The sequence below is a fragment of the Lissotriton helveticus genome, chromosome 2_1 (assembly GCF_964261635.1).
Source record: "Lissotriton helveticus chromosome 2_1, aLisHel1.1, whole genome shotgun sequence".
NCBI classification, from domain to species: Eukaryota; Metazoa; Chordata; class Amphibia; order Caudata; family Salamandridae; genus Lissotriton; species Lissotriton helveticus.
In genome coordinates this window covers 728,573,067-728,645,155 of record NC_136059.1, presented here as the reverse complement: position 1 = coordinate 728,645,155, position 72,089 = coordinate 728,573,067, and positions in this window count along the sequence as shown.

The following is a 72,089-nucleotide window of genomic DNA, read 5'->3' as shown; positions in this document are numbered from 1 at the left end:
TACTAATGAAAGAAGGGACTCCTCCCTCCCATTCAAGCTACCTGTATATCATGATGTTAATTATTGGACCAATGAAAGTAAAGTATTCAATCTGAAAAAATAGGAAAGTAAAAAATTAAAAAAAGAAGGAAGGAAAGAAAAGAAACCAATCAGTGGCATGCTGTCTTAGCCCAAAGATCCCATTGGTCCCAGAACCTCGCTCTCTTAGAGTATACTGCAGCTCGGTCCAATGTCACTATTCTTTGTATTGATCTCACCCACTCCACTTCTAGGGGAGGGCATGGGCAAAATCCACTTAATACAGAACTCTTTACGTGCAAGGAGAATTTACATGGAACTAGGTTAGTGGAAGCCCCTTCAACCACTTTCACTGCGGATGCTACTATCTCCATCTATAATAATGAGATAATCTTCATCCAAGCTGCAGACTGCCGTCTAGGGTCTTTTGAGAAAATGTTTCACTTCATCAAAAACTCCATCTCTAACCAGGTTCCTGACACTACTACGTTGGGCTTTTTGACCCCTCCTTGTCTTTGTCCCTCCAACCGACCCCCTCTGGTAACTTCACCCGGAATGCGGTCATACAGAACACTGCTCTCCTCCCCAACACACCGTACCTCTACTCACCCTGCATTAACCCTGGCCTAACTGACACTGCGGTCTACACTTCTTGCCCATTGGCTAGAGAGATGTCTTTCCTGAAGCCCGATTCCCCTTCTATGATCTACTCCAACACCATGTCGTCCCCCGAGAACCTAGATGATCAGCTTAATAGTTCTAATGTGCCATCTTAATAACCTTTCCTTGTCAACCAACCCCTACCTGGATCTCTCTGGCCATCAACCCACAAACGCTCCCATCAGTATTCTGGCTCAGCCTACGTGTTCCCTGACACACTCCTCGGAGTCTCATCTACTCTTTGTACCATCTTCCGCTTTGAACACTATTGAGTTTGATAGCCAACAACTCAAGGCTGACTTACAAAAGCTCATACTCTTCACCACCAAACTAGCTAACGATAGATGAACAGACAGGTCTTCTGGAGTCTACAGACACACTCTTACACCTGATACTTCCCTCCACTACAAGCTACCAGTCGCCCCCTGTACCATTGATTGTTCTCAGTCGCATGTGCCCACTCGTTGGAGAACCATACCATTCCTGAACGCTCCGTCTAGACCCATGAATTCCTTCCCAGGGAATGATATCGACACTCTTGTGTGCTCCTATATTCCCTCTCTCCTGGACAAGCCAGATAATCAGGAACACACACTAGCCATTCCTCTGAACCCTCTCAGAAAACCCAGTCACTAATGTCTCAGGCCACTTCCTCTGTCACCACTCCACATCTGAAGTGCATGCTCATCAACTGTAGATCAGCCATGAAACATCCCACAAACATTGCTGAACTCATTGTGGCTCAGGATTTGGACATATTCATACTGACGGCAAAAGGACTGTTCGGGTTCGATCCTTGACTTACTAGCACCACCGAACCATATTATCATTAGGCTTGACAGAGCGGACGAACCTGGTGGTGGGATTGCATGTATATATCATATTAGTCTCATTCTTAAACAATCTCACATAGATGCTGTCTCTTCCTGCGAATACCTCTGCATTGATATCATCAGCAACAGCCGGCCATTATGCAACTTGCACATTTTCTACCATCTGCCAGGTGACAACCTCCTCTTCGTTGAAGATATCATGGAAATCATTTCTTCTAATGTGGGTCATTATTAACTCCAAATCTTCCTCAGAAACTTCAACCTGGATTGGAATGACTTGAAAGATCCGGTAGTGGCCACTCTCAAAACCTTCCTGGCGGACCTCAACCCAATACAAATATGTGATAGTCTCAGACACATTCTAGGCTTGATACTGGACCTTATTATAGCTAAACCCTATGCTATTCAATTGGTCTCGATAGCCGCAAGTGACTGGTCTGATCATCATCATATCTCCTTCCACATCTTCAAACCCTGGTCCAAGAAAAGCTCACAAGTCAAAAATCCCAGGCTTTAGAAACAATCCCTCCGAAACTCGAACATGAATGACCTGATCTCTCTCAGCACGAACACCTCGTTGCCTCCTACTGACATGTCCGAGGTACAGGACCTCACGGAACATTACAACAGCTCTTTACTGAGTATTTTAGACTCTGTTGTCCCCTTACAACTTAAAAGAAAGTCCTCTAAAGACTCCGTAACTTTGTTCAATGAGAACTTAAATTCAGAGAGACGCAATCTTAGACTGGCCGAACGATCTCGGAGAGGAGATCCATCCCCGGAACATCTCCTGCTCCTGAGATCTAGAAGAAGCTCCGACAATAAACATATCAGAAGTCAAAATCTAATTTTTTCAGAAGCCCACTAGATAATGCCAGAAACAGACCAAAAAAACTTTTTGAACTGATCAAACCCCAATCAAACTATCTTCCCACCCTTCCGCTATCTCAGGTGCCTACGCAGCCAACTTGTGAAGTGCTTGCCTCTTTCTTCCTTTGAAAACTATTAAGATTGGAAATGAACTACAAGCTCTACAAGGCTAACAGACAACTTTCCGATGCCCGACTAATCCAACTTCCACACATCCACCTCATCCTCTGCCTGCTATTGTTCCCCCACCCAAAAATATCTCTTTCTGGAACCAACTCAATACACCTAAGCCTCCACCTGACATAGGTCTCTTATCCAAAAATTGCGCCTGCTGGAGCAAATTCACTCCCTTTGATGAATTCTCTATTTTCAACTTGCTCTCTACTCTGAAACTCACTAACCACTTCAGTGACCCTCTGCCTTCTAGTTTCTTCAATGAGATGAAAGGGTCCATATTCCCCCTCTGGACCAAAATAGTAAATGCCTCCCTACGTCAAGGCGTGATTCCTGACTGTCTGAAGGCAGGGCAGGTGTCGCCCATTCTCAAGAAACCCATGGTGGACCAAGAGGACCTTAAAAACTTTCGTCCTATCACTAGCATTCCATTTCTTGCAAAGCTCCTTGTGTTCTTGTCCAACTTTATAACCACCTTTTTTTTGTGTGTCCTCATACATGCCATTGGAGAACGCTCTAGATGGAATATCTCCACACCCTTCCAACAAGCCCTTATTGGAGAGCGCCCTTATGGTGAGCCTGAAAGAAAGGTAGAGTCTTCCCAGAGGTACGGCTGTATCTTGGTCCCACTCCCGTTCACAACACCTGGGAGACCACCTGTTACTAGGGAGGACCGGACCGACAGACCTCCGGCATAATCATAGGACTGATCTTACTTCTCTCTCCAAACCTCTAGAGCTGCCCAGATTTTATTGGCACTAGAGTTATCACAGGCCATATCAGATTGACTAGTCATGATGATGTTCTTTAGGCAGACCGCAAAGGAAGGAGGCGCCTCAAGCTTCCACGATCTACAAATTTCCCTCCCAGCAATGATTACTACATAGAATGCAAACTTTGATGCTGGAGCATTCATACAATAGTCTGGCAAAAGACCGAAAAAAATTAGCCTTGCACTTACTTCAATCTGCATGAGCAGCACATCCTCCAGAAAACCACACACCTCAGTCCAGAAGGGGCCGAACTTCGGGCAATCCATAAATATATGCAGATCATCAGCAGCAGGATACTTACATCTGGGGCAGTGGTAGATCGTTGCAGACATCTTAGATAGTTTACCCGGAGTCCAATACACTCTATGAGCAGTGTATAAAGGGTTTCTCCTGAGATTAGCTGGTTTAACCACAGCCTGTAACATAGAAAAGGAGTCACACCAGAGTTTCCGTAAATCATCCCCATTTTCGGAGAGGACACTGCCCCAGCGTCTCACCAACTCTAAATCTAGACAATCCTCCGTGTCTATGAATGCCCCATACCAGAAGGACACTTCACGTTTCCATGATCCTGTTCTAGAAATAGAGTCAATGGTTGTACTCAGATCTTCATTGCTCCACGACTGTGTTGCCCACCATGCGGACAATTGGTAGAACTTAAATCTCGTTAGTGTCCCACTGGTTATATTAGACATTGAGTCCCAGCTGATAAGTTGTGAATCCTTCTGGAGATCTCCCCACAACCTGATGCCTGCTAATCTAGGTGGTTGTGACAATTGGTCCTGAAGGCATTCCGGGGTACCTGGAGAATCCCAGATTGGGGCCTGTGACGTGTAATATGGTATTCACAATATTTTCCTACTATATCCCCAGTTTTTTAGTGCAGCTAATAGGACCTTAAGTCAAACTTTTTTGTAAAACTTGGGGTCCCCAAATTTATAAAGGAAAAACTCCTGTCCCTGCGGAAATCATGTAGCAATGCCCGAAACAAGAGGCCCATTAGGGAAGAATCTACCTTGTTGGTTAACATTCTAAAATGTTTAAAATGAAAAGCATGGCAATAAGAGAGTAGGTCGGGTAGGGCCAATCCTCCTATCTTTAGCCCTCTCCTAAGCTTTTTCCACGCTATTCTCGGGGGGTTTTGTGGCCCAAATAAATGACCCGATTTTACCTTGAAGGGTAGCAAGATCTCTGACATTAAAGGAAAGTGGGATTGAATTAAACAGAAAAGTTAACTTAGGCAAGATTATCATTTTTACAAGGTTCACCCTCCCATATATGTTCAATGGTAAATTCACCCAGCGTGACAATAGGCAGCCCACCTCCTTAGAAACCTTCTCCCAGCTGATCCTAGATGTATCTATCGATTTCTGCGCTAAGTGGATCCCTAAGTATCTCATCCGACCCTTAGCCCCTGGTATTGCATTCGTGCATTTCCAACTCATTATTTCAGCTTTTTCTGTATTCATTTTGTAACCAGAGACCTTACCGAATTTCCCAGCTAACTCGAACAGCCTAGCTATGGCTTTTCCATGGTCAGATGTATACATTAAGAGGTCATCCGCATAAAGGGCAAACTTAAGTTCCAGGTCACTGATCTTAAAAGGCATAATAAGGGGATCTTCTCTAAGGGAGCAAACAAAAGATTCAATATATAAATTAAACAATAGGGGTGACAGGGGGCAGCCCTGTCTGGTGCCTCTTGAAATACTAAACCATTCCAATAGAATACCGTTAACTAAAACTTTTGCTCATGGGTTCGAATAAAGAGATTTGACAGCCTCAATAAAATTCATAGGAAAACCAAAACTACACATGGTCTCCCAAAGATAATTCCAGCTGACCTGATCGAACGCCTTAGTGGCATCGATTGCAACAAGAGTTAGTAGCAGCCTTTTTTCAGTTGCAACATCAATTGCCCCTATGGCTTGAAAGGCAAGCTCATTGAGCTGCCTTCCAGGTTTAAGCCCCCTCTGATCGCGATGTATGATCGTTTTATTGATTTTTGCCATCCTAGCAGCCAGAATCCCAGAAAATATCTTTAGATCGGAATTAAGTAATGAAATAGGCCTGTATGCCTCCATTTTTTGAGGATCTTTATCTTGCTTACGGATCAAGGACACCGTCGCTTCTGACCATGAGAGGGGGATAGCTTCTCTGTATAGATATATTTTGTTAAAAAGAGTTTTTAGAACTGGTACTACCCTATCTGATAGGCCCAAATATATCTCGACAGGGAGCCCATCTGGCCCCGCAGCTTTACCCCTGCTCATTTTTTTGAGTTGTTCTCTGATCTCCCCCTCTGCGATACTAGTGGATAAGTACATCCTGTCTGTCTCGGACAGGTGAGGGAGATCCCTCATGTTCAACCATGTTTTAGCAGCATCCGGTCTGTAATCGGTGCCCTCCTTATACAGATCGTGCATGAAGGATCTAGCCTCCTCCCTAATCTCATCATCTTCCTGCAGCAGGACGCCAGAACCTCTTTGGAACAGGCTCTTGATATGGTTCCTAACCCTATCCACTCTAGATTTCCAGGCCAGCAAGGAGCCACATTTTTTACCATAGGCGAAATGCTGTAGATTACCGGCATTCCATCTACCCTTCACAGTTTTATCAATCCTGGCTTGGAGATCGGCTTGCAGGGAAACCAACTCTGTCTCTAATTGTGGCATAAGGCTTCGGGAAGTCAGGGCTGCCTGTTGCAGCTCTGTCTCTTTTTCCTTTATTTTTCCTGAGGTTATCTATATCTGCTTCTTTAGCTATTCTGCTTTTATTGATCATTAAGGAGCTCAAAAGTCCCCTCAAATATGCTATGAAAGTCTCCCACACTTTTTGATCACTAGTGGAGGCTACGTTAAACCTTAAAAACTCTTCTGCTTTTGTGTCGAGCTCAACCCTCACCCTCTCCTCTAATAGTAAGGTCCTAAAGTCCATCTCCTCTGGCACCCTTTGAGCTTAAGGTTGAGCTTCAACTCAACTGCGGAATGATCAGATATTGACGCAGGAATATAGGCTATGGACTTGAGGTCTGAGAGCAGACTCTGATCCACTAAAAAGTAATCAATTCTTGAATATTTTCTGAATTTCTTACTGTAGAAGGAGTACTCTCTAGCGTTCCCTTGATCCACTACCTAAATATACAGCAACCTAAACTCCTTAACAAGAGTCTTAAGTGTGGAGAAAGTTCTAGGCGGCACATTGTATTTTACTTTAGATGTACGGTCCAGTTGAGTATCAAACACTAAATTAAAGTCTCCACCAAGAATAACTGGAGCAGATGTGTATAACAAGCTGGCCTGGAGATTCAAAAGAGGGCCCGGATTATCATCATTAGGCCCATAATAGATGGCCCATACTACTGATGGTAAACAGACATAATATCGACTACAAAATATCGAATGGACATAATATCGAGTACAAAATATAGGCTGGACAAAATATCGAATGGACAGAATATAGACATCAAAAATATCGTTTTGAAGGTAAGTAATGTAATATTGAATGTTAAAAATATAGAAAGTTAAAATATCGAAGTATATAATATAGGTTATTAAAATTATCGAATTTTTAATAATATCACATTTTTTATAGTGTTTGTTATGTTATTATAATAAAAAAATTATTATATGTGTAAAAGTGTGTATTTATGTTATAATTAATTTTAATTAATTAATTTTGTTTTTTTAATGTTTGCGTAATTTAACTCTGTAGCGGGTTGTGGGTTTATAGGGGAATAGGGTGGGAAGTAATTTAATTATAATTAATTAAATATGTAAATGTATTTATTGGTATTCATTTTTAATTAATTGTTAATTAATTTATATCTGGTAATTAATTACATTATAATTGGCAATTAATTTTCATTAATTGAATAATTGCTAATTATGTTAATTTTACTAATTTATTTTCTGTAGCGGGTTGTGGTATTATAGGGGAATTGGGTGGGAAGTAATTTATTTATAATTAATTAAATATGTAAAACATTTAATTGGTATTTTTTTAGAATTAATTGTTAATACATTTTTTATGGGTAATTAATTAAAATGTAATTGCCAATTAATTTATTTTAATTGATTAATTGCTGATTATGTTAATTTTACTAATTTATTTTCTGTAGCAGGGTTGTGAGTTTATAGGGGAATAGGGTGGGAAGTAATTTATTCATAATTAATTAAATAATTCAATTTATTTATTTGTTTTTGATTTAATTGTTAATTAATTTTTAATTGATAATTAAATAATTGTTAATTTGTAATTAATTTGAATAGGTAATTAATAGTAAAAATTAATTGTAATTTGTTATTTTAATTGATTAATTATTATATTATATTAAATTGGTAATTACTTTTACTTAATTTTTTATAGATATTAATTTATACTGTTTTTAAATAATATAAGAAGTATTTACTTTCCCTACTGTTGCACTCTCTGGAGTGGGAATAGTAATTTTTACCCGTATGCTATCCAACGCTTTCCCTACTGTTGCACCCACTGGAGTGGGAATAGTAATTTTTACCTCTACGCTATCCAACGCTTTCCCTACTGTTGCACTCTTTGGAGTGGGAATAGTAATTTTTACCCCTACGCTATCCAACGCTTTCCCTACTGTTGCACCCACTGGAGTGGGAATAGTAATTTTTACCCCTACGCTATCCAACGCTTTCCCTACTGTTGCACTCACTGGAGTGGGAATATTAATTTTTACCCCTACGCTATCCAACGCTTTCCCTACTGTTGCACCCACTGGAGTGGGAATAGTAATCTTTACCCCTACGCTATCCAACGCTTTCCCTACTGTTGCACTCACTGGAGTGGGAATAGTAATTTTAACCCCTACGCTATCCAATGCTTTACCTACTGTTGCACTCTTTGGAGTGGGAATAGTAATTTTTACCCCTACGCTATCCAACTCTTTCCCTACTGTTGCACTCTTTGGAGTGGGAATAGTAATTTTTACCCCTACGCTATCCAACGCTTTCCCTACTGTTGCACCCACTGGAGTGGGAATAGTAATTTTTACCCCTATGCTATCCAACGCTTTCCCTACTGTTGCACTCTTTGGAGTTGGAATAGTAATTTTTACCCCTACGCTATCCAACGCTTTCCCTACTGTTGCACCCACTGGAGTGGGAATAGTAATTTTTACCCCTACGCTATACAACGCTTTCTCTACTGTTGCACTCACTGGAGTGGGAATAGTAATTTTTACCCCTACGCTATCCAATGCTTTCCCTACTGTTGCAGTCTCTGGAGTGGGAATAGTAATTTTTACCCCTACGCTATCCAACACTTTCCCTACTGTTGCACCCACTGGAGTGGGAATAGTAATTTTTACCCCTACGCTATCCAACGCTTTCTCTACTGTTGCACTCACTGGAGTGGGAATAGTAATTTTTGCCCCTACGCTATCCAATGCTTTCCCTACTGTTGCACTCTCTGGAGTGGGAATAGTAATTTTTACCCCTACGCTATCCAACGCTTTCCCTACTGTTGCACTCTCTCGAGTAGGAATAGTCATTTTTACACTTCCGCTATCCTACGGTAATATTATTGGATATTATTTAATTATATTATGTTACTATATATATATGTTTTAATAAATATGATCGTAAACTTTTTTTATAACTTTCATTAATTATTTAATTATTTTAAGGTAATTTAAGTATTTTTATGTATATTTTAGTAATTAATTTTCAATATTAATTAAATTTAACATTGTTTTTAATAAAGTCGATATTTTTATAAAGTATATTTTTGTAAACAATATTTTCTACTCAATATTTTTGTACTTACCTGTTTGTAGATCCAAAGTCGATATTCTGTCTGTCGATATTTTGTCGCCGATATTTTTGATAGTCAATATTATGTCCCTCGATATTATGTCAGTGATCCACTACTGATATGCCACAAATAGAGAGAGTTGCCACTATCCACCTCCCAGATTGATCAGTGCCCCATTTCGCCACCTTGATCCCCATATTGGCTCTTATTATCATAGCTTCCCCTCTTGTGCAACACCTAAGATTTGAAGACATCACTTCCTGAAGCTAATCTTATTAAAACCTTGTTTGCATTCCTGGGCTTCTAAATGGGTTTCCTGCAATAGATAAATATGAGCCTCATTCTACTTTAGAGACTCACACAACCGGGATAGGTTCCTAAGGCCATTTACATTCCAGGAGAGGAACCTAATCTCCCGTAACCTACTCATACCCAATCCAGAGAGAAATTACCCAACTTGAGCTATTAAACTTTACTATTACTTGTGTGAGGATAATTTTCCAATTCTTCCCTACCCCCCTCCCACCCACCTGCAACCCCCTGTACCCACCCTTGAGGAACCCACCTTTCATCCCTTGGCACCAAAAAACGCCAGATGGGACCCTCCAAGGAGTAACCTTGGCGTCTCGCTATTATTCCACTGAGAAAAAATAAATACATAAATAAATCTCACCATAGTCGAGTACCCGATGGGCGTGGCGATCAAGCAAGGTTCATACAACATTAATAGATTTCCTTCCCACACCCCTTTTTTTAAAAAAAATAGATTCTCTTTATTTTGTCTTATCCTTTATGTATTTTTTTTAACCTTCACTCTTGTTCTCACCCTTTTCTCTATGATTTTTATTTTTCCCACTCACAACTCACTATAAATCTGAAAACCCTAATGATCCTACTACCATAAGGCATACTAAGCAGGCCAGCCATATGAAACCTATACAGAGCTATTCGGAGCTACCCCCTCATCTGCAGCAAAAGAGCATCTACATCCTCTGGGGAGCTGAAGTTATGCATCTTGTTGTTCCACATTACCTTTAGTAATGCAGGAAAATTCATTTGGACCTGTGCTCCCAAACTCCTGAGTTCTGGCATTCTAGAGCCCAGCTCCCACTGCCTTTGCGCTGTCCTGCTGCCTATAGCAGAGCGGATTTGGTAGGCCCCTGCCTCATGATGTAGTGTCGCCCTATGCAAGGACCTCCCCAAAATTAGCTCTTTAACCGCATAGGTCTAAAAATTAACTAGGATTTTCCTCTGGGCTTTCCTATCCGGGTGGAGCTTAAATGGGTCCCTATGGACTCTCTGAATCTCTGATTCTGGTCGATATCCTCTCGATCTTTCAAAACTCCCTCCCTTAACAGTTTACATATGAAGGCCTTAATATCACCCTTCTCCACTCCCTCTGGGATTTTAAGGACCCTCAGGTTGTTTCTACGGGCCTGTATTTCTAGCCTCTCCAAGTCCAACTGTAATGCTCAATTCTGCAATTTCAAAACCTCAATATCCTTTGTGTTCCCACGGACCGATTCCGAGAGTGTTTTGACCTCAAGTTCAAGGGACCCTGTACGTACACAAATACCATCCAGCTTGGACTCTAGTGCTTCGCATTTTTCATGTATCCCCCTTTGATTTGCCTCTGAGATTGCAAACTTAGAGAACAGGTCGCCCCTTAGAGCCTGAAGGAAAGACCCCAACTGTAGCTCATCTCTGCCTGTTCTCTCTCCCCCAGGGGCCAGTACTACAGGGCCTTCATGTTCTAACTCTAAGCGAAACATATCCGGGGGACCACCATCAGCAAGTTCTAGATCTTGTGGATTTGATTGAGTAGGTGCTTGGAGGGCAGAAGTAACCATAGCAACAGCCATGTCGGGGGTAGGGGCATCTAGCAGACTAGCAGGGCTCACAGTGCCAGTACCATTTTCGATTTCCTGGATCCCCGCCAGGGGGGAAAAACAATTCTCAATATGGATTGAGGGAGGGCTTCCTCTCAGGGCTGGGACTGGTTCCTTTAACCTCACAGCTTACTCCATTATGTTGAAATAAGATTTGAGTGATGGAGTAGACCTTACGAAGGGACAAACAGCTCTAGGCCCTTTAGATTTCACGGTATCCCCAGGCTTAGCGTTTTTCCTCTTACGGGGGGTCGTAGGTACCACTCTTTTCGAGCCCTCTGTGGAATCCAGAGTGCCCTTGATTTTAAACTCAAACTGAGTCTGGCACCACAGCTGATATCTGTTTTTTGCTACAGTGGTCCCAGGGAGAGACACCTCTTTTCTCTTCCCCTTCCTGTTCTCACCTAAGGAGCACAACTCTCTGGGAATATTGACCCCCCCAGCCGAACTCCGAGCCAAATCTAATGCCAGGCTGAATAGCGGAGCAGAGTCCGATGCCAAATCAGAGGGAACAAGAGCCATACACCTCTGCTCACCGCCCACTGATAACCCACTTACCAGACTTGCACAATGATCTGGGGGACAGTGAGACCAAGGCGCCTGGAATTATGCGCAGGGTACTCCCACCGTTCAGCCCTCAAGAGCAAGTCCGTGCGGCCGCAGCCCGTATCCGCGCCCATAGCCTGGCTCGGCGCCCCCCGAAACCACAATAGGTTGCTGGCTCTCCCTCAGGCTCCGCCTCCGCTTCCTGAACCATCTGGGCCTCCCGGCCCTAGCGTCCACCTCCGCAGCACCCACTGGCAGCAGAAACCAACACAATCTCGCAAATAAAATAGGGAAAAAGGAAACAGCGTCAAACAGAATACGCCATATGGAATCCACGCAGACGCCACATTCTTACCGGGTACTTTTCAGTATGCCGCGTAACAGACGCTATGCTGCTCCCGGCGCTAGCCCGTCGCCATGTTCCTCCGGACTTTATAACCACATTGATCACTTCCAGCTTTTAGATCACTTCCAATTGGGTTTTCGCGAGGGCCACAGTACTGAAACAGCTATTACTCACATAGACGATGACGCCCTAAAAATTCTGGATCGGAAGAAAGCTTGCCTCCTAATCCACCTTGACTTATTGTCAGCGTTTGATACGGTCAAGCATGATAACCTCCTGAACTTACTGGAACGGAGGATGGGTCTCTCTGGTCCTGTATTAAACTGGTTTGCCCCCTTTCTCATCAACAGAACGCAAAGATTTGAAGTCAATCATTCCCTTTCAAACTCCCTGCCATCCACTCTTGGAGTCCCTCAGGGATCTGCACTCTCTACCAAGCTCTTCAGCTTGTTTGTGGAGCCTCTTAGGGATTTACTCAATTCATCCAACATTCACTATCACGTGTATGCTGATGACATCCAACTTTACCTGAAAATCTCTTCTCCAGATGACATCAAATCACTCAACTCAACACTACTCAAAACTCAACACTGGCTAACTTTCCAACATCTTAAGCTCAAGTCCTCCAAAACGGAATTCATCCTGATAGCACCAACCAAACAGACAGCCATAACGCTGAGTACTTGAACCACCTAACAGCTCTCAACTGTACCCCATACATTATTGACTCTGCTAGGTCTCTTGGAATTATACTTGATAAATCATTGAGCATGCAGGAGCAAATTAGCTCAGCCACCAAAGGTGCCAACTTCCACTTGAGTAATCTAAGAAAGATAAAACCCTTTTTTCCCCCGGACAACTTGAAGTCTGCTGTTCTATCACTAGTAATATCCAGGCTAGACTATGGCTGTGCAACACTCTGTGGGCTACCAAGATACAATTTGGCTCCGCTCAGGGCTTTCCTGAACTCAGCGGCAAGGCTCATCACAGGTTCCAGAATAAATAGCCACATATCGCCAGTACTGAAATCCTTAAACTGACAGCCTTTGGAGGCTAAGATTCATCTCAAGATTGCATGCGTGACTCACAAGGCCCTTCACTTTGACACCCCTCTGTTCCTAGCCCAAAAACTGGAGCTCTCTGGTGGGAGATGATCTTCTATGAATTCCAGCACTCTGCTGCTGAAACCTCAAAAATTCCAGAAAAAAGAAAAACTTATAATGGGATGATCTCATGTATTGCCCAGAGAATCTGAAACTCCTTGCCTCCGCACATCAGACTGATTCCCTCTACGGCTTTATTAAAAAAAGAACTGGAAGTCCTATGGAAGAATGCCCTTGTTTGATGGCACCTACCGTCAGTAGATGGTCCTTTGCTTTTGACTATGTCTACGATGTTGATTTGTGCTCTACACCCTCGATTTGTCTGTTGCACTTATATGCTACACTATTTCCTCTTGCCCGGGCATATTTTACTGCTCATCGATCGTCTCCATTACTTTGCTTATCAATCTTATTGTTTTTTACATGCAAATCTGGATAGAGAGACACTGCCAGAACATGTGGGTTTCATTTGCGTTGACCTCACTGCACTTGGGACACCTCTTCTCCACCTGGGTTCCCAATTTCGAAAGTCTCCAGGGCGTCCATTAGGCCTTATGGACTGTAAAGCGATGATTCTTCACGAGTGGAGCAGACTTTGCATATAGCCATAAATAAGACATGGATACTTGTCATATCTGATCGAGGTCTAGAGCTGGGAGATTCCTCCTCCAGATCGCCACAGGTGGAGCTTGCAACTCAAAGATACCAAATGGTTATCGGTGTCATAGGAGAGAGAAATGGGTGATCTAAACAGAAGAAAGAAACCCATCAGCCCACCAGTTGGCGGAACTTCATCATCTGGGTTTTGTGGAGAAAGATGATATCCGCTAGACACCTCCTCAGTGCATTCATTGAGGACAGCTAGAGTCGGATGATAAGAAGAGGAACACCAACCAGAAGATGAGTATTTAAAGGCTGAAAGGGTGAGTTGCAGTGCTCAAAAAGTGTACAGAGTATAAACAAAGTTAGTGGTGATATAAAAATGCCTGTTTTGATGTCTAGAGAAAATTTTTAATAGATGCGGCCATCAAGACGGCATACTTAAAAGCAGAGTGAATATAGTATGTAAAAAATATTACTATTCATCAAAGATATAGGTTGGTCGACATGTTTCAGCCCCTCCGGGCTTTCATCAGGACCTATGATGTGCACTACTGCAACACTTACCACAAGACGTGATAATATAGATTGTGTAGACCTACCAGTTGTATGGTCTTTTAATCCAGAAACTCTCCTATGAAACAGGACACAAAAAGAAGAAATATACACAAAACAAAGCCAGTGTTAAAATTAGACACGCATATTTGTTGTGTTATACTAAGTGTATCCACATGGGTATAATCCACTCACCCAACATTGTAGGGAGGAACGGCCTCACCTCGCCTGGCACTCGCTCAGGACTAAGAGGCCACGCACTAAATAGAGAGAAAATACATCGTCAATTGTATTAAACATGTAAACATTGATGCCAACATGTATTGACTGTGTACCTGTGTGCCAAGTTTGGCCAATTTATATGTCCACCATTTCGAGACTCATCATGTCCTCAACCACAACAATCCGTATTTCCATCAAACGGTGTTGTGGAAGAGGTACATAGATGACATTCTGGTGGTATGGCGTGGAGATAGTCAGTCAATACTGGCCTTTCAGACATGGCTTAACAGTCAGAATCCATTTCTAAGATTCACTGTAGATTACAGCAAAACGGAGCTCCCATTTCTGGATCTGTTAATCATTCCTAAAGAAGGACATCTTTCAAGCAGTTTGTATCGCAAACCTATGTCACGTAATTCCCTACTGAGATTCGACAGCCATCATCCTCGATCCCTGCGAGAAAACCTCCCGTTCGGGCAATTTCTCAGGGTTCGAAGAAATTGCTCAGAACAACCAGATTTTCATAACCAATCCAGAGATCTATCTCACAAACTCAAGCAACGTCTATACCCGAGCACGCTGATCAAACAATCATGCAAAAGGGCCTCTAATAACCATCGAGAGGCACTACTCGCACCTCCGGTTGAGAAACCACCTTTGAACAGACTAGCCTGTGTGACCACTTTCAGCAATGCCTCATCAAGGATTCAAAAGATCATTAGACAAAAGTGGCGCATTCTGAACAGTGCAGGGGATAACATCCCGTTACCTCTTTTCTCCTTTAAGAGGAGCACACCAGACCCTGCAGCATGATCCGAGATACCACACCGAGATTATGGAACCTTCCTCCGGTACAAGGTCACTATCCTTGTGGCAACTGCTCGGTGTGTCCTCAGACCAAGTAAACATTATCAGTTGACATCGGTACAACACGCCCCTGGCAGTTAAAACAACATACAAACTGCAACAGTGAGAGGGTCATTTATCAGATCACTTGCCCTTGTGCCCTCCGCTATATAGGGATGACAACCAGAAAAATAAAACTGAGGATACAAGAACATAAAAGCACCATTAGATGCAATAGACAAGCAACCCGGATGACGTCCCATTTTCTCACCATGAAACACTCTGCAGAGGAGCTAGAATGGCTGGTATTGGAGCAGCCATTTATACCTCCACATGTTAGTGATATTTCTCACTTCCTGCTCAGAAAAGAGCAAAAATGGGTTTTCAAACTTAAATGTGATACAGAGGGGTTAAATGACGAAATACCTTGGTTACAGCTTTAATCAATCCTCCGTCCAATTACAACTTGCCATCTGCTGGGATTGAGAACACAACTGCCAAAGAGCGATTATTTCATTCATAATCCCTCTTATTCGAGACATGTGCATACGTTTATCTGATTAACAGCTGTCTACCTCCAACTTGACCGCACATGCTTGAATTTAGTGTGTAATGATCCCTTTATTACTCAAGTTCTAGATTGATGACTCTGAACTGTCCGCCGGATTTGTATCGTCTCCTCACCAGGGGATACATCAGTTCTGTTCGTTGCACGTTTTCAGGCTCGCACAACTTTGTGGTGCTTGTCTGACCACACTCAATGACTATAACACACACTACATATAGGTTTTGCTATTTCGAGTACCTTTATAAGCAAAAGAGGGCCAACACATGTGACTATATCACACCCTACATATCGTTTTTGCTATTTCGAGTATCTTTACAAGCAAAAGAGGGCTAACACATGTGACACCTTGACGGCTGTACCATAGTACATTTATAAGCATCAGAAGGTTAACACACAAGACATCATTTTGCTGTGTTTGTTTGTGTTTTTGCTGTGTTTTCTCTAATTGGTCTGCTTAGCGTGCCTTTGCGCATGCGTCTACGTGTTAGCATAACCAATTGGAGAACTTCAATACCACATTATGGAGTTCCCGGGATGGTCCGCCCCACGTCCCATTCTTCGCCTATCGCGCAGTATTTATTCGATAAACTGCTTCCTCTACACAAGACATTTCTGTTGTTGAGTTTTCTCAAATTGGTCTGTTTAGCGTGCCCCTGCGCATACGTTTCCGTGTTAGCACAACCAATTGGTGGACCTGAATACCACATTATGGAGTTCCCGTGGTGGTCCGCCCCACGTCTCATTTCTGGTCTATCACGCAGTGTTCAATCGATAGACTGCTTCCTCTACGGCTCCGCATTTCCGGGATCAGCCACCTACCAATCAATAACTCTATATGATATGGAGCGGTGTTTACCTTTCACAACGGCTCTCATTGGGTCTTTGGAGGCTTGGGCCATTATTTCCGGTTCCGGTATTATTTTCCAATCGAAGCAGTCCTTACATCAGTGATAGTGACATTTCATTATTACCGTGCTATTACAGGCTTCTCCCCACATTGAATAGCCTATCAGGAGACAGTCGATCTCAGTGCGAGCTTTCTATCATGTCCGCATCACGTATTCTTAACCTACAACAGCACGCAGCCTCACCACCTTCCCCTCGGCTCAGTTGCCAGACTGAGGCAAAGACGGAGAGGTAAGTGAGAGCTGCGTGTAGTTACTCTACTAGTTTAAATAGCCATTCTTTATTTAAAAGTAGGTCTACTTGAATGAAAGGCGCTATTTTTAAATATTTTTAAACATTCATTTTGTTAGATCTTGAAAGATTGCAGTATGATATACCTCGCCTCTATTTTGTATCTACAGGCAATTAATATATATAGAGGTTTTTGTAACATTTGTTTACTGCAATTCATAAATAAGTCTGTAGGGATATGTCAAAGAGTTGTTGCTCGTGGTTGCCATGGACCTGCCTCTCTGCCTATCTGCTTTCATTCTAATTTTTTGAGGTACACAGTCAATACATGTTGGCATCAATGTTTACATGTTTAATACAATTGAGGATGTATTTTCTCTCTATTTAGTGCGTGGCCTCTTAGTCCTGAGCGAGTGCCAGGCGAGGTGAGGCCGTTCCTCCCTACAATGTTGGGTGAGTGGATTATACCCATGTGGATACACTTAGTATAACACAACAAATGTGTGCGTCTAATTTTAACACTGGCTTTGTTTTGTGTATATTTCTTCTTTCTGTGTCCTGTTTCATAGGAGAGTTTCTGGATTAAAAGACCATACAACTGGTAGGTCTACACAATCTATATTATCACGTCTTGTGGTAAGTGTTGCAGTAGTGCACATCATAGGTCCTGATGAAAGCCCGGAGGGGCTGAAACATGTCGACCAACCTATATCTTTGATGAATAGTAATATTTTTTACATACTATATTCACTCTGCTTTTAAGTATGCCGTCTTGATGGTCGCATCTATTAAAATTTTTCTCTAGACATCAAAACAGGCATTTTTATATCACCACTAACTTTGTTTATACTCTGTACACTTTTTGAGCACTGCAACTCATCCTTTCAGCCTTTAAATACTCATCTTCTGGTTGGTGTTCCTCTTCTTATCATCCGACTCTAGCTGTCCTCAATGAATGCACTGAGGAGGTGTCTAGCGGATATCATCTTTCTCCACAAAACCCATCAACAGTGGATGGAATAAAAATATTTCTGGAACTGGTGGTGCATTCCACATTTGTGTGACATTTGACATTAGTCTTGGTGACTGCTCCTTGGAAACAGTGGGACCGGTGGAGATGCACAACTTTGAGCTAAACGATTCATAGCTTTGGACTCCTTTGTGGGGGATTGCTTTGTGGGGATTAGCGTCTCAAGTAAATTTTTGTGTACAGGTTCAGCTTACTGTTTCATTTGGAAGTGTGTCTTTATCAAATTAGATCTACCTAAGGACGATAAAGGAAGGGTGCTCCAGGCCTGTAGTAGTTTCTGCACACTTGACCCTAGATTATCAAAATTCACCTTTGCCATATTCTCTAAGATTTGCACAATTTGGATGCCTAGATACCTCATGTTATGTCTAGTTAAATCAGTTGGAAAGTGCGTGTTCCACTGCATTACCTCAGTTTTTTGTTGATTTATGGCATACCCCGATATCTTTCCAAAACCCTCAAGTGTTTCCAAAATTGCTGGAAGTGACGGAGTTAAGTGACCTGTAAAGATCATCAGATCCCCGGGTACAGACCAATCTTTTTCTCCCAACCATTACACACAAAAGAGGAGATATTCTTGCATGATCTTAGTTTTACTGCCAGGATCTCAAAATATAGATTAAAAAGAAGTGGCAATAGGGGGCATCCCTGTCTTGTCTCCCTGCCAATGTGTAAGACTTTAGACAGATTACCGTTGACTAACTCTCTGGCTGACGGTTTCTTATACCGAGAATTAACAGCTGCCAATAAGGTCTCTCCTAAATTAAATCGTTGGATGACCTCATACAAAAAAGGCCAGTTAAACCTGTCAAAAGCCTTTGCAGCATCTAAAGTCATAACCATCAGTGGGCTGCAATACTCTTTAGCAATGTCAATTGCACCGATTAACTTGTGAGTCCATTCGTGCAGCTGTCTCCCTTTTATAAAGCCTTTCTGATCAGTGTGGACCAGAGTTCCCACAATCTTGTCTGGACGCTTAGTTAGTGTCTGGGATTAGATCTTATAATCACTATTGAGCAGTGAAATAGGTCTATATTACTCGCAAGCCCTAGGATTTTTGTTTGGTTTAAGAAGGATGGTAATAGTGGTGGAGTCCCACGAAGATAGAAAATCATGGTCGGAGACAAAGATGGAGTTACAAAGTTGCTGCAAAATAGGAGCCAACTCTTCTTTTAGTATTGTATATATATCATTTGGAAGAGCGTCCCGGCCTGCAGCTTTCTCCTTCTTTAAGCTATTAATAACTTTAACAGCCCCTTCCATACAAATAGGGCTATTCAATTGTTCCCTGTCTGCCCCCTGGAGATGTGGGAGGGCTAAATCTTGAAAAAAAGCCTCAATGTGTTCCCTGTTTGGTATCGTGTCTTCCAAGTATGGGCCTTGAAAAAACTGTACAAAGGCATTTTCAATTTCACAAGCTTCCGAAATTATTTTTTCAAAATTCCTGGACTAGTTAGCTTTAATCTTCCAAGCTAAGAATTTTCAGCACCGCTCCTCATATTCATAATGGGATAACCTACTGTCCTCCCATTTCTGCCTTATTTTAGCCTCCAGAAATTCAGCCAGCTTGGATTTTGCTAGTTGTAGTTTCTGCCCGATTTGGTCTATACTTAAAGGGGTAAGGGCCTGTGCCAAATCACTTTGCAAAGATTTTATGGAGGTTTCAAGAGTATTAATTTTGTCCCTGACCTTATTGCTATGGTCAGAACTTAAGCTTGATAAGATACCTCTAAGGAACACCTTATATGTATCCCAATCGATATTTAAAGGGGCTGAATCGAGGTTAAAAAGAAAAAACTCATTTGGACTGCTCTGAGATTGTCCACAACCAGAGGAGCTGAAAGCAACGTACTATTCAATGTCCATCATCACAGCGGGCCTTGTCTCTGGACAAAATCTCAAGAGAGACTGCAGAGCGGTCCGATAAATGTTCAGGAACATGCAAGACTTTCCTGATTTTCTTTCTGATAGTTGATTCTACCAGGAAAAAATCTATCCTGGAACAATGGCCATGTTTTTATTGTGGAAGGTGAAATTTACTCCTTTCATCCCATACCTACATCTCATAGTCCACTAAATATCTGCAAGACCAGTGTCAGCTATCAGTTTTTTCAAAGCCCCCCTCATATTAGGGGTTAATATCGCTGCCCTCTTGGAGGTTGTGTCTTTCACTGGATCCGGACAAACATTAACGTCTTCCCCATATTTACTAAATGAAAACATAGGGTACATAAGGGTGCCGGGTCTTCAAGGTGAGGGCCATAATATCCTACAAAAGCCAACCAAACATTAAATATTTTTTGCCTTAACTATTACCCATCTGCCCAATGGATCTATTACACAGTCCCCCAGTATGGCTTGAAAGTTCTTTTTTTTTTTAAAGGAAGGACAAACTCTTTCACCGTACAGGACTGAGAAGTATATATGCAATGCTTGATGCATTGCTGGCCCCTTAGGATGGCAGGCCATTCTTCCTTGGCTAAGTGTGATTCCTTAAGTAAGTAGAAATCTATGTCTTTAAAACTTAAATAATCTAAAAATGTTCTCCTTCTTGCAGGAACCCTGAGACCATTGACGTTCCAGGATAGGATGTTTAAAAGCCCAGGCTTATCCAAATTTGTCATATATTGAACAATAAATTAGAAAATGAATGCCTAAAAGCTTAGTTCTTCTAATCAGACTAGGAGGCGTACATAACTGAAAACAGAATCCTGGTCTAAAATTTACAAAAGAGAACACTTTTTTTTATTTTTTACCACATGCTCCCCCACCCAGCACAAAATAACTTTGTTAACATTTCCTTGTGAGTTTTCCCTGCTTATTGATATCTCCTCCCCCGGGGAACTCTCCCTGTAAACTAGAGGTTTACCTCATATGAGCTCTCTCACTGTGCTACAGCGGAAGGATTATACTTGTTTTACCTTATTCTGGTCGATAAACATGATGACTTCACTTAGATCCCTAAAATTATACATTTTGTTGTTTTGCATCACCCTCAGTGAGGCTGGAAATCATATATTTGCTGTGGCTCCCACCTCCCTCAATTCTTGGATGAATTTGCCCAATTCCCACCGCCTATCTTGAGTGGCGCGTGCTAGGCGGAAAGATCTCGCTTCACTAATGTACCCATGCCAGGGTCCCACATTGTACAATGGGGGAACATAGCAGCTTACAACTAGTGCTGGTCGCAAGCTCTCGCACATGCAAGGCGGAAAGATTTTGCTTCACTAAGGTACCAGTGCCATGGTCCCACGTCGTATAGCGGTGGGGGCCTGGGTGTAGAGTGACGGCAGTTTGTTTGATGGCCGGGTTGCATTCTCGAGTCCCGGTCTCTTTGTTGGTGGTCTATTTACAGTGAACGCGACGAAGGTGAGTCCAAAGAGAGGAGTGTGAGAGTAGGCTGCAGCCGCCGCGCTGCCGTGAGGATCGGCTTCACAGGAAGAGGGTGTTGCCTGTTTCCAGGTCAGGACAGGGGCTGTAGCTATTGGCAACAGACACTGTGGGGGGATGTCATCTACTGCCCCCTGATGACACCAGTAAGGAGCAGGGAACGGGCTTCTGTGAATGTTAATGCCAGTGCTAGTATGGAGGTAGTAGGTCAGTCTAAGCATAAGGTGTCCACTTCCAACAGTTACGAAGAAACTAGGGAGCGATTTTTGTTTGGCGTAAATAGGTGCATGCTCAGGAGTAGGGACATTTGGGGAAGAGGGGATATTGCCTTGAGTGCACTGGTGGAAAAGGTCTTCCCCTCAGCTTCTCTGCCACCCCTGAAAGTTGTAAGCAGTAAAACATCTTGAGCCCCTCCTCAGTCCCCGCAGTCATTTCATGCCACCCTGGTCAAAAAAAAACTCCTGTGGAGAAAATACCAAAGAAAGCAAGCACCAGGCCTACAAAAAAGGAGACAGAAAATATAAAAATAACTCCATCACTCTGCTCATATTTCAAAGTTCAAGCCCTAGTCCAAGGTACCCTAGCTGTCTCTCCCTCAGCGACATTGTCACAATTTGCTGAGAGAAGAACTCCCCAAAAAACTATGGAGAACCCAGGTTCTACTAAGGCGGGGGAGACGTCCTTCGATTAGAAAACAGGTTTGATCCACTGGCAGAAGGAGGCCCGACCCCAGAGCAACTTAGCCCCAGCTCCAGCCCCATGACCTCAGAGAGTCATTTGCAGGCTCAGGACGGATCACCTACTGTGGTTACCAAACAGGCCAATAGTCCTGAACTGGAGAAGCTGCTATCTACCTTATTAACAGAGGTTAGGGAGAAGTTTGTGATTTCTGAATTAAATCAGAAAAAAATAAAGGGCACCGTGGAGGCCTTGAAAGTTAAGATTAACAACTTGGTGGAAAGAGTTGGGGCAATGGAGGTATCATTAGAGGACCGTTCCAAAAAAAGTGAATGCCAATAAGGGAGAGAAACAGACTCTGAAGAACAGTGAAAAGCATCTGAGAGATAAGCTGGAATCTCTTGAGAATAATGCCAGAAGAAACAACATTCAAATTCTAAATATTCCTGAAGGCCCCAAAGGGGGGGACATAAGGTGCTTCATGATAAACCTCCTGAAAAAATTTAATATGTAAATTGATCAGTTCTGCTTAGAAGAGGATATCCAAAGAGTACATAGGGCTCCATTCACGAGGTGACCGGGAAGGAAAAACCCAAGAAGGATCCTTGTGAATTTCAAATCCTATACCTTAAAAAAATAATTCTCTCAGGAGCCCTCAAAGCAGGAGTCTTTAAAAAAGATGACTGCTCTTTCCCATTAGTGAACCTATGTCTTGTACGTCAATGGAAAAATGGTCTGCATGAAGAACACCTAACATGCATAATTAGTAAGGGCCAGATGTAGGTGAAATAGATTTACCGATTTTAAATTACCGAATTTTACCGATTCGGTAATTAAAAATCGGTAAATCTATGGAGTCGACATGTAGGTATTCCAGATGTGCTGGAATACCGAATCGGATGATTTCGGTATTTACCGATTCGGTAAATACCGAATCGGTAATGCCCATTCATTCCTATGGGCTATGAAGCCCATAGGAATGAATGGGCATTACCGATTCGGTATTTACCGAATCGGTAAATACCGATTACCACAAGGGTGCAGGGGGTGTCACTTTGACACCCTCTGGCACCCCCAAAACAGGCTGGGGTGCCATGTGGCAGGCATACATGCCCTAAGGGCAGGTCTGCCTGTCACATGGCATAGGTGTGCATGCACACATGTGCATGCACACCGGAATCGGTATTTTACCATCAAATTTATTTGATGGTAAAATACTGATTTGGTAAGGCTCCTGGGACTCTGAAGAGTCCCACCTACATATGGGTGGCTCAGATTCGGTAAATTTACCGATTTTTTATTTTACCGAATCGGTAAAATTACCGAATCGGTAATTTTACTGATTCGGTAAAATAAAGCCCCCTACATGCCAATCACCTATTTACCGATCGGTAACAGCCGAAAATACCGATTTTCGGCCGTTACCGACCGACCTACATCGGGCCCTGACTAATTTCAAACAGATAAGAGTGATTGTGTGCATGTGTCCAGTGTCTTTGGTCCACTGCTTTCTGGTCAGACATCTGAATCTTACTTCTGATACCCCAAGGTAGTAGGCCTAGCCAGGGTGACACTTGAATGCCCAATGTCTTGTCTCAGCTATGGAGGGTGTTAGGGTGAATACTGTGGATGTCTTGCACATTGTATCCTGCTCACCAGTTACAAACATGAAAATTTTTCAAAACAATTCCAAGTATAAATACTGCATCATCACAAAACTTCATGTGGCACACTATGGCACTGGCCTGGCTGGCTGCACTGTCTGTACAGACTCTTGGTATAGGATATGTACATCTCAAGTTTACAGTCAGCACTGTGTCACAATCCTGTCTTTACTGCTTCAAGCCACATCTGTAGGTGTCAAGTACACATTTTCCTTACATACTAGTCACAATTTTAAACCTTTGACAAGCTCACATTGCCCAAGATAGCCATCAGATTATGTGAACTAACAGATGTGTTTACATTCATATATATATTTTTTTTTAAGCTATATTTTGCAAGTTTTAGCTTTATAACATTGTGCGATGTGAATCTTAATACACGTTAATGTATGATACAAAATTCAGATTCGTACATATGATAGCATTGAAAGGAAAAAAACTCCCCCCCTCTTCCCTACCTACCCCCCTCCAACTCCCCCCCTCCCCTTTATTCCCCCAAATGTAACAACCAAGAGAGGAACAAGATCAACCAAAGTGTCCATAGATGATTCCAGGCTTCTCAGTCTGTGATTGTGCTCTTCAAGTAAGGCAATGTCCCTGGAGCAGGAGTAGCGGTCTATTCAGAGCAATAAGGCCCACCCCACCTCTCTCTCCCCCACGCACCCCTTCGACTCACCATTACCCGCTATTCCATGTCCCAACCACATTCACTCTTCTGAATCACACCACAGTCGCAGCCGCATCTCCAATGTCAACAGTGTCTTCAGCCGCCTGCTGGCTCAAAAGGTATGATATCAGGAGCTCCCATATATCTCTAGGCCGGGACTGCAGTGGCAATTGTTCTGCATATGCTTGGAGATGCTCCTGCCAGGTTGACAATTTAACCCTGGGCGAAGAACTACGCTCCGTTCGCGGAGCTTGCGGAGTTTCGGCAACTCCGCGTTCTACGGAGAACGCGAAGCTGTCGATTACTCCGCGATCCGGTGCGTAGCGTAGTTCTCGCGCGCTGAATAACATTATCGCGTGCGCGGCAATGGCTTACCTTGGTTCTGCGTTCGCTTTTTCCTGGTCGCGTGTGCCACCATGTTTGGAAACACTCTCGCACAATCCCGTGCGACTGTGCGAACGCGATAACGTCATTTGGATGCGCGATAGCGTCATAAGGATTCGCGAGGATGCTTGTTGGTAAGATCGAGTTGCCGAACACGCAGAAACTGCATTCTTGCACAGAATAACTCGCGAGCATGTTAAAACCATAATAAATTACCATTTTGGTTAGCAAAAAAATGAAAAAAAACCTTAAAGTTGTACCTTTGGCTGTATTTTTTGGGGGGAAGGAGCCCTCTTTTTGTTTCTACTCTTGTTTTGAAGAGTAAGGAGGAAGGAGGAAGGGCCCTTGAGTTTACAACTTCCTGTTCCTGTCCACCAGGCTCCTCCCAGTGCTTTGTTCATGTGGTGCTCACTTTCCTTTGGATTTTGAGCTGGAAGGATCACTTTCTGTGTGTGTTGGCTGCATTACTGATTTTTCTTGGATTTATTGAGGACTTTTGGATTTGGAATTCTCTTTTTCAAGTAAGTTTGTGTAATGTATGAGTGAGTATGATGTAGACTTGTGTTTGTTTGATTTGATTTTTTTTAACTACAGTATTCAATCCTGGAATTAAATTATTGATGGAGGCCTGTACTTTTATGAGGTCCCAACTTGTATTTTTTTTTAAAATTTCATCCAGGCTACATAGAGAGGTACCCATGGGTCCAATCATGTTTCTGTAGTCTGTGTTTACATTTTTATTCCACTTTGTAAACAAACATCATGGGTGGCATTGGATTATGTTCATTATGCAATAGCAATGTCTGTTGTGGAATTTCTGTTTGTGGAATTTAAAATGTTTTTATTTTTTAAGCCAATAGCTGACCCTAGTACTCCATGTAGTTAGTGTGTAGGCATGCTTGAGTTCATTGTATTAACTTTCTGTGGTTGGCCTGGCCATGTGTTGGCGGCCATTTTATGTTTCCAGCCACTTTGCTCTTGCCATAGGCCTCCAACCTTGTGGCCTACTCTGCCAGTAGGCCAGAGGTACTACTCATAGGGTCATGAAAGTTAATCAACTGTTTTTGTGGTGTACCCTTAATTTGAAAATCATGGATGGCTTGGATTGATGTAGAAAATATTATTTTTATGTGTGGGGTATTTCAGGTTTTGGGTGTGTTTAAATACTCTGTCAATTTCTGCCATTAGGTAACCCTAGGAATACAGCTTGGGTAGTTTTGGTAACTTCGCACAGTGTGAGAACGTGACCTTACATTTTTTGTCTTGTTCGCGCACTCAATGTACTTGCTCGGGAACGCGAAAACAACGTTTTATTCCATTCGCGCTGCCGAACACGCCGAAAATGTTTAATGTGTTTCTTGTGCTACAAAAAGTCCTCATTTATGTTGTCATTTGGTTGTAGTTTTCTCTTTTTGGAGCATGGACCACTTTCATTTTCTGTCCTCTATGTAATGATTTCTTGTTTATGGGTGGGGTGACCAATTTGGGCGGTGGTGGTGTGTCCATTTTGTGAAGCAAAGCATTGTCCCTTTGCCATAGGCATTATTGTCTGTCTTCTCTTTCTTTTCATGTTGTTGTTGGTGGCCAGGCCATGTGGTGGCGGCCATTTTGTGTATGCTTCCTTTGTGATTTTGCCATGTTGTTGTTGGTGGCCAGGCCATGTGGTGGAGGCCATTTTGTGTATACATTAAAATTTTCCATGTTGTTGTTGGTGGCCAGGCCCTATGGTGGCGGCCATTTTGTGTATGCTTCCTTTGTGAATTTTCCATGTTGTTGTTGGTGGCCAGGCCCTATGGTGGCGGCCATTTTGTGTGTCCTTCCTTTGTGCTTTTGCCATAGGCATCCAAGGTTTTTGACTATTCTGGCAGTAGGGCAGAGTTACTACTACTCATAGCCATAGGTGCATTAAAGTGAATCAACTCTCTTGACACGCGACATTACATTTTTTGTCTTGTTCGCGCGCTCAATGTACTTGCTCGGGAACGCGATAACAATGTTTTATTCCATTCGCGCTGCCGAACACGCCGATTTTGCATTCTCGCAAACAATATGTCCCGAGTTGCATAAAAGTTTCTCGAAAATGTTGCATGTGTTTCTTGTGCACCCAAAAAAACTTAAGTTGTCATTTGGTTGTAGTTTTTGGAGCCTGGAACAATTCCTGTGTCTGTCTTCTGGTTTGTGGGTGGGCTGACCACGTGGGCAGCGGTGCAGCTACTTTGTGAAGCAAAACAAAGCATTGTCCCTTTCCCATAGGCATTTATTGTCTGTCTGCTCGTTTCTCTTTCTTTTCATGTTGCTGGGGGTGGCCAGGCCATGTGGTGAAGGCCATTTTGTAGGTACTTCCTTTGTGCATTTATCATTGGCCTCCCAGCTTTTCGTCTGATCTGACAGTAGGCCAGAGTCCCAGAGGTAGTAGTTAGCGGGGGTGCTGCCTTTATGTAGCTGTTTTCATTCGGTGTATGCAATTAACATCATTAGCGCATGTGTGTATGGCATTGCATTCCAAAATGTGTTGTCTGGGCAGGGGTTTTGTATGTGTTTTTGCGGTGTAGGTTTACAACCTCTGTCTTAGCCATGGGGTATTTTTATTCCTTGCATTAACCTGTCATGTGCAGCAGGCATCCTCCTTTTTCTGTCCATATTGGTATATGTAGGCCTGCTTGACTTTATTGGTTCTTTCTGGACTTCATGTGGCTTGGAGCTGTGGTGCTGGACTGGTAGTATTAGTCTTCTGTTTTGTCTTTTATACATTGGCCTGTGTGTCTTTCAATTGTTCATGTTGCCTTACTGCTTGTTTGACTGATGTTGTTCTGCCTTCTTTGCTTGTAGGTGCACAAAAAAAGACTGAGGAGGTGCTGGTTGTTTTTTCATCCATCGCCCGTTCTATTGCCAGACGGACGTCCTTCAGTTGTACGCCACGTGTGGTGTGTGACTCATCTGACCAGACATCTCTGCAATTTGTGCTGCTGTGAGCTGACATCAGAAGAAGATGGGCCCCAAGAAAGCTACCAGGTCCTCCACCACCAAGAAAGTTGCTGAGAAGAAGGAACAGAAGAAGGAAGTGTCACTTAAGTCTGGTATGGACCCCAAAACCTTTTTTGGGACCCCAAAAGGTACACCTGCAGCAGCGGTGTCTGGGGTGCAAACTGGGACCAGCACATCCGCATTAGTGGGGGCAAGCCACCAACCCAGGGCCAAGCACATGATGAGGGTCGAAGAGGTAGCCAGCCTAATGTTTACAAGCAGTGATACTGAGCCTGAACTAAACTTATCACTGTCTCAAAGTAGTACACAATCCACGCAAGATGGAAGTGCTCAACAACCACCGCCAGCAGTAGATGTTCAACAACCACAACCACCGCCCGCAATAGGAGTTGTTCACCCACAACCATTTCCCGCAACAGTTGTTGAACAACCACAACCACCGCCCGCAACAGTTGTTGAACAACCACAACCACCGCCCGCAATTGGAGTTGTTCAACAACAACAACCAAATCCCACAATAGTAGTTGTTGGAGAACCACAGCCCGCAATAGTACTTCCTCAAGAACAACAACCACCATCTCCGCACGCAATAGTAGTAGTTGTTCCTCCCGAAGTCAGGGCAGTTCAGGAAGTAGAGCCTCATTCCGAGCAAGAAGAAGAGGAAGCCACTTCTGGAGGTGATCTATTGTCTTTCAATTCACCAAGGGAAAGGAGGGTTAGTGCATCGAGTTCTTCGCCAAGCATCCCTTCCGATGACCTTGATACGGATTGGCAGCCACAACTATCTGAGCATTCAAAGGAGAGACATCCCAAGAAGACCAGGCTAGGAAAAAGGAAGTTTCCAGCAAGGCTTGAACTTATGGAGGCCGATGTAGGTGAGCAGGATACTGCTGGTGATAAAGACGGGTCCGACACTGTCATCATCACGAGCGTTATTCCTGGTGCAGAGGATGTAGAGACCAACATTTTCACCCTATCCAGAAATGCTGCGATTAGTGATGAGCAGGTAGAACGCATAACTCCTACACACTCAACACCCAAAGTAACACCAGCTCCCATTTTTTCATCAGCGAAGGCCCGGCAGCATCCGACATCCAGCAGAAGCGCCACTTCAACAGAAGGAGGTAGTGGCAGTACTAGGACTGAGCTGTCACATAGTGAAATTCAACAATCCTCCAGTCCATCCGGCATTGGAAGTGGGTCCTCCTCTTCCTATGGCAGGAGACAAAAGTTTACCTCCCCAGTGTGGGACTTCTTTACGGTTCACCCAGTTCAGGAGAACATTGCTGTATGCACCATTTGTCATGTCAATGTTAGTCGTGGTAAGATTGGTACAAACTATGGTACTGGAGGCCAAACGACCCATTTGAAAAAAACACACTTCATCAGGTGGGAGAACCACCTTGCAAGCTTAAAAAATGTGAGCACTGGTGTTGGTGGGGATACAGTGCTACAAGGTCCACTCATGGTTGTCCAGGAGGTAGAAGAAGAGGGAGACGATGACCTTCTATCTAGGAGTGGTACACAAATGAGCCCTGTCGCCAGCACTGGAGTGGTAAAGTCCACATCCTCCGCATCAGCAACTTCTCAGTGGCACCAGAGTCAGCTGGAGACACCAAGGAGTGCAAAGTCTGCGATGCAAGGTGGTCCGTCTAGCATAACTGAAAGAAATACAAAGCAGCGTACCATTACTAGCATGTTTAGGCAGGAGGGAAAGTACGAGCGGAACCACCCAATAGCACGTTTGTACAATGCGAAACTTGCGAAAATGTTGGCACTGGACCTTCTCCCATTTTCATTTGTTGAGGCTGTTGGATTTCGGGAATTAGTGGCAACCCTCTGCCCAAAATGGAACGTTCCCAGTCGCTACTATTTTGCCCGAGTTGCTGTTCCAGCACTACACCACGACGTGCTGGAATTGATTGGGAAAGCCTTACAACAGAGTGTTGTCCATTGTATCCACCTGACAACAGACATGTGGAGCAGTTGCGCTGCTACAGATTTCATGTGCATCACCGCACACTGGATCTCTTTTGCAGGTGTTAAAGACAAGTTAACTTCAGGCCTCCTTGACGTTGCTGGGATTTTTAATGATGCGCGCAGACATGCAACTGTAGCCATGTTTGCTATGGAGAAAAGTCATACTGCTGAAAACATTTTGTCTGAGTTTAACACCAAGGTCTTTAAATGGCTGAAACCAAGAGGCCTTAAGATTGGTTTTGTTGCCACCGACAATGGCAGTAATGTAGTGAAGGCAATGAGAGAAGGACATTATTTCAGGGTACCCTGTTTGGCACACTGCATTAACTTAGTCGTGCAAGACTTTCTGAAAACTGAAGACAAAGTCAGCAACATACTAACTATCTGCAGAAGAATATGCACGCACTTTAACCATTCTTTTAAAGGACGGAAGCTGCTACGGGTCATTCAGCGTGAGCATAAATTGCCAGTCAAAGCACTGATCCAGGAGGTCCCAACACGTTGGAACTCAACTTATTTCATGCTTGAGCGTCTCTTTGAGCAGTACATACCACTGAATGCTTATGTCATGTCAAGAAGATTAGGGGATCCTACTGTTAATCTTAAAGCCCTGACCATTGAGATGTGGCAGTGGGACCTCGTTAAATGCATCACAGAGATGCTACTACCCTTTGAGGTCTTCACACGTGCAGTTAGCAGGGAGGACTGTACTATGGGCCAAGCCATCCCATTGTTGTACATGCTTGAGCAACAGGTGAAGGAGGTCTGTCAAACATACGAAGGTGACGAACAAAAAGTTGATGCATATACCTTGGCCAAGGGCTTAGCCAACCGCTTATCTCTAAACGCAAGGCTTCAAATGATTGTGTCAGGTGAACATTACATAACTGCAACAATGTTGGATCCACGGTACAAATTATTTGTCAGCAGTAGCACAGTAATTCCTTTTTCAGATGAGGATGTTGCCAAGTACAAAACTTCCATAGCTGCGGAAGCTAATGATTTAGAAACTGAACGGCTGTTACTTAAAGGCCTGCCAGTGCCAGCCCAGGCCAGTCCAAGTACTCCTGACGCAAGTTCTTCACAGCATGAGAGCAGTGCGTCTGCTTTCCAGCAGGCACCAACAGTACCAAAAGCAGCACCTACACGATCTGATTCAACAGACCCAACCAAAAGCATAACTGCTTTTTTTCTACAGAAAGGGATGGGTAAGTCCGTTGCTGTTGCAAAGGGGAAAGAGGACCAGCAAAGCCGAGCCCCAATGAACACTGAGCGGATGGTTCAGGCCTATCTGGATGACACAACAGAGGTGTTCATGGAGCAAAGCCCATTGGTCTATTGGTATGAAAGAAGGAGACAGTGGCCAGTGCTGAGCAGGCTGGCGATAAAGTATCTGGCTTGTCCTGTAGCCAGTGTCTCTTCTGAGCGGGTTTTCAGTGCTGCTGGTGCCATTGTGACATCGAAAAGGACTAGTCTCTCCCCCAAAAGCGTGGAGAGCCTGACAATGATAAAAATGAATCAACGCTTCATACCACCAGACTATAAAGTACGTGAATCAGAGCAGGATGAAGAAAGCGAGTCCGAAGACCTCCTCACTACTGGGTTACATGACCTACTTCTGTCCGAACGCACAGAGTTTGAGGACGAGCTCCTCTTCCCTGACAACTAGGCTTTTAAATTGTTACTTTCTCCCTTCCTTTATTTGTGTTATTTTCTTATTAACAAGGGCTTTCTGGTGCTAAACTGCAAATAAAAACCACAACCAAATCCATCCCCACCACTGATTCTTTTTATGTACCTACTGGAGTTGCACGCCTGTGCATTTATTTTCACTGTATCTTTTTATTTACCTACTGGAGTTGCACGCCTGTGCATTTGTTGACTGCAGCACTCCTCAGAGTCGTGCTCCATCTTCTTGCCTCCCACTCAAGTCAATACAATTCCATCTTGCCAGCCATACATTGGATGTTGTATGTAGATGGAGTATAGTACAATAATGTAGCCTCTAACAGTCCCTCCATAACAAGTGAACCATACAGTCGTGACTACAGCCATCCTCTATATCATTTGAAATCTGCAACTCATCACTGTCTTACTCTTAAGGCTACCACCTCTGTCTGCAGGCATTCATAGACGACTCTTCAGTGTCAATACTTGAGCAGGCATCCACAACTGAAGTCAACTTGTTGTGACTCGTCATTATTTTTAAAAGGCTCGGCATCATCTGTGATCAATCATCTGATAGTGAAAGACAAGAGCAAGACAGGTATATTAAATGAATGATGCCATGCATTGCATAGGATGTTTAGCTGACTCTGAGCAAATGTGCATGGAATTGAAGTATACTAGTAAGTTCAGACTCACGTGATGGGCAATTTTTCCATGTTATTTAATAATATAAATTATTTACGCACTTGCGATCCTACTACTACAGGTGCTGTCAGGACTTAATTTATCGTTCGTAGTCACACACTACAGAGTAGACTGAGTTGCTGGTGCTGTTGGACTAGACGTGCCACACCTGATAATGATGGTGACACCACACATATCATTGCACGCTGTCAGGCAGTTGGATCTGAGCTGATTGATGTATGATGTTTCTTGGAGTGGAATACAAGGTAAATACAAATAAGAGGCACAGCACAGTAGACCCAGGCTACTTCATGTGTGTGCACTGTGCAGTGGTACAGTACAATAGTGGTATGATTGGTGACTGAGAATGACGCATTGATTTTGTTCATTAATTTTGAAAACGCTAGGTTGTTTTTGTAATTTTTATGCCCCTTTCTCTGGCTCAGTCAAATTGCTAGGTAAATGCAGTTTGTGTTACTGGCGACCCTGTGTCGTGGGTCTGTTCTGTGCTGGCTCCTATCTTTTCTTGTACTTATAGATTAATAATGATGTGCAACTAGTAGACTTATACATAACATATTGTATCGAAGCCGCCTCAGTCTGAAAGTCCTCTCTTTACGACTACTCCGCTTGTATTATTTTTTTGATCTTCACTGTATTTCAAATACACTTTGTTTAGGTCATTCACATTCTTTTGTATTTGCCTTTTCTTTTTCAATCCACACAGGCTGGACGTTTTTTACCCACTGCTATTATACTATGAGCGTCTACTCACCATTACCACTAATCATCATCATCAAGCAATTGGATGGCGAGAAACAAAGAATGATATTCAGCGTATCCTGTTTCTACGTTTATTCCTTACATTCATTGGCTAGTGGATCAAATTCAACATCATAAATCATCGTCTTCATTGTTTTGCTTTTGTTGTCTACATGCGTACTGTTTTTATTTCTCAAACCATTCCCAATACCCCCGTACCCATCCATTCAACAAACCCTAACCCTCTTCCCCCGGGCTGCGTGGTTTCATTGAGGTGCGATGTTTGTATACACCAACAATTTGATCACGCGCTTGCTGGGGCAGATGTGGTGAAAGCAACAATAGTGTCATTTCAACAAGGCATGGCCGGGATCTTCTTCTGCTTCGCAACTCAAGCTCTGTGTATAATGCCAATTAATTTACCATTACCATCAAACAACGAATACGTAATGAGTTGGCGTCATTGTTTGTGTTTAAGTTTACAGCATTATGATTTAGAAAAGTTTGACGTTGACGTGAGTACTACAACTACAGTTGAACTTCTTATCTTCTCTTGCACTTACTTTCCAGTCCCCAAAACCATTGTTTTGTTTCAGTTTAGCAGTTGCAAAATTGTATTGGATCAGTCGTGTAATGTACTGTACTTAATACTTATACTACCCCCACATTGTCTATCACGAAAATGACTGCCTCTTTCTTTTTGTCTCAAAATGCTACTGGCAGGGTCTGTCTACTACTACTATCACAGAAGTTCAGAACAACAGATTCTTATCCATTGTCTTGGGAAACAAATGCAGCCCACTTCATCATCAGCAATCACAGGTAAGATAAGTTTGCTGTGAGGTATAACGCAAGACAGACTGGTAGTTCTTCTAATACTACAAATATAACTCGGTGAGGGTTTACCGCATCTATCTGTCTGCATGTTAAAGATGTGGCCAATATATTTTTTTATTCGAAAGCACTGTCCCCTGACCTGCATGGCCAATTAAACGTTGTGATGTTGCACAACGTACATTATTTGGTGAAACAGTCCCCCCTCCACCCCCCAACAAACACAAATGAACTTCAAATGTTTTCTTTTGAAAATAACTTTGTCTCATTTTTATTTTAACATAACATAAAGAAAGATGATAGAAAAATAAAATATATATCAAATCTTACCCCACAGCTGTCCCTACCCTCCCCTAACCCCAACCAAATTTCAAAGTTAAATGTAAACCCCAACACCCAAATCCCACCCACCAACAAAAGGATTTAAAAAGGGGCAAACAAACAGGGTCCATCTCAAAGCCGGCGGGCTTTCAGGTGTTTGTCCACAATGACCTTGACACGCTCCTCTATTCCATCCTCAAGCTTCTTCCGCTCCTCCTCAAGCCTCGCTACCCGGCGGAGAATCTTTTCTTGAAATTCCCGCCACCTACATTTGCACGCATGTTGTGGGGGGGCCGCCAATGATGTAACAACTCGGCGGCGGGCGGCTGCCTGACCACGGCGACGTACTCCTGCAGGCTTGGGGGCCGGGGCATTGGAAGAGGCAGCAGCGGCTGCCGCCGCCTCCTCCTCCTCCTCCTCGGCCTGAGCCACCAGCCGGCGGTAGGCCTCTACGATGGCCGGCAGTTTCCGCTGCCGGGCCCGGACTGCCAACTCCTTCCTTGTTGGTTTTGAAGGTGTAACTATAAAGAAAGAAACAGAATTGTTGTAATCCAAAATCCCCACAAATCAAGAACACAAAATTGATTCAACACATAGTGGCACAGTAGCACTAGCAAGCAAGCTGAGTACAAAAAATTGTGTTGCATCTATCTTGAACATTCTACGGCCTATATAATTAATTTGTTGGACTTTTTGGCACGGCATTATGCCTGCCCTAGTAGCATGGGTGTACTTCAACGGTCACACACATTAGAACGAACACCTGTCTTTTTCATATCTCGTTTTATATTATATACTCTGATTCCGGGAAGGCGGAAACAGTCTCAAACTAACATTAATTAACAGGGGGCAGCTAGTAGTACATGTCTAGTAGAGACTATCATTCTTTATATCGCGCAACAAACCTTATTTGGTTTGTGTTTCACCAGCAACGACCCATGCATCCAGTCGTCCCCTCCTTCCCTTGCCTTTGGGTTTGACCAAAACACCGCTGCTGCTGAGACTATCCACTAACCACCGATATTGGGTGTGTCTCCCAACCACGCTGGCAGCTGTGTTTTCCCCTTTCCATGCTTCAACAACAACCCATGCATCCGACTGCTATCAGCCACCTGCATTACTGTAGTGGTAATGCTAAGCATGGTAATGACAAGTAAAGGTAACATCATATATTGTCCAGTAGAGTACAGTGAGGAAGTTTTCCCCTCCCACCAAGTAATGCGGATCACTATTGAATGTAACTTACCATCGCCCACCGCTGTTGGCTCCCCCCCACTGCTGCTGGTGCTGGTGTAGGTGCCTCTGGTCCTCCTGTCCCCACCGGGATCGCTGACGCTGCGCCGCTGTCCCCGTCGGCACTGGTGGATGGTACGGGTTCTGCACCTATAAAAATAAGTACACCTTTTTAGATGGATGCACAGCCCCCATTGTACTTGTTCACCAAGAATGGAGTTCTTCAAAACAGTTAAATACAACGTACGTAATCAGTAGGAGTCCACATTGCATAGTACAGCAGAGTCACTACACATATTAGCATTCATTGTTATGGTATGGTACCCAAGCTCATCTCATCTGTACTGCTACTCTAGTCCTTGGAAATTTGAAGTGAACTATGCAACCTTTGTACATCAATGTATCCAGTTTTGCGCATGCTACCTCGCAGCTTGTTGCGCAGTACGAGAAGACGCCTTTGAGGCAGCATGATTGTTCAATGCATACACCTGAAGAGGTTGGAAAATAAAAGGGCCCGTATTTAAGTTTTCTATGTGGATTGTGGAATAGAGTTGGCTTACAGGTTACAACTTCTTTTTAGCATGGCTGCATAAAACTGGCCTAAATGTATTTCATACTGTCTAACGTGCACCTATTTTGTCATTAATTTTCGCCAGATGAGAAGATTTCCTTCTACGAAGCTGACATTTCCAGAGCTTACCAAAAAGAGGCATATGTAACCAGTATACGTTCAATGGTGAGGGGTCTCCGACATTTCCCACATTTCCCTATCGTGCACTAGTAGCTGTACAAATGTTGATTACTTTATTCTGCCTTTTTTAACTCTGGATTTTTTCTGGTGGGCCCCTCGACGTATTTCACGGAACAACTTAAAAACATTGATGTTACTTACTTACTTCTAACAAAATAAAGCTTTTGAAGTACCACTTTGACTCTGAAGTTTATTTTCAGTGTCTGTTGTCTTGTAGACTCACACGAGTGAGTGAGCAAAAGGGGGTTTCATATGTTATGGTTTGTGTAATAAAAGCATTGGGCATCTTGGTATTGGGGTTCAGGAGTGTGATAATTGAATAATTGACCAATGACTGAGCCCATATAGGTTGTCGTTCAGTGAATTGTGGGTTCCTCAGAGTTCTGTGACTGAGGTGTAAGTAAGGTCCAACCTGCCTATCAGCACCAACATCCATTTTTCTGGTGCATACATAGTTATGTAATATGTATATGACTCCATAGAAGATAGAATACCCACAAGACTAGTAGTGGTATACTAACGTTTACAAAATACTAGACAAACATCTGGATGCATACTTGGTTGGTGTCAATTGCCAAAGCAGAGACATTACAGAGGAAAAAACCTAAGACAGGAGTGGACCCTGTGCCTACAGCTATTCTAATTTTTTTATCACATATTTATGGAAAAGATTAATACCTTTACTAAAGAGAGTCAAAATTTCTTTAGGAAGTAAATGTAATTAATCGGTTGAAAAAAAAAACTCTGTTACAAAGTTAGGGAAATATCATTGTTCCAAAAGAAAGCACTGTTGGACTTACTGGGGACAGCAGCAGGATCCTCAGTAGAGGAGCTCTGTGCCTGTGGTGGTTCACCCGCCGACTCGGTCCCAGCATTCTGCTTGCCCCTGGGTTCTGTGGTTCATGTAAGAAATAATAAACAAAGAGAAAAACATTGAGTGCTGTGAAACATAGACATCATTTCAAAAACCACTGCTAGAACATTAAAAGAAACAAACATTGATCTACCAAATGACTACTGCCTTGCAGGATTCACTGACTGTATACTTGTAGAAAACAAATCAAATGTTCCATAAACATTCTGATTGCAGATTACTAAGTAACACAGAGGCAGTAACACCTGAACAACACCACCGTTTCAAGAGATTCAAGAATGGGGTAATCAATTATCTGTGAGTAGTCATTTCTTTTTCATTTTTGCCAGCAAAATGCATAGATCACAAGGAGGAGACATGCAGAAATTTTGTGCATACACGAAATTGTACGTTCGTTGCATCATATTTTGTTCTGCTACTGACTGAATGCTACTGCTGCCAAGCCTACCACTCATTAAACAACTATCAGTTCTATGGAGGGCTGAGGCAGGGGTGGCTCTAGGCTCATGGTGGTCCTCCTGGGCAGGGAGCGTAGGTAGGGGGCCCCGGAAGAGGAGGTCGGGCGGAGGACGGAGGACAGTGAAGAGGGGGAGTCAGGGTGTTTGGAAGTGGAACAGAGCCGGAGGCAACAAATCCCTGCCAGGGGCCGCCACGCAAATATGTATCCATCCTCAGAGGATTATTAAATTAAGGATATATATTGGTGCGGTGGCCCCTGAAGTTTGGTGGCCCTGTGCAGTTGCACAGCTTGCACATGCCTAAAGCCGGCCCTGGCTGAGGTAAGAAGAACAAAGTAACTTTAGCATTCATTGCCAGAGGAGGATTCATGCAGAAGAGAAGGCCGTGAAAAAAATGCTACAATATGCAAACTACGTACAATTATCCATCCACCGCTATTTCACTGACGGACAAAGGAAGGACAAGACTCTATTAATAGCATTAACTAACTTCAGTTCTCTACAATAAAGAAAATCTCACATCAATAAACAGCAACAGCTAGCGCAAAGTTGAAACAAGACGCAAGAGTCAGTGAAGAAGAATAGTGTCATACAATTACAGTAGATATACCGGAATACATCGGAAATGTAACTAGGAGCAACAGTCATCGCGTTACTTATTCAGCCAATATTTACAAAGATACAATAACAATATTTATACTACTATATATATATATATATATATATATATATATATAAAGATATATGAGCAAGTGAGCAAGGGCACAGGCGTGCCCGAAACGCGTCTGATGACTACTTTTCACCACACGATGAAGTAAAATAAAGGATTTAAATATCTTACTCTTGCCTGGACGTGCTAATTCCTGGTCTGTATGCCTTTCTGTGCAGCTAAGCACGGGTGAAGACGGGCTGGATACGCATATATATATATATACACACACACTTTTTTTTGGGTAGCCACTCACCAAGACCCACAACCTCGACACCAAGCAGGTCCAACAGGTCCTGCTCCCGGTCCAAAATGTCGGCCCAGCGATGGGACAGCTGATGGTGGGTACGCCGGATACCAGAGCAGCGGAAGACTGCCCACCGCCGGAGACGCTCTTCAATACGCCGGTAGCCGGAGCCGGGCCTGCCGCCTGCTGCCAAGGTCAAGGGGAGGTGGCGCTGGATAAAAAAGACCAGGGCAGCCACCTCCTCCTCCCCAAAAAGTTGGCGGGCCGTCACTCCTGCGGGGCGCATTCTGCCGCAAGGCAGCCGGGTTTTTTTGGGCACAGCCGCCTTGCCCTTTGAGCCGCCGATGCTGCTGGCACCCTTCACCATGGTTCTGGGTGGAGGGGAGAAGAAAAGTTGAAGACAAAAAGGTAGGGGAAGGAAGAAGCAAGGTAAAAGAAGGAAGTAATATAAAAGAAGAGAAAAGTTGAAAAAAAGTTGTAAAAGTAGAAATAAAATGAAAAATATAAACCTAGGCACAGAGAGAGATAGGTAATAACTAAAGAAAGTTTGAAAAAGTGGGTGAAAAGACCAGGATTGAAGAGATAGGAGGTAGATGCTAAAGTAGGCCCAAAACCAAAGCCAGAGTGTGAAATCCAAGATGGCTCTGCCCGTCGCGACCGCCTGGGTAGGTTTGCGCGATATTTGACGCGATCACGCACTTTTGTAGTGCGAACGAGAAGATGAGTTCCCGAACATGTCTTACACAACGCGAACACGTTACTTGTGACCCGGAACAGGAAATAAGGGAACGCAAGCGGGCGGGACAAACCTCTTGGGTAACTTAGCGCGCTAGCCATCCCGAGCATGCAGGCAGCGCCCCGAACATGCGCACCGCGCTCCCGAAGACGAAAAACGGCGCGCGAACGGGTCTAGCAAGCAACTACGCATGTCTACGGAGCTACGCGTAGCTCGCGGAGTGCAAGTGCGTCTTCGCGTAGCTCCGCGGAGTGCGGCTCCGCGAACTACGCCCTGGATCTATGCCTTAAATGTGGGTGCTCTGCCCCTGCCCCACCTGCAAGCTACCTGCCGCCGGGCTAGCAGTATGCACATCACTAGAAATTTGCGGTGCGGCGTGACTATATCAGTGACCAAGCCCAGCAGAGCCTTGACAGGAGTCGGCTCAACAGGAGTACCCAGCATTTCTGCCAGCCCTTCAAAGACTTCCCCCCAGTACTTGGCCACCTGAGGACAGGACCACGCCAAATGCAAGAAGTCAGCAGGACTTTGACCACAACGGACGCTGTCTCTGAGATGGAGCCTATGCAACCGCGCCGGGGTATGATAAAGCCGATGCAAGAATTTAAAATGAAGCAGGCACAACCTACTATTACTAGAAATCTCTGCCTTCTGGAGGCAAGCTATCTCCCACTGGTCATCAGAGAGTGGTTCATCAAGGTCTGCGTCCCACTCCCGTCTAGCCCTAACCAGGGATCGTGGAGAGGCTGTACAAACTTGTGCGTACAACAGGGATATCAGATGGGAAGGAGCCTCTGTCTGCAGCATTAAGTTGAGGGAAACAAACGTGTCCGGCTCTTTTGGAAAGTCAGGGGTTTTGGGTCGCACACTCTGTCGTAGCCTGGTGTAAAGGAAGAGGTCCATAAATGAGTGCGGGCTGTCTCCAAAGAATTGTTCCGTCGTTTGAAATTCTCCCCCCAGGTATAAGTCTCCCCAAGTCGCATATCTCAGTCTGCTTAGCATATTTTGACATATATTCTCAGTCGTAACAGGCAGCAGTGGACAGCTGCGTAAAGATAATCTAGGGGAATACATCTGGGGTACCCCACCGGTCCGTGCCAGCCAGTTCCACCCCCAAAGTTGGTGATCTCGCGCAAGACGGGGATAAGATTGTCTTGTGGCCTATGTATATACAACGTAATATCGTCCGCGTAGAGGGACAGAAACAGTTGCCTAGAGGGGTATATAAGGCCCCTGTGGTTATAATGTTGTCGTAATTTAGCGGCTAGTGGCTCTATTGCTATGGCAAATACAAAAGGGGCGAGGGGGCACACCTGCCTCGTCCCCCTAGAGATTTGGAAGGCCTCCGAGTGGGAGCCGTTAAGCAGAATTCTGGCACAGAGCGCTGTATACAGCAATTTGATCCAGCCCTAAAAAGACGCTGGTAGCCCCATACTCGGCAGTGTCCCCATCACGTAGTCCCACTCTACGAAATCAAACGCTTTGGTGGCGTCTAAGAAGACAGCCACCGCTGCGCTGCGTGGGTCTATGTCCTGTACTACCGCCAGGAGAGTCCGGAGGTTATGAGCCGTGGCTCGATTCAGTATGAACCCTGCTTGGTCAGGCAGCACCAAACGCTCCAGGAGGAGATTCAACCTCGTAGCCAATACTTTTGCCATAATTTTGGTATCGCTATTTAGGAGCGACAGGGGCCGGTACGAATCGCAAATGTTAGGGGGTTTGCCAGGTTTAAGCAGAGACACAATCTGGGCCTCCCTCATGGTCGCAGGGAGACAACCCTCCCCCAGGGCCTCATAAAATACTGCCTTCAAAATGGGAGCCATAACGGGAACGTAGGTTTTGCAAAAATCGATGGGTATCCCATCAGATCCTGGGGCCTTCCCGGACCGCATGGTCATGATTGCCTCCTTAATATCATCAACCTCCAGCTCATGAGTTAGGAATTTGCGTTGCGTGTCCCCCAGCCAGCCGAGGACAACGTCCTCGAGATACTCCCGAGTTGCAGTTGACTCTGTTGCTGCGACGCATAGAGCTGTTTATATTATTCCGTCAGAATAGACATCTGGTCCGGGAGAGTACTATGCGGCACCCCCTGCTCATCTTGCAGTGCAATGATATAATTGTTAAATCTTGGAGGTCTCACCGCTCCAGCAAGAGACTTCCCCGGCCTGTCCCCCTCGCCATACACTCGAGCCGTAAAATGCTTCCCCCGGAACTTACACTCCCTCTCAGCCACCTCAACATATTCCGTCATTTTCTCTTGCATCCAAGCCCTAAGCTCTCCTGTCCCAGCATTGCCCAGTGTTGCCTGCTCCAGCTCCCTTAGTACGGTCTCCAGTTTGTGTAAGGTGCGGCGGAGATCCTTCAAAATGCCTCCCCCTTTGGAGATACACCAGCCCCGCACAGTCACTTTAAACGCCTCCCACACCTTCGTTAGACTGTCCACTGGTCCCATATTCCTGGGGAAGAATTCGACAATTTCCTGCTCAATCTCTGCCCGGAAGACAGCGTCCTGCAAGTCTAAGGGGTTCAGTCTCCAATTCAGATACGGGGAAAGGTCTAATGGTGGTCTCCGCACGACTAACACAGGGGAGTGGTCAGAAAAGGTTCTAGCCAGGTGTGTCACTTTGTCAACCCAGTGTGCCATGCCCATCGTTATGAACACATAATCTAACCGGGCCCAGGCGTTGTGCACAGCCGAATAATGTGTCCCTTCCATCCGTGTGGGATGTAAATGGCACCATGTATCCAGCAAGTACTCAGTAGTTACGAAGTCTTGCAACGTGCGCCGAGTGTTGGTGTAGTGTGCAAAGGTAATGTGGGAGCGGTCCAAACTAGGGTCAACTACAGTGTTAAAGTCTCCGCCCCAGAAAACATATCTAGGTCCAAGTGTGCTCAATTTGCTTCGGAGTATGAACAAGTGGTGAGCATCATCTATGTTAGGCCCATAGTAATTTGCAAACACTACATCTTACGAATTCAGTCTACCCCAGAGCATACAGTACCTCCCGTCAAGATTTACATCCGTCCCTCCTGCAACAAACCTAACTCCGCGTTTGATAAGTATGGCTACCCCTCTAGCGTACCCGGAATAGGATGCAAAACAACTATGAGATGCCCACCTTGATGCAAACCGGGGCGCACTACCTTGTGAAAGGTGGGTCTCCTGTAGCATAACCACATGAGCATGATGACGCTCCAAATAACCTAACACCTGCCTGCGTTTCCTAGGGTCATTCAATCCCCTAACATTCCAGGAGACAACTTGTAGATCAGTGCCATCAGCGTGTTTTTCAGTCATGACTATCACTCAACACGGTCTGTTCATTACTTTGGTCACGTTCACTTCCCCTCCTAGCACCCATCATTCTCCTACCCCCGGGTCCCTCCCTTTGCCTTTCCCTTATCCCTCCCACTCCGGCAGCCCCAACACTCCAGGAACATATTCCCCCCCCAGCCCTTATCCGCCCCAACTAATGGTGTCTGCACTTTAAACGTACAAATCAAACCAATAGAAAAAAAAGAAAAGGGGGAATGCCCTCAACTGGGTAGCTGCTAGGGGCCTCTGTCACACCCACTCAGCCTCCTTATCTCACCCATCCACAACCACCTATACAACAGGGGTCGGTCTGACGGGACGGAGGTGAGTATCCGGATGGCCAGGTATATACACAATTTATAAGCTGTAGTTATACGTCACCAATCTGCATAGCGTCCACGAAGGTCATAGCTGCATTGCAGCCAGGTGCCGCTTCCCATGCTGCACCCCAGTGTCAACCTGGCTCCGACAGTGGTGAGTGAGATCTCGAGCGCCGTCTCTCAGCCTCCTCTCGCGAAGTCGACCGCCGGTCTCGTTTAAGGTACTCCTCCGCTTGTTGTGGTGTCCTAAAGATGTGCGATTTCCCGCGATAATGAATCCGCAACCTCGCAGGGTATAGCATGGCGTACTGGATGCCTTGTGTTTCCAACTTTTTTCTTTACCGACATGAATTTGCGACAGCCTCCTGCACGTTTTGGGTGAAGTCAGGATAAAAAGACAGGGTGGTGTTCTCATACTTCACTTCGCCTTTTCCCACGCCAAACGTAGCACTGTGTCTATATCGCGGTAATTCAGGAACCGCATGATTACCGGGCGCGGTGGGGCCCCGGGAGGGGGACGTGCCACCAGCGATCTATGCACCTGTTCAATGGCCATGTGCGCAGAGAAGGAGTCTTTGCCAAATAAGTCAACCAGCAAGCGTTCCAAAAAGTCTTCCAGCCTCCCAGTGTTAGTAGATTCTGCCAGGCCTAGCATTTGTACGTTGTTCCGCCGGGAGCGGGCCTCCAACTCCTCATTTTATCAGCGATGACTTTAGCAATTTATCTATTTGCTGCACATGTTGCTGTCTGGTCACCGCACCATCCTCCAAGTCCGACACCCTTTGTTCCACCTCCTTCAGACGCCCTTCATGTTTATCCAGTTTCGCCACCACTGCCTCCAGCCTGTTACTCATAGCGTCCATTTTAGAGTCAATGGAAGTGAGGCTCTGCTGCATCCCCACCAAGAGCACTTTCCACCCTTCATCTCTAGTCTCCGGCGGGTCATCATCTTCGCACTCTTTGGAGTTGGAGCTGGACGCCTTACGTGCGTCGAAAGTCAGCTTCGCCTGCCTGGGTTCCGTCCTTCCTATAATAGCTTCCAGCAGTATATTCGAAGCTAGGGTCTACTTCTTAGGGAAACGGTCAAAATGTCTTCCCTCTCTCTCACCTCGAAAGTTCTGCTCGCAGCAGCCGCCCACCCCACTCAATATGTTCGTCAGGCAGATCGGAACAGGTGTAGGGTCGCAGCACAAATGCGGCAGAGATAGAGGGTCATGTGCAGATGTTTCCCAGGGTGACCTTATGTCTGGGCAGAGGGGAGCAGGTAAATCACAGCGTCCACCGCAGTATATGACCGTTGCCACCTCCGTTAGAAATGGCGCGCTTCCACCCTACGCAGAAAATGGCGGACCGCGTCCCGTGTCTTGTTGGTTGGCGCAGCCTCCCGCCGGCACTCTACGCGCTGTCTGTTGCCCTCCGATTTCTCAAAAGTACCTGCTCTGCAATCGGGCGTCCCCTCTGATGTATTCGGTGGCCTCCACTCCTGCGTGCAATAGTTCTCGGGCCTGGTACTCCCCGGAAGCCGCGCTCAGCGCTGTACTCTGGCGCCAATCCCTCCGTAGTTATTTTGCGGGGTAACGCTGCCCCGGGGGAGTAGGTGCGCACCTCAATCTCACCACATCTCCCGGCAGCAGCAGGCTAATCCCGTCAGAGGTCCCAGGTCGGGCGCAGCTCCGGAAACCGGCCTGTGCAGCCGCGACCTCGCGTAGTTTTCTCACCCAGCAGGGCGCTCCAGGAATTCCCCTCTCGCTCCGCTGTAGATCTCCGGAGCAGTTAGCAGCTGCCACGGGACGCCCCTAGCCTTCAAAGTCGGGCCGGGCAATCAGCACCTCCTCCGCTTCCAGATGGCGACGATTAAGATCCCATTATGTGAAAAGGATGTGGTTTATGAGGATTAATCCGCCCGGGTCGGTGGGAGCGGGAGCCTCAGTCCGGCGCGACCTAGCGCCCCCTCTTACATTCATATTTGACACCTTTCAAGCTGAAAGTGATGCAGCATACGCATGGATGTTCAATCCACCAGTATGGGTAGTCAAGGGATGATACAGACATGGCAACTGTTGTGTATGTGAGACAAAATACATACGTTTGATGTTTGGCCAGGTTAGCAAGATTGTCCACATGTGTCTTTCAAAGATTGGTACATGTACTTACTGTCACAGAGTCTGACCCATGGATTCTCACATTTGAATGGTGAAAGTGTTGCCTGACACACAAACTTGATGTGCCAGTTACTTGGATGGCCTAAGTTGGCATACCTGTCCTTGGTTCATGGGGTACATGCGATTACACAGAGCACTATGCCTGGGAAAATACATTTGGCAGTATGAACAAGATGAATTGTCTGAGGCATCCCCATTTTTCTCACCTGCTGCACAGCTGCACAACATTGTTTACGCACACCTGTGTGCACCAATAGCAACAATCTGCACATATATGTTTATACCACACTGAGTACAGGTCATACATCAGCCAATGTGCTAGCACATGTCAGCCAATTACATCACTCATGATGGTCAACGAGATGCACATGTTGTCTATTGTGCTGATCACATGAACATTGGACTACAGCCAATACTCCGGACCTAAGGGACACACATGTCACAAAAGGAAAGGGACACACCTGGGCACCAAATGATCATGGGGCATAGTTACATTTTGAGAGTTGTTGTTTTGGCAGACTGACAACCTGTGAGAGGGTTAGCAGGCTGAGGGAGGGCAACAAGCATGTTAAACATAGTTCTGCAACATGGCACATACTCACCCCCTCCTTGCTGCTGTCTGGCCTTCGACTGCCCAACTGTCCATCCAGGTTAAGGTAGGCGACCATCAGTATCCTGAGCATGTGGAGGATCAGGGTCCGTTGTCCGCCCATGTTTGAGGAGGTGACAGCTTCAGCTGGACCCTTACAATCTTCCGTATCCAGCCATGGAGGTCCTGCCACCTCTTTTGGCAGTGGCAGACTCGGCGTCTGAAGACCCCTAGGATCATACTGCCCGTATGATGATCTGCCATATCTCAGCCTTCTGATGGGAGTCAACCTGTAAGGATGACATGGTGACACACCATTACTCCACATGCTACATGTTTCTGCTGTAACACACTTGTATACATAGGTCATGGTCAGAATGGCAAGTATGTCTAAGGGGTAGGCAAATGTCATCATGGGCAGTGGTCCTGTGTGCTATTCTCCCTCAAAACCATAAGAACAGTGATGATAAGTCAAACCCACTTCTACATCACTGTACCTGTCCAGAACCCAAATCTACACACTGTAAAAGTTACATTACCTATGTTTGCATGCCTGCCTTTGGGAATTTGAATTCTAGTATTGCATTTCTTTACACATGACCAATAAAGAGGCAGTGTAATCACCACTCATCTGATCCCCTGGTTTTCCGTACAGCTTGCTGTACTGTGGAAGGAGGCTGTCCAGCAGGGCCTGGTTTTCCTCTTCAGTGAATTCTGGTGCCCTTTGCAAAGTGCGTGCCATGGTAGCTACCAGAGGATGTAGAGACAGCAGCTGACAGATGGGGAAGTGCAGTGAGGTTGCAGGTAATGCAGGCAAGTGAATTCTTTAGGGAACAGATAGACTTATATCTGTGCATTAGAGGCAGACTCTTTTCCATGAGTACAAAGCGATAGGTCCGAGTCGTTTGGACCATCCAAAGTTGTCCAATCCATAACATTGCTGGCATCGGACACGCCTACCGTGACATTCAAAATGTACGCATCAGCACACTATTGAGTTGGATACATTGGTGATGGTAGGTAACCGATTCAGATTGCACGCGATACATCGCCGAAATAAAACATGTGTCTGCCACCATGACGACAAACAGCCAATGGGTGTGTCCGGCTCGGTTCAGATTCGTCTCCCACGTCCTTTGAATACTCACCCGTACCATTCACCAAGGCGACCAACAGCCAATGGGTGCGTCAGGCTTGGTTTGGAATTGTCTCACACGTAATTTGAATACTCACCCTCATCGTACACCATAACGACCAACAGCCATTCATGCATCTGGCTCAGTTCGAATGCAGCTCATGCGTCCATTCAATACTCACCTGTGTCGTTCACCATTACAGTAAACAGCAAAAGGATGCGTCCGGCTCGGTGCAGATGTGGCTCACGCGTCCATTCAATACTTTCCCGTGTCATTCACCATTACAGTAAACAGTCAAAGGATGAGTCCTGCTTTGATCGGATGCGGCTAACGCGTCCTTTCAATACTCACCCACGTTGTTCACCATTATAGTAAACGGTTCGAATGCAGCTAACTCGTCCTACACAAAATGGTCAGCAGGGCAGGCTGTATTGGAAATCTTGACGTTCTGCTGCATTACATGTGTGGGGACAGTGATCAACATGTCATATTGGACAAAGTACTTGATAGCTCGCACTCCCGTGAGGAGACAAGCTTGATGGACACACAACACACTGTGAGGCACATCACAACATTGAGTGACCACTTCATAGATCACCCTTCTAGGCTTGGACACAGTCCCAGGAGTTCATAGTGTTAAGTCATGTTATGTCCACACATATTCACTGCTTTGTTGGACTGTGTGTCGGAAAGTGGATTGTGGTAATTTAATGTTTGTAAATCTACAGTGGCTGCGTCTTGTCGAACATAATGTTTTTGTTTCCATGATATTTAGCTGCCATATCAGCTTGTATTTGCCATGTTAGTTGTTGTGTTTTTGTGTCACAGGCATACCTGGATGCTTGTCAAATGAAATGTGCCACACATTCTAAAACGTATGTGTATGTGATAGTACTTGTTTGTCAGACATGACATCATGTCAGTGTTCACCCTGTGACAGTGGTGTGCATGGTGACTCGCTGTCTGCATCTAGTGTCCCACATAGCTGCCATTACATATTCTTGTTCTGTGTAACTTTCAACCATGTGATAGTTGTTAACAACCTACATATTGGATACTTTGTTAGGTGTGTGTGGAGTATGTGATGTTTGATCACATGGACAGTGACAGACACCAGACACCAGTGACTAGTTACATTACAGCACTGTAATTGGTACCTAACCATATCAATGTGACATGTCCGGTAAGGGTCACATAGCTGTGCTCTGTATCGAGGCTCAACCTTACGCCTGTGACTTCATTGTGTCTTGATTTAATGTTGCAAGTGTGTAATTGCATGTTCCTTTATACATTGGAAAATGTCCTCAAATATGTTTCCACTTATAACATAGATACCGCAGAAGACCAGCAGTCCACAGGCCCTTCCTGGACCTCGGGACCATGGGAGAACGGGATAGCATCAGACGGTACTGCTTCACCAGACCACTTTTGTGAAGATTATGTTCAGTGTATTTTATTGTGACGAAAATCCAAGAACAGAAGTGAAATATTAACATCTTTTTGTGACATTTGTAATAAAGTTTGAAACATTAAGAGAACATATTTTAACCAGTTATTGTTGAATGGTTGCGCAGATTGATGCTGGGATGGCACTGATTGGTGCTGTGGTGGTGCTGAGTGGTGCTGTGGTGATGCTGAGTGGTGCTGTGGTGGTGCTGAGTGGTGCTGTGGTGGTGCCGAGTGATGCTGTGGTGGTGCTGAGTGATAATGTGGTGGTGCTGAGTGGTGCTGTGGTGGTGCTGTGGTGGTGCTGAGTGATGCTGTGGTGGCGCTGAGTGATGCTGTGGTGGCGCTGAGTGGTGCTATGGTGGTGCTGAGTGGTGCTGTGGTGGTGTTGAGTGATGCTGTGGTGGTGCTGAGTGGTGCTGTGGTGGTGCTGAATGATGCTGTGGTGGTGCTGAGTGATGCTGTGGTGGTGCTGAGTGGTGCTGTGGTGGTGCTGAGTGATAATGTGGTGGTGCTGAGTGATGCTGTGGTGGTGCTGAGCGATGCTGCGGTGGCACTGAGTGGTGCTGTAGTGGTGTTGAGTGGGGCTGTGGTGGTGCTGAGTGATGCTGTGGTGGTGCTGAGTGATAATGTGGTGGTGCTGAGTGGTGCTGTGGTGGTGCTGTGTGAAAATGTGGTGATGCTGAGTGATAATGTGGTGGTGCTGAGTGATGCTGGGGTAGCGCTGGGGTAGCGCTGAGTGATGATGTGGTGATGCAGAGGGCAGAAAGGTACAAAAAGCAATCTAACAAAGGGCAGAAGGGCAGAAAAACAAGGGAAAAACGAGTCTAACAGAGGGCAGAAGGGTTAAAAAAAACAGTCTAACAGAGGACAGAAGGGCAGAAAAACAAGGGAAAAACGAGTCTAACAGAGGGCAGAAGGGCACAAAAAACGAGTCTAACGGGGCAGAAAGGCACTAAAACGAGTCTAACAGAGGGCAGAAGAGCACAAAAAACGAGTCTAACAGAGGGCAGAAGGGCACAAAAACAAGGGAATAACAGAGGGCAGAAGGGCACAAAAAACGAGTCTAACAGAGGGCAGAAAGTCAGAAAAACAAGGGAAAAATTAGTCTAACAGAGGGCACAAGGGCACAAAAAACTAGTCTAACAGGGGGCAGAAGGGCAGAAAAACAAGGGAAAAACTAGTCTAACAGAGGTCAGAAGGGCAGAAAAACAAGGGAATAACAAGTCTCACAGAGGGCAGAAGGGCACAAAAAACAAGAGCAAAATGAATGAAGTGTTTGTCCACGAAGATGCCACCTTTTTGTGCAATACCTCGACTCAACTGGAGTACTTTCTACTGTCTAATCAGTAAGTGCTCCCTCGTTGGCTAAATGTATAGGGGCGGATTTACAATAACCGCAGCTCCGCCACCCATGGTGCGCCGCATTCACAATGCGGCGCACCATGTGGCAAAAACGGCACAGATGCGTCACGCATCTGTGCCGTAAAAGCAGCGCATTGCTGGAGCTGCGTCGCAATCGCAACGCAGCTCCAGCAATGCTCTGGGGGGCCCTATCTCCCCAATGCTGCATCAAGCCTTGCGCCTGCTTCAAGCAGGCGCGGGGTTTTGACGCAGCATTGGCCTAAAAGTGACTGAGTGAAATCTTGTAGATTTCACTCAGCCACTTTTAGGAGGCGTTCCTGCGCAGGAACGCCCTCTCCTGCGCCGGAACACCTCCTGATGGTGCAGGGCTTTACAACGTGACGCATCTCTCAGATGCGTCACGTTGTTAATACCCAGCACCATGGCGCATCTTTTGTGCTGCCGCTGTGTCACAAAAGGTCTCGGTAGAGGGTGGCAGTGGTGAACCAGAGGGTGGCAGTGATGAACCAGAGGGTGACAGTGATGAACCAGAGGGTGGCAGGGGTGAACCAGAGGGTGACAGTGCTGAACCAGAGGGTGGCAGGGGTGAACCAGAGGGTGGCAGGGGTGAACCAGAGGGTGTCAGTGATGAACCAGATGGTGGCAGGGGTGAACCAGAGGGTGGCAGTGGTGAACCAGAGGGTGGCATGGGTGAAACAGAGGGTGGCAGTGGTGAACCAGAGAGTGGCAGTGGTGAACCAGAGGGTGGCAGTGCTGAACCAGAGGGTGACAGTGGTTAACCAGAGGGTGGCAGTGGTGAACCAGGGGTGCTGTGATGAACCAGAGGGTGGCAGTCCTGAACCAGAGGGTGGCAGTGGTGAACCAGAGGGTGACAGTGCTGAACCAGAGGGTGGCAGGGGTGAACCAGAGGGCGCTGTGATGAACCAGAGGGTGGCAGTGGTGAACCAGAGGGTGGCAGGGGTGAACGAGGGGGTGGCAGTGGTGAACCAGAGGGTGGCAGTGCTGAACCAGAGGGTGACAGTGGTTAACCAGAGGGTGGCAGTGGTGAACCGGAGGTGCTGTGATGAACCAGAGGGTGGCAGTGGCGCACCAGAGGGTGACAGTGCTGAACCAGAGGGTGGCAGGGGTGAGCCAGAGAGTGGCAGTGCTGAACCAGAGGGTGGCAGGGGTGAACCAGAGGGTGGCAGGGGTGAACCAAAGGGTGGCAGTGGTGAACCAGAGGGTGGCAGTGATGAACCAGAGGGTGGCAGTGGTGAACCAGAGGGTACTGTGCCCATACACGACTGCATGGGTAACTTCGCCATGCAAGCGGCCTGCGAACACGCAATAAGCCCCGCGAACACGCAAAAAAACAAAAATCCGCAAATTCGCACAAATTCGCGGATTTTGCGCGAATTCGCGGAACGCAAATTCGCAAATTTCGCCCATACTTAGTCGAAGGCTGTCGATAGATCTAATAATATCAAGGCAGCCTTCCCTCCTTCATCCAGTGTCTTCCTGAGCTTCTCGCTCGCGGTAATTAAGGCAGTTTCAGTTTCATGGCCTTCTCTAAAACCAAATTGTGAGTGATCGAGTAGATTATTGGTGGATATGTAAGCCGACAGGTGGATGTTCAATAATTTTTCCAGGATCTTGGATAAAATGGGATTCTGGAGATGGGACAGTAATTATTAGGTTCGGCAGGGTCCAGGTGGGGTTTTTTCAACAAAGGTAGTACAGAAGCTGTCTTCCAGGTAACAGGAAACTGCTCCTGAAGTATAATCTCAGAGAACAGTTCAGATAACTGTTCGCTGAGGATATCTGGGAAGAGATGGAAGATTTTGGGGGGACACGGATCAGATGGTGCCCCTGATTTTGTTCCTAATATAATTTCAGTAATCTGTTCTCTAGTTGGGGGGGTAAAGGAAAAGCCAGATAGTTTTGGGGAGGGGTTGTTCCCATTGGGTGGTGAATCGTTGGGGAGATTAGAAAAGGTTCTATATACCAGCTCCACCTTGTCCACGAAAGCCTGGCCAAGGATGTTGCAAAAATCTGGTTTATTGTCAGATTTAGTTTTAGACTGTAGTTTTGCTAAATTCCTGACAGTTGCAAAGAGCTCTTTGATCGAGTTTTTAGCAGCCAAGATTTTTGTAGTAAAATAGTTACTTTTTTTCCTCCATAATTAGTTTTTTATAGGTGGCTAAAGCCTGTGCGTAGAGCTTTTTCAGATCTTTACTGTAGCTTTGTCTCCATCGTTTTTCTGTTCTCCTACAGAGCTGTTTTTGTTTCCTTAATCTATCTGAAAACCATGGCTCGGAAGGTTTATTCCTTCTTGAGGCAGTGGTCTTTAGGGGAGCTATGATGTTAGTTGCATTGGTGATACAGGACGTTATATTCTGTACTGCTAAATCAGTTTTAACCTGTAGATTATGCTTATTTGTTAGTAACAATGCCTAAAGGCGATCAGCGTCAGTACTTGCCCAGGCACGGTAAATGTGTGTTGCTGTAGAAATGATTTCTGTCTTTGGCTGCAGTGTGGCCTTGATGGTAAACATAATGGCCCTATAGTCTGACCATACTACTGGTAGGATCTCCCTAATTTTGATGTTGGGATTGGAGGTGAAGATGCCATCCAATGTGTGTCCAGCGATATGGGTGCTCTCCTTAACTATTTGCTCCATCCCTAAGCTTGACATAATATCAAAAAGCTTGGCATTCTTAGCGTCCAGAATGTTCTCTAAGTGGTGGTTAAAGTCGCCTAAAATGGTATAGTATGCATGATTGATACTGGTTTCTAAATAAGGAGTAAGTTTGTCCACCAGAGGTGTCTGAGCTCTCAGTGGGTAATAAATTAGTAGGCCATTTCAAGAATCGTTTGGACTGAGTTGTATCTGAAACGATAGCAATTCACAGTCCTTTGTGGTGCCTAGTGAAGATGTTTTTGGCATTATGCCATCTTTGGCAATAATTGCTAATCCGCCTCAGTAAGGATGGCATATGCACTTTAGCCCTGATCAGCGGTGGTAAAGTGCCCAGAGTCATAAAATAGCCAACAACAGGTCAGAAAAAATATAGTAGGAAGGCAAAAAGTTCAGGGATGACCCTGCAAAAAGGGGCAAGTCCAACAGTGCCCACTAGAATAGTGGACAGTATATGCCAGGCCAACTTCTCACATTGGTGTGCAGCGTGTGGGATTCCAGCTTGCCATTGTCTTATCAGATCATCTCAAGTGATTGATTAATTTAAAACCACTAAAGGTACTAGAGGTACATATGATACAAGCTTAAATACAGTAAGTTTTACTGAACTTAAAGTTGTGTGTTAAGGGCTTAGCACACCCTTTCTTCAACTCAAAAGAGTTTAGTAGGTTACAACTAGAGTAGGTAGGTGCATACACCACATCTCACTAGTAATGTCTTTAAGGCCAGGAACCAGTGGGTCCCTGCCAGATGTCAGTATGTTACTGGCATCAACGTGTAACACAATCCCATTTTTAGAATTGAGGGCCTTGTGTACTATGAGGAAACTGAAGACAGGCAAAAGTGCCAACACCCAAAGCCTCAGCGAGGTGCTACTGTTAGATGATCTTCAGAAGGCTTCAGACCCTGAGGGGTCAGGCAATGGGGATGGGGCAGCAGCAGAGGAAGAGGTTGGTGGTATAAACCACCAGGACTCAGACTCTCATGCTGACCAGGATGGTGACAATCACCTTGACCTGGACCTTGCAGCTCCTACTGGAAATGAGGAGGAAGGCCAAGTAGGCCCTATCATTGTCCCCCAGGAAGAGTTGGAGGTGTACCTGGAAGGCCCAGATCTGCTTCTGCGGAGCCTGACCATTCTGGTGTATCTATAGGGACCTCTGTCTCTTCTCATAGGAGGGAATCCTCCCAGGACAATAGAGAAAGGTAGCTCAAGTTTGAGGACGCCCAGCTGAGAATAAGAAGACAGCAGGTAGCCTTAGAAAGGGAGTCTCTAGAGTCTGAAAAAGCTAGTAAAAAGATGGGTCTAGAGTCCCATGGTAGCAGCAACTTCCCTAGTGGTAGAGAAAGATCTCATGACCATAGGAATTTAAACAAGATTGTCCCTCCTTACCAGAGTGAGGATGACATCCACAAATGGATAACTGCACAGGAAAGGGCCTGCAAAGTTCAGAAGGTTCCCCAGGAGCAGTGGGCAGCTATCTTGTGGCTCTCCTTTGCAGACAAAGGTAGAGACAAGCTCCTCCCTGTTAGAGAAGAGGATGCTGATGATTATACAATCCTGAAGAGTGCTCTGATTGAAGGGTTTGGCCTAACTACTGAACAATACAGGATAAAGTTCTGAGATACCCAAAAGGCTCAGATTCAGGACTTGGTTGACTTTGTTGGTTGTGCTACTAAGGCTCTGGAGGGTTGGTTACTTAGCAGTAAGGTGTGTGATTATACAGGATTGTACAACTTAATTATGAGGGAGCAGATCCTTAATAATTGTCAAAATCAGCTGTTGCATCAGCACCTGGTAGACTCTGATCTGATCTCTCCCCGAAAATTGGGAAAGAAGGCAGACAAATGGGTTAACACCAGGGTGAAGCAGAAGGTTCAGAACCAAGGTGGTGACCAGAAGAAGCAAGATCCTAATAAGGGTGGGGAAAAGGATAAAGACCAAAAGTCTTCTCAAGGTCCCCAGGCCTAATTACCCTTGGAGGCTACTTTTTTGTCCTGGGTACACAAGAGAGCAGGTCTAGGCCTTCAGGGCTCCTCTCGGGACTCAGACAATAGGTTCAGTCCTCTTCCTAACTTACTCAGTTCCAGCAGTGTTTTGAGGAGGGTACTGAGTAGGCCAATATTTATGCATGGCAGCAACTTGCAGGTGGCAGTAACTCCTGGCTGCTCTCTAACTAATGGTGCAAAAACAAATAGGAGCCAAGAGGGAGCGGAAAGGTATATAAGGGATCGCCCTCCACTCTAATCAATCAATCCACAACAAGATCCCTATACCTGGGACAGTTAGTATAATATATCTAACTGACATGAGTGCACAAGACTCTGGTTATATTTTCCTCAAGAATACCAGAGTGAACCCCCTATTCTATTTCACAGTGGGGTGTGAGTTCTCTAATGTCTGAATGTCCCCCATATTATACTGTTCCAATGTAAAAACGTACCTGCGTTCTCAACTCAACCTATCCGCAGATGTCTGCCTTTTTCTATGGCAGTACATCCAACCACACTTAACCACATGTGCACACAAACCTTAGAAAAAATGTGTGGTGGAACGGAAGGCACCTCACGGGCGAACAACCCTCGGGGATCTTGGCAGATGTTACCAACTCAGTGCCCCTTTCTCATCATCGGTAGCCATTCCAATTCCGAAAGAAAACTGAATTTAATACAACACATAAAGTGAAATGCGTGTGAAAAGGTGCTCAACAAAGAGTTTTACAACAATAACTCATTAGTGTGACCAAAAGGACAGAGTGATATAAAATCAGCAGACACACCCACTCAATTACTTTATTCTTCGTATTAGTGTGTACTGATGAATTAAAAGAAGGTTGGTAGCTTAATCTCACCTACCAGTACCTGATACCGACATGTTTCACTGCCCCAATATTTTCGGCAGATTCATCAGGGTATTCAACACTCGGTCACTGCACCAATTTCTTTCTTGGACACTGTTGAGTTGAGACACAAATACTTACTAAATAAAAACATGAGACAACACATAGGGCCAATCTGACTGTTTGACTTTCCAAAACATACATGGCCATGGTAACCAATATAATTACCCCAGGTCAGCATTAACGTCTCATACCAGCTGACCGAATCACACTGCGGTTCATTTTTAGTCGATTGACATATCAATCTGTAAAAACTAAAAATACCAAGTGTATAGTACCATTCAACTCCATGCAGAAATGCGCAGGGCCCTATATGTCTAATCGTATGCAAACACATAGGGAGGGAGTAAGAGGCAGCAACCCCCGGATGATGTCAACATGGAAAACGGCTTGTAGGCAATGTACAGTTATAGCCCAGCACCTTTCATAAAAACTTGCCTTTCCTCGTATTCCTAAATGTTGCTCCCATTCAAAATAAATTAAATTAAACAGGTGAGACACGGGAATCCTCAGAGTCATTTACATCGCCTCCACCGTATTTTTACTAGGCAGTCACTCGTGATGGGGGTTCACTCTGGTATTCTTGAGGAAAATATAACCAGAGTCTGTTGCTCTAACTAATGGTGCCAGCAAGGGAATTTGTTTAGAAAGATATTTAACAGAAGTCAGACTACAGTGTTACTCATATCAGTTGGTCTGATCCAATGTAATTGGTATCTGCTCACAAATTACATTGGATCAGACAAACTGACATGACTAACACTGTAGTCTGACTTCTGTTAAATATCTTTCAAAACAAATTCCCTTGCCGGCACTTTTCTTAACTTACAGTAATTGCCCAAGCCCGCAAGGGTCTATTGGGTTACCCACCGATTTTTACTTTACTCTAACCACTATGCCCAATTTCTGCGTGCCTAACTGCAAAAAATCCCACAATGCCCTCTCTGCCTAAATCCAAGATGGTGAAACCCTTATCCACAAGTGCAGAACATGTGTGCCTACCCCAGAAGTATAACTAAGGAAATGCACAGACCCTCCTGTGTGTTCACTTCAAACAGGTTCTGGTGGCAGATCCTTTCCTACTAGGAAGTGAGCCTGGGTTCAAACCCACCCAGTTATATTACTTGCACCAAGCTTATCTGTCCCCACAGCAGTTACATAGGATCAACAGAGCTTGTTTGGATGCCTGCACTCAGTGTGGGTGTGCTTGAGCATCCTTTCTTCATATGATGTTGGACTGTAGAAAATTACAAGGGTTTTGGGAGGAAGTCCTGAGAATACTGCAGGAAGTCACATGGGTGCCGGTGGAGGCCTCCATCACTCACTGCATCCTTGGAGTGCTTCCAATGGCTAAGCTCCAGACCCGAATGAACTGCTCCTGGGACTGGTGCTGGCTAAGCGGTGGGTGGCCATCCATTGGATGCAACCCACAGCACCAACAAGAGATAAATGGCTGGCAGATATGCGTGAATGAGGTGTAGCAGAAGAGAGATGAGTGCCAGAAGTGCGCAAGAATAAACATGCTAAGCGAGATCTGGTACTGTGGAAGGCATGCGCTATAGCTTATCTGAGGTGGATCTGCCAGTGGTTGGCCCCCTCACTGCCATCAGGGACTCAGAGCTGGAGCAGTCACTCGCTGTGAGATTGAACCTGCATGAGTCATTATGACTATTTGTGTTTCACAGTGGCAGAGAGGGCTTGCAGGGGGTTGTGGTGGCCATTTCTCTCCCCTTCATTCCTACCATGCAACTGCCCTATCTTGTACTTAGTAGTTTATCCTGCCTCACCTCCCCCCGGTATTGTTTGGTCAGGGTGGATGGGGGACTTTCATCTTGGTAGAAGCTGAATCACTTTCTTTGATGCTGTTTCTTATTTCTACATAGGGTTTAAAAACCGACATGTTTTTGTTGTTTTTATTTTGTAATGCTTATTTTTGTGTACACGTTGAATCATTCTGTTGACGCACTGAGTGTTTTGCTAGATGAGTCCAGCCACGTTGGGCTCCACTACACCAGTAATGTTCCACTGTACCTTACTGTTGAGCCAATTGCAAATAAAAAAAAGATCTAGAAAAAGGAATGGAGCTTGGCTGACTGATGGAACATAGAAAGAGCATGTGCATCTGCCATCTGACATCTGCCTGTGACAGAGGAGACTCCTTTGAAGTTAATCAAGTTCCTGGGCACTTCCCAAATAGTCATCCTGCCTGAGCAAAAAAAACACCCCCCAATACCCAGGCCTTTGTTTCTACTCTAGGAACAGCTTTCATACCTCATCCAAGTTATGAGTACTTACAGGGCTGCAGGAGGAGGCTAATGCAGCTTAGTTTCCACAGACTAGTTTCCGAGGGCCAGATGTACGACCATTTTTTGCAGTCGCAAATGGGAAATCGACCCGTTGCGACCACAAAATAAGTCTGCCCCATGTACAAACTCTATTTTAAGAGTCGGTAACCTACTACAGACTAGCAAAATAGGGTTTGCGAGTCGCTATTAATAAGGGGCATGCCAAGGGCATCCTTTCCTAATAGTGAGTCACACTGCAATGTATAATTCTTTTGCAACCACAATTTCGGTCATAAAACACTTTCAGTTTACCAACTACTTCAAGTGGGTGGTAAGCCACTCCAAATGGGAAGGGGTCCCTCTTCTCCTTTGTGAATGTTTGCAAAGATATATTTTAAAAGCAGGTAGTGGTCCCAAGGACCACTGCCTACTCTTAAAAAATTAAACTGAAACATTTGATTTTAAATGCATCACGTTTTCCTTTGAGGAAAACGGGCTGCATTTTAAAAAACACTGCTTTATTTAAAAAGCAGTCACAGACATGATGGTCTGTTGACACTAGCAGGCCACCATCCCTGGGAGTGCTAGTCATTCCTGATAGGGTCGCAAAATGCAACTGCCTCATGAATATCAATGAGGCAGGCAATTTGCGGACTCATTAGGAATTGCAAACAGTGTCTGAGATGCAATTAGCAACTCGCAAATTGTAAGGGTCGTACATCTGGCCCCAAAGGTGTTAGGAAGGGACAATTAAACATTCTAAAACTATCTTTCGTTAATATGCAATAAAAATACAACTTTACCAGTGAATTGGGTTTTAATAAATATTACAATGAGTCGAAGAATGACATGTCTAGGTGTTTCCCAGCCACAGATATCATTATTAACCCCTCCCCTGCTGATGACGGAACCGCTCCGTCATCAGCCGCGGTCGCGCTGTGCTGATGACGGAGCGGTTCCGTCATGGCCCGCTCTGCACGCCTGCGCGGCGCGGATTCCGCGCCTGCGCTGAGTGTTCTATTGAGCGTGGCGGGCCATGACGGAACCGCTCCGTCATAAGCACAGCGCAACCGGCGCTGGTGACGGAGCGGTTCCGTCACCAGCATGCGCCCGCCGCTCTTCCGCCCCGCCCCCATAGCACTGCGGCGGAATAGCCGCCGCAGTGAAGGGGTTAAATGCCATAGTGCCAGCATTTCTGCATTAGAAATAGCATCTAGGTACTAATAACGACACGTTTAACCTTAGATATCTACATATCCTATTTTTAAATACAATGCACTCTGCTTTATGGGATGTAAAGCCTCCTTATGGGTGACTAAACTATTTAAAAAGAGGGTTTAGAGTTGTCAAAAAGGTTTGTTTTGGCAGGTCGAATTGAAATTTAAAAATTGCTTTAGCGAAGGAACAATGATAGGACTGACACCATGTTTGCACTACCACACAGTGATCCTATAATAGGTGCTGCAGTCCACTGGTGGCCTTTAGCTTACAGATATTGTGTACACAATGGGCCACATAATACCTACTTATAGGTAAGTTAAATAAGCTTATTAGGTTATGCCAATTTGACTATGTTAAAAGGATTATCACAGGCACTTTGCTACTTTTTAGTAGGGGTAAAGTGCCCAGAATTCCTGGCCCAGCAAAAATTGATAGGATTAAAATCTGGAGGCACACCGTGCAAAAGATGGTCTTTTACAATTGAATAATATATTGATAAGAAAGTAAACTAATTTCTCACAATCCTTATGTTCATTTTAAAATCTTGGCTACAGTTGTAGGCCGGTTGTTTCCATTACATTAAATATACTTAAAGTGGGCTTTGGGTCAGCTACTTTCTCTTGACTAGATGACAATGCTGTCTAACTTGCTTCCATGGGCTTGATATAATGGATTTTTCACTGTTATTATATTTATCCTGCCAAGGATATATCTTTCTCACACAGTATTGACTGGGTGATGTATACATCCTCTGCTGACTTCAGATCTTGGATTTCAGTGCATGGGATGGAGTATTTTCTCTGCCTATCTCTCTGGTCCACCTTCCTTGCCATTGCACTCTCTTCAAAAACTCCTGACCTACCATTCAACCAGGATGCTTTCGTCCTTCCTAGGTCACTTGCTCATTTTAAGAGGCTTTCTGAGTGGGTGGCCCTATTACATTTGTTGAGCAATCCAAGATGGTGAACCCCCAGGAATCATTTTTATAAATCTCATTCAAAGATGGCCACTGTGGATGCAGATGATGACCATATTTGAACAAGAATTGATAAAACATAATAAAGTTTATTAAAAGGGGTCGCCATGGATCCACTGCTCTGCAGCAGCCATCTTTTAATGCATTTTGTAATATTTTAACAAATCCTGTTCCAAGACTGTCACTGTGGATGCACGATGATGATTGGTGGCGATTTAGGATTAAGAGAAGCTCTGGCAAGGCAAATAGGTTTTTATTTCCGATTCCCATATGTTTTGCCCATATTTACTTTCTCTTTTTCAACTTTCTTTCATGAGAACTTTCTACTTTCTTGGCTCATTCTGTGAAAACGTCAGCCCATAACGCACCTGATGCTCAGCCTGCTGGCGCAGGACGCCTCTTAGTTCCCATCTTGAACAATTACCAAATAAAGAGACGGGCGCTGGGAGCAGGAAAACAAGAACAGAGTTTTATTTCTCATGAGGAGAGCCTGTCATTTCGGACACTCGCATAGTGTCTTCAGGAGGTGCTCTAACTAGTTTCTCTGAGGCTTTGTCTTTTATACACATGTTTATGATGCACAAACATTCCTCATTGCAATAAAGACGCTTTGAAGTAGGAAAAAGCATGCTTGGAATCCCAGCTTCAGGCCTATTCCCATACCAGTCGCTCAGATGTCATCCTCCCCTCCTGAATGTAACAAGAGATTGTGATCTCTCAGCCGGACATTCCTACAGGACACTAGGGTAGGAGGGGATGATCAGATCAAAGGTTGGGCAGGCGATAGGATCGGGCACTTTGGTTGGTGTATCACGGTTTTGTTATGCTGGGCAGAAAAAGGGGGGGGGTGTACATCCACGAGGCTTAGTCTTAGGACTTGGGACCGGGTCGAAAGGCCAAGTGCAGCTGGGGGGGCTCGTCAGCAGAGGGGAAGGGTGTTCTTGGGAGGAAATGGGGGGGGGGTGTGGGTCAAGCAGGAGTGTTACTTCTAGAGCAGGGTCACGCAGAGGGAGAAGGTTTTATGGCCGATGCATGAGCAGTGCGCGCGGGGAGGGGTGCCGGGGGTTTAACAAATGGGCAGAGAGGCCATGGTGCCTAAAATGGCTGTCGTGTACGTGTGTGCATGGGTCTGTGCTGGCGGGATAACACAGTCAGTGTTTCGCGATATCCGTTCTGCTTACAACAAGGGGTACAGTGAACACAAATGAATGCCGCTTATGTGCATATACATTGCCATTTTCAACAGTCGCCGCTTTTTAACATAAGCTAGTTCATTTCGGTGTTAACCCCAACTGACGGAGTGTACATATAGCCATGTGTGGCCAATGAAATAGCGTTTGTCAATACTAGCAGATTGCGTGTAACCATATGCAGTCGATACGATTGGCGGAATGCGGTACATATGAATTTACATTTGTTGAGTTATTCATACAAGTCTAGAGATCGGCATAATACTTAGTCGGGGTCAATCAAGAAAAAAGGTTCCGACACATTATAGAATCAGGTTCTGACTTTCTCTCTGGTGACATCAACATACAGTAAAAAGTACTCTGATACCTTCGGGTCTTGTCAGTGCTATATGAGACTTTTGGAAAACTAAATACATGAGTGACCGATGTAACATTTTTGAAAGCAATACAAAAATGGTTGAGGGAGGAATTCAGTTCGATACAAGCAATTAGTCAAGGGGTGGGTAGAAAGTTCAGGAAGGGGGGTCTTCGTCACAATGTCTTTTCAACAGCGAGCCATCATTGGTAGGCTCTGGTAGTCCGTCTTCTTTCGTTGGCGCTGTTGAGCACCGGCGGTGGAGCTATAGGTCCAGCTCGGATCCATCCTTACGCATTGCAGGGTGCGATCAGTCCTCTGCTGTTAGATCACAGTCCTGTTTCCTAACTGATCTTCTTAGGGGTGCCTCATGCTGAGCACCTGCGTGTCTTTCTTCTTCCGTGGCAAAACCTTATTCTATCTAAATGCTGCTCTTCTTTTCTGAGTCAAAAGTTATGCGAAAAGGGTGATGTTTGTTGAACAATCGAGGGAAGAGAGGGCGGAGTGGGATCAGATCTTTGAGCACACCAAGGGACCAAAGGAGCAAAGGACGACGAGCAGGCAGGCCCATCAGTCGGGCTCAAAAGGGACGGGGACTTCAGGCACGAGTGGGTCAGCAAATCGAGGGCTTCAAGGCAGCCCTTCATTCCTTCATCTGCCGAGTTTGAGAGTGGTGGCTCGTCCCGCGTCTCGTTGCTCTGCGACTCCACCTTTGGTTGAGGTCACACGTGCTTCATGATCTGTGGCCAGGCTGTGCGTCACGTCCAGCTCCTCTCCTCCGGTGATTGTATCTTTGAATGGGTACAAAACAAGTTTTAGAAAAACTGGCAGGAGAAGACATTTATACATCTCAATTCCGTCCCCAATCCTAAGTAGATGGGGGTAGGTTCATTGGTCACAGTCAGAAGTCATCACTTATGGAGTATGTAGGAGGGCATTTCCACTGAATTCGTAAGCCTATTTGGCGTTCATTCGTGACGTACGTGAGAGAAATCGGACTCCCATCGACAGTGTATTCTATCAAACTTGAAATCGAGTCCTTAGGTAGAGACTCGCCTTTTTTTAACCCAAGTACTGACAATCTTACATTTCCCTTCGGGGTCGGCTAACTCTTGCAAGCAGGGGGGTTATCATCATGAGAGGGGGGGCAGGGGTTAAACATGCTTTTCTTGGGGAGCGACGGTTAATCAAGGTCATCAATTACGCTTCAGGGATAGCTGATATGGAGCTGGGGTCAATCGGGAGAAGCGAGGACGCTTTGGACAGGGAGCTGGGGTCAATCGGGAGAAGCGAGGACGCTTTGGACATCCGCACTTAAGTGCAGAGGGGTGGGGCAATCTGGGCATTGGGGATTGCATTTCTAACGAACTGAAAAACAGAAGACCATTGACGTTATAGTCCCCCTATAAAAAGGCCAGATTAGGGGACATCAGTTGTCTTACCTGTCCTTTCTTTCATTACCAACTCGGGTTCTATCGTTTTGCAGAAAGGAGAGGTAGTAATATGGCAAGTTACAATCGTTTTAGTTCCTGTCAATTTTGCCGAACACCTTTGTGTTCGAAGAGACCCAATTAGGTTTGTGCCGGTGGGGCACAACGTTACCACACAAGGGAGGAGGGAACAGGGGGACCCTCAGAGAGAGAGAGAGTCGTCCGCACTCTAAACGAACCATTCGGTACACGTATGACATGGAGAGAGGGAGAGAGAGAGAGATAGAGAGAGAGAGAGAGAGAGAGAGAGAAAACGTGTACAATAATAGGCCATTTAATGCGCACACAACACAGAACAACAGGGGTCAAGTAATACGGAAACACAGGCAGAGGGACGACATAGATCCATACATTACATACACACAAACTCAGACGGGGGAGACAGTACATGTATTATATACAAAAATCAGAGACAAAACATAGAATGGTTATTGGTATTATATACAAAAATCCAAGACAAAACATAGAACAGTTATTGGCCAAAATGAACTCTTCCTGTATGCTGCGCATCCTTAGCATCCTAAGCTCTTTTTACCTTTTTCTTCTCTTTTATCGTCGGCTGCCTTCACTGGTGGCTTTGGTTGCACACACTTACGCCTTTGGCAATTGGTCAAGAACTAACCTGGTCGGGCTAATGTGTTTCCAGGCTGAGGCAACAGTGGGTGTCAGTTGGGAGAACAATGGGGCAGCTTTGAGTTTCATGTCTATGAGGGTGCGAAAAGGAGGTAGTAGATTTTAAACATTGGCAACATTCCTAGTCCTCCAGGCGGAGGGTACTTGGGTAAACCTCACCTCGGAATATTCCTTAAACTTTCCCTATTTAGTTAAACGTAGGAATTTATTCATTAGTGCACGTCATTCTTGGTTGTATTATTCGGGGTGCCAAGCGAAGTCATATTTTGTAGTTTCCGCTTCAGGCTGTCCTCCCAAGCGCTAAGTTCAGGGAGCGAAATAGTCATTGTTTGCTCGTCGTGCGTAGGCACCATAATCAAACCCCTTTTTCCCATCTCTTCGTCCGCTAGATCACCATTTTTCGTACCTTTAATCGACGTTCCGATGTGACCTGCAGAAAGAGGGAAAAAGAAGGGGGGCGGGGGCAGCATTTAAAAACACATTAGCGCGCATAAACCCGAAAAGGCTTTTACTTACTACATACTCGGCCTATCTCCACGGGATGCAGTCCCTGCCAACTTGGCGTTTAAGCCCAGGTGGACCGTTTAGTGTGGGAGAGATGATTATCGGAAGCCTGTGGATAGCATAGGTCGCCCAAGTGTGGTATTACGGATCGTGCAGGGGGGGGGTCAGAACAAAGGGCAGTCGGTGTAAAGTGGGGGGGGGGGCGAGCTCGTGCTCTCCTTTGAGGAAGAGGGATAACCTACAGTGGTACGGGGTCGTTGTCGTTCGTACTAGGGGGGTCAGGTGGCACTCCTTCGGGGCGACTTAGGGGCATTTTAAAACAACTTTCCTGATACAGGTAGCATATAAAGTATAGGCTAAATACCAGGATCTTTAGCGGTTGCTTTAGGCTGTACAAAAATGAAAAACACATACAACAAAAAACCTGGACCGTTCATATTTGCAATATTTCTGAGTACTATACTTTTTAACCCTTAACTAATCGAGCTGAGCCATCTCACCTGTATTTTAGTTATATCGGAAATAGTGGTCATTTATTCGAAACTTACCAATCTACGCGTGACAACTACGTTTGCTTTTTCCAAAAAATCTTTAATAAGAATGTCGGTGCACAAATACGGGCCTACAACCCCGTGGGCCGGCCACGGAGCAGGCTGGAACTGTACATGTGGGGATACTTATTAGTGGAAAACCTAACGGAGTCGGTGGTCGTTGATTTCATAATAAAAAGTGCGACAAGTGCAATAAAATCATATCGAAACTTCAGTGTGAGCGAGTATCATAAGTGTTGAAATTCGAACTTTCAATAATCATGATGCGCCAAAACTTAACAACAATTCATTGTCCGAATGTTCAATCAGTACCTATCTCATGTCAATTCATTGTCCGAACACATAATCAGTACCCATCCCATATCAATTCATTGTCCGAACTGACAGTACACATCCCATATCAATTCATTGTCCGAACATATAATCAGTACACATCCTATATCAATCCATGTGTTTAAAAACCTGCATACATATCTCATGACACCAAGGCTGAGCAATCGGGGTACAACAAGGAGTTGAAAGTTTCATTTGTACCGGCGCCATTTTGGGTGCAGCCAGGCAGATCCAGGCATAGTCGAAATCTCCACCAACTCGTGGTTGGCCCAGAGCCTCTTTCGGCAGTCCAAAAGTTCTGTTAAAGGGCAACAGAAAGGATCGGCGGTATGAACCATCAGTCAAAAGGGGGAGGGAGGCACCAAATTTTTCTACCGGGTCATACTGGGTTTTCACCGGAACTGGTCCGAACTGTAGTCTGCAGGATTTTAGTCATTCAAACTGAGGCTGGCGCCAGCATGGGAGCGCCGACATCTCGCGGCTACATTTTCATCGTTCCGCGGGTAATCATGGCAGTCATTCCCCATCGGGGGTGTCTGCGGGGGTCGGGGGCCCCCGTGGCTCTTATAGAATCTTCAAAGTCGAGGAGAACACTTCTGGTTGTGGGACTCATTTCTTAATTAACAAGCAACCGGGCCATCCCTTCACGCCGGGCCCGCTCCTGCAGGGTCGACCGCCATTTTACGAGTTCCAGCAGTCACTGCATCACAGGAGTGGACGAACCCTTGTCGGGTGAGTGGAGCGTTGGGGGTGCCACTGGGGGCCTCCACCTGGGGAGGTGGGAGAGGCTCGTTCGCACCGCCTCTCCCTCCCAGCGCACCCGATGCCGTTTTTCTCGGCGTTGACATTCATGATGGCCGGACCAGGCGATGAGAGGGGGGGGGGTCGGAGGCATAGACAAGACATCCCCCCCCGGGTGGCCTGCAAGGCGCCGCTTCAGGGCCGAACGGGGAGCTCATACCAAGCCGGGGCTGGACCAGGAGATACGAGGGGGGGGGTCGATGGCATGAGCAAGACATCCCCCCCGTGTTGTCGCAGCCATTTTTGAAGAAAGAAGAGGAGGGGACGCCCGGATCCCGTCGGCCTCGGCTCCTCTTCTGGCCCACCTTATGCGACGACCTCCCCGGCCGACGGCTGGCAGCAGGACCCGCCCTACACGTGCCGAAGAACTCGTCTTCCGGATGGGCGTAGCCGCGAACCTGTTGCACTTCGGGAGTTTCCAGAATGGGGGTAGGTATCTGCTGACTTGTATCTATCTCATGTTACCGTTATTGGGGCGTGGCAGGCGGTGGGACAGACATGTTTGGAGCAGTGAGGGGTGGCGAAGCCTAGTTGCCTCGTGGCCGTCGCGATGTCAAGCTTGGCTTCTCTCACCATTTTCATGTTTCTTATTACGGTGCTTATTTCTAACGTTTCTTATTTCTAGCGAAATCATGTGTTTTATCGTGAGCTATTTCTAACGTTTTCCTATTTGTAGCGAAATCAAAAACTCATCAGTGGCCTACTGATTTTGCTTTCTTATTTCTTTCTTTTTCTTTTTTTTTTTTTCTTTCCTTTCTAGCGTGTTTCATGCTAAAGTTTCTGTTAACAGGATACGGTGATTACTTCGTTATTGTTGCATATGTCCTTTTTATTAGGGGTGCCCTCCGGTTGAGCCAGATGACCTACCTCTAATAAATGGTCCGGGTGGAACTAGTTTACCAATCAGTGGGGAGTAGATAGGCACGAGAGATTACAACGGGGGACAAAGGTCCACATTACCTACCCTTCACTACTTGCAAAGATTAGACAGAATATTTCTTTTCTACGTTATTTGCAAACAGGGAATGCCTCGAACGAACTATTCCTTGAACAATAAAATGTCCAAGTAATCAATCAATCAGTGGGGAGAAAAAAATGGGCATGACGGATTACAACAGGGGACAAAAGTCTGCATTACCTATCCTTCACTATCTGCAAAGGGGGGAAGAATATTTCTATTCTTCCCTGTTTGTAGACAGGGAATATCTCAAAGAGCAATAATCGATAAAAATCGATAACAAACAATCAGTGGGGAGAAAGATAGGCATGACGGATTACAATGGGGGACAAAAGTCTGCATTACCTATCCTTCACTATTTGCAAAGAGAGAGGAACGTTCCTATTCATCGCTGTTTGCAAATAGAAAATGTCTCAAAGAGAACCAATACTTCAAGTACAATCAATCAATCAATCGGATGGATAAAGCCATCCTACCAATCGGACGTAAAGACGTCCTACTTAACCTTACCCGGACCGGACCGTGTGGGCAATTCTTCGCCTTCCCTTTTCCAGCGCCCGATCGTTCTCTTTCTCCATGTTTTTACCGCAGCATTCCTGTGGGATTCCAGTCAGGACAGTAGGTCGCTTGAGAGAGGTCCGTTCGGAATCGGTGAAGTTCATTCAATCGGCAGCCGGACGAGGGCCCTCTCAAGGCAGGTATACTCCAATCGTTTAGATGTTCACCCCATCGTCTGGACCTCTCTTACCGGACCTTATGTCGCTGATGGACCCCGCGTTGGGACGCCAATTGTGGAAAAGTCAGCCCATAACGCACCTGATGCCCAGGCTGCTGGCGCAGGACGCCTCTTAGTTCCCATCTTGAACAATTACCAAATAAAGAGACGGGCGCTGGAAGCAGGAAAACAAGAACAGAGTTTTATTTCTCATGAGGAGAGCCTGTCATTTCGGACACTCGCATAGTGTCTTCAGGAGGTGCTCTAACAAGTTTCTCTGAGGCTTCGTCTTTTATACACATGTTTATGATGCACAAACATTCCTCATTGCAATAAAGACGGTTTGAAGTAGGAAAAAGCATGCTTGGAATCCCAGCTTCAGGCCTATTCCCATACCAGTCGCTCAGATGTCATCCTCCCCTCCTGAATGTAACAAGAGATTGTGATCTCTCAGCCGGACATTCCTACAGGACACGAGGGCAGGAGGGGATGATCAGATCAAAGGTTGGGCAGGCGATAGGATCGGGCACTTCGGTTGGTGTATCACGGTTTTGTTATGCTGGGCAGAAAAAGGGGGGGGTGTACATCCACGAGGCTTGGTCTTAGGACTTGGGACCGGGTCGAAAGGCCAAGTGCAGCTGGGGGGGCTCGTCAGCAGAGGGGAAGGGTGTTCTTGGGAGGAAATGGGGGGGGTGTGGGTCAAGCAGGAGTGTTACTTCTAGAGCAGGGTCACGCAGAGGGAGAGGGTTTTATGGCCGATGCATGAGCAGTGCGCGCGGGGAGGGGTGCCGGGGGTTTAACAAACGGGCAGAGAGGCCATGGTGCCTAAAATGGCTGTCGTGTACGTGTGTGCATGGGTCTATGCTGGCGGGATAACACAGTCAGTGTTTCGCGATATCCGTTCTGCTTACAACAAGGGGTACAGTGAACACAAATGAACGCCGCTTATGTGCATATACATTGCCATTTTCAACAATTCCTCCAAGCCTATGCGATAAATCTTTAATTTTTGTTTGATTGGCCATACATTTCTTCAAATTCCTCTTACCTTCTTTTGTGTGTACCCCTTTATTAATGGGATCTCCCTCTTTTGTGCTTTCTCTCATTTTACTTATTTTCTTTATAGAATCACTTACATAGAACTCAAATTCTCCATTGCTATGATTATGATAGGAGAGAAGATGTTTGTGTTCGGGGAGTGTAATACGAGGATGCCCGTTTAATGAATATTATTAGAGTCTTCCTAGTCAAGTTTACAAAGGACCTCTATTATAAAGGTTAAATACAAATATTTTAGATGGAGCTGCAAAAGGACGGCCTACCCTATTTTTGAATCGTGAAAGTTGTAACAAAAGTGTGCCTGAAATGTTTACTTCCAAAGGAATTACATTAAAACTAGATTCATGCAATAAAGGTCTAGTTAATACAATGTGGGTAAAAAATATTTTTAGAATTTTATATAGCGGGAACTCGACCCGAAGGTGTCTGAACGCTTAACACGAGCACAAGTTAGGTTACAGACGGACGCATTCCTTTTTGTTAGGCACGGGGAGATTGAGTGATTTGCTCAGGTTGTTGAGCTTCTCTGCCGACACTCGAACTGGGTTCCCCAGCTTCGAGGTCGACCGCTCTAGCCGTTGGCCACATCCTCGAATTGTGCGCAGAAGTTTTTCACTAAACAGCCTAATTTCGCTAATAGTATAACTTTATTGACAGGATTGATGCCGAACGTTAGTCAACGTGATTATGCTCTCGAAATTCTTTTTACCTTAGTGTATTGATTTATAACTTTATTTTTCCTTTTTCTTATTCGTATACGAATATAGTCTACACTTGAGTATTATGTGCTTCTGTATTTAAGAGCTGAAAAATAATAGGCATTGGTATGTGCAAATTGGGAGTATGAGAATAACATCAAGTGAACACGAGTGCCGCAAAGCTATCCATCCGCTCAGAACTACATTACCTTGTTAGCAGAAATTTAGGAAAGGTTATTCATCGTAGACTACACCACTATCTGTCTAATGTTACTGCAAATGCTCTCCTCGGTGCTCAGCTTTATAGCAAATGCGGCACTTGGTTTCCAATTCCCACTTCATACATATGCAATTGAAATTAAAGCACATACTGTAAAATTTCTTTTCAATAAATCTTCTGCACCATTTGTCCCTTATTTATTTTAATGCGCCGTGTAATGTGTTTTGTCTTCATTGGACGCTATCTAAGGTTTATAGAGCATACAGTTTATTTAAATGACTTAAAGTACATGTATAAAGTGCAAGCCAGGAAATGATTATGGATTGCAGTTCCCATATCTAGTCAGCAGTGTTCAAAGAGATTGCAATATCAATCCTATGTTACTTGAGATGTGAAAACTAACCTTCTGAATGTCATAATAAATGTATGTGTTGGAGTATTTTCTGAATAACATTATACTGAATACGGAATCACGAATATTTAACACAATCATGTTGAGCATTGCCTAGAGGTTTGTGCAGAGATAAAGCTTGCAACTTGTTTAATCTTGGTATTATATCTAAATTCATCTTGCACTGCGGGAAATGTGGTGATACTTGAAAGAATGAGCGTTTGACATATGTTTTTGAAATAAAATGGCGCTGAAGTTTGGACATGACCCGAGAAGATAAGATCGGACGGATCTGAAGAATATAGTTAGACTGGATTTTCTACTGTAGCTCTAGAATAGCCCGAACCCGTAATTGGTGCTTGCATAAGAACTGCAGCTAAAATGGATGTACGTGAGCATAGTTTCAAAAAACACTAATACGATTGGATTAATAATGCTCTTCTTCAACCACATTAATACACACGTTTATACATTTCTATCAGCATTTCTGGGTGCATGTGTTCCGCAAGTATTCTTTATTATCACACTATGGCTAATTTAATACACCATACCATACAGTAGTCAAATCAATTGCCACTATTAGAGTGGGAGATGGAAATGCAGGGTGCTAAGTGGACGCACAGCACATGGTGCAAAAGGGGTGACAAAATCGGTGGGTGGAAAAGGGGAAGACCAGAGCAGTGTGCAAGCGGCAAGCATGCTGGCTGCAAGGGAGACAGTGCAGTTGTGTTCAAGGGAAATTGAGCAGGGTGAACAGTGGAAACAGAGCAGAGTGCACAAAAAGGTATGGCTAATTGCAAGGAGGAAGAAGGGGTAAAAACAATGGGGAATTGAACTGGAGTGCAAGGTAGTGTAGGGCTACATGGAGTGTGGAGAAGAGTAGGCTGCAATTAGTGAACAAGACCATTTGAGGGGGCAATAATATGGTTTTAGAAAGCATTGCAAGGTTCAAGGGGTAGATTGCAAGAGGTGGCATGACATGGAACAAGGTGCGAACTAGACAGCATGTGATTGTTAGTGGGCAAAATGTAAAAGGACAAGCAGTGTGCCCAAGAGGGCAAGGCAAAGTGCAAGGGAATAGCAAGGTAGTTGGCAAGAGGTTTAGGACAGAGTGCAAGGTTGGATCGTTACAGACAACAATAGGGGGCAGGACAGGGTATACGGTCAAGGAGCTAGAGGAGCAGGCTTGGGTAAAAGCACAATCTGCACAAGATACAAAGAGGAACAAGGAAGGCTATAAGAGGGAGCAAAGTGCAGTGCATATGGGCATGCAGGGTTCCAGAGTTTGAGCAAGTTGAAAGAGGAAAATACAGGGCATAAGCAAATATGCAAAGTGCGGTCTTCTTTTACAGATACGGAGAAAGCAAAGTACAAGCAGCAACTATTGTTTCTTGGCATACATGGAAAAAGATAACACATGGGCATCAGCAGTGAACATTTTCATTATAGACACAGAATGTATGCATCAGCGGTGCAGGAGTACATTATAGACACAGAATAGGTACAGGCCAGGCAGCAGCATGCACACATTCAATAGACAGTTGCTGCCTATAGTATTGGGATGTGGCAAGGGATAGGGAGACTCAAGAGTGAAGACTAGTTACATGGTGACCCAACGGTAGCGGTGAGAATTAAAATGAGTGAACTGAAGCGGCCATCAGGATGGTCGGAGGGTGACCTGTGATGAGAGTCACATGAAGTTGGTATAGCAGCTAAACAGAGCAACCTAACAGAGGAAGGTTATGAGACTGTAAGGTGAGATAGAGTCATACCAACCAGGGAGGGGTGACATTGAATTGAATGGTTTTGGGGGGTTCACTGTAGACAGTGATCTCTCCCACCTCTAGGAGGTAGAATTTTCAGTTTGATTTCATAACTTCTTAACTTCAACACTCCCTCACCTCCAAAGAAGGCAAGACTCACATTAGGACCACTAGATACAAGTGAAATTGGCTGTATACCTGATTTTACCCTCTCTTTTCCCTCGCTGCATCACTTACGCTGCCCTCTGATGGCATTCACTTTCTAAGACACAGTAATATCTCCCCTCACTTCACTTCATAAGAGCATTTATTTATTTATTTATTTATTTTTATTTTTAAAGTTTTATATAGCGCGAACAAGATCTTTGCAGATAACAGAACGCTTTACAAAGGCAGGTGGAAGGGTAGGGGAACAGGGGGCATAGTAAGGAGGTAGATCATCAAGTTCATGTACATAGCAAAAGTATTACATATAGTAAAGGTATGAGGTAGCATGGCATAGTTGGAGCTTAGGTCATCAAAACAATGTAAATAATACAGAAATAGAGAAAAATACAGATATGAGGGAGCAAGAATCTAAGCACTATAGTCTAATACAAGTCAAAACACACGTGCATAGGAATATATAGGCTATATAATAATATAATACTGGTAATACTGATCGACGCATTGTAAATCAAACGTAATTGTTCAAGTGTATTTAGCGATAAGGATATTTTTGACTTCTTTCTTAAAAAGAAGGGAGGAGGAGATGAGCCTGGTTTCAGGAGGAAGTGCGTTCCAGATCCTAGGCGCCATTCCTGAGAAGGAGCGTTTGTAAGTTTTTTCCTTCCGGAATCTTCTCGGTTTCAGCAGAAGATTGTTTGTACTTCTGGTAGTTCTGGACCCGCCGGAAATTGTCAACTTATGAGTGAGGTAGCTGGGTGATTTCAGGTGTATAGCCTTGTGCGTCATGCAGGCAATTTTCAGCTGAATTCTGGCTTCAAGAGGCAGCCAGTTCAAGGATTTAAAGTCAGGGGAGATATGCGAATGTTTTTTTGATCCAGTGATGA